Source organism: Lacerta agilis, chromosome Z (assembly GCF_009819535.1).
Source record: "Lacerta agilis isolate rLacAgi1 chromosome Z, rLacAgi1.pri, whole genome shotgun sequence".
NCBI lineage: Eukaryota > Metazoa > Chordata > Lepidosauria > Squamata > Lacertidae > Lacerta > Lacerta agilis.
The window spans coordinates 17458715-17528510 of NC_046331.1; the positions used below are offsets into that span (position 1 = coordinate 17458715).

The 69796-nt window shown below is 49.2% G+C and overlaps 4 protein-coding genes across 7 annotated transcripts in view; 2 read left to right on the forward strand and 2 right to left on the reverse strand.

Annotated features, from left to right (window-relative positions):
- Nucleotides 1–13592: 13592 nt before the first annotated feature.
- Nucleotides 13593–22454, reverse strand: CNGA2 (cyclic nucleotide gated channel subunit alpha 2). Its single transcript, XM_033138019.1, has 6 exons — nucleotides 21646–22454; nucleotides 20404–20502; nucleotides 18868–19032; nucleotides 16839–16946; nucleotides 15724–15830; nucleotides 13593–15116 (listed from the first exon to the last, which is right to left on the reverse strand). Exons 1-6 carry the CDS (start codon nucleotides 22119–22121, stop codon nucleotides 13705–13707), a joined length of 2367 nt encoding a protein of 788 aa, XP_032993910.1. The 5' UTR covers nucleotides 22122–22454; the 3' UTR covers nucleotides 13593–13704.
- Nucleotides 22455–28819: 6365 nt separating this feature from the next.
- Nucleotides 28820–59173, reverse strand: LOC117040175 (mitochondrial fission factor-like). 4 transcript variants are annotated; one of them, XM_033137776.1, is made up of 7 exons: nucleotides 58935–59173; nucleotides 35135–35412; nucleotides 34190–34359; nucleotides 33041–33126; nucleotides 32523–32684; nucleotides 30391–30469; nucleotides 28820–29724 (listed from the first exon to the last, which is right to left on the reverse strand). In XM_033137776.1, exons 2-7 carry the CDS (start codon nucleotides 35331–35333, stop codon nucleotides 29593–29595), a joined length of 828 nt encoding a protein of 275 aa, XP_032993667.1. In that variant the 5' UTR covers nucleotides 35334–35412; nucleotides 58935–59173; the 3' UTR covers nucleotides 28820–29592. The 4 variants fall into 4 exon arrangements, with proteins under 4 accessions (XP_032993667.1, XP_032993665.1, XP_032993666.1 ...); XM_033137774.1 differs by lacking the exon at nucleotides 58935–59173 and adding an exon at nucleotides 40245–40543; XM_033137775.1 differs by lacking the exon at nucleotides 58935–59173 and adding an exon at nucleotides 40245–40543 and having other exon boundaries at nucleotides 35135–35415.
- Nucleotides 51100–52688, forward strand: CLDN2 (claudin 2). The gene has a single exon (XM_033137778.1). It carries the CDS (start codon nucleotides 51162–51164, stop codon nucleotides 51852–51854), a length of 693 nt encoding a protein of 230 aa, XP_032993669.1. The 5' UTR covers nucleotides 51100–51161; the 3' UTR covers nucleotides 51855–52688.
- Nucleotides 59174–68939: 9766 nt separating the features above from the next.
- Nucleotides 68940–69796, forward strand: part of CCNB3 (cyclin B3) — a 6094-nt gene continuing 5237 nt past the window's right edge. Inside the window, exons 1-2 of the mRNA XM_033137659.1 lie at nucleotides 68940–69027; nucleotides 69719–69796. The exon at nucleotides 69719–69796 is cut by the window's right edge and continues 15 nt beyond it. Coding sequence (XP_032993550.1) covers nucleotides 68968–69027; nucleotides 69719–69796 — 138 coding nt within the window. The 5' untranslated portion in view covers nucleotides 68940–68967. The remainder of the gene's footprint in view (nucleotides 69028–69718) is intronic.

A 69796-nucleotide genomic window follows, 5' to 3' on the forward strand; every position in this document is an offset into this window, starting at 1 on the left:
GCTTTAACCAGCCTCTTTTGTTTCAGACAGGAAAGGAACCTGAAACTAGCATTTTGCCTATATGAATAGTTTAGGACCTTACCATTTTGTAACCAGGCATATTTTACTGCCTATGCAACTTTTTCTGACTGCTGTATGGAAAAAGCACATGAATTTGACATTTGGAGTTTCTTTTAAGTAAACTATTTTATAACTTACCAGACATGTGGCCTGTTTTGTTAGGAAAGTGGGATACTTTGCAATTCACTGGAAAGGCACATTCTGAAGGCTTTACATAGCGTATATTTCTATGCTTTTTTGCTGAATGTTTTGCAATGTTAAATCTTTGCTGGAGTTCTGACACCAAAGAGCACTTGCCCCAAACTTGGATTTTGGCTTCTAGGATTCCAACACTCCTTATACTCCATTGGAGGACAAGGTCAGCAGTGGCTACAAGGTAAAAGGCTATGGGTCACCTCCAGCCTCTGGGGAGCAGAGTGGCAAGTGTGGCTGTTGCACCTGGTTGGCCGTTGAAACAGGTGCAACAGCACACTGACACCACACACCATCCATCCTTCCACTGGAACTAGGGCCAGCCCAGTGAGGCAGACTGCACCAGAACCTGCAATCCTGTGACCTTGGTAAGTGAGCAGGGCCGGCGCGTCCATTTAGGCAAACTAGGCAATCGCCTAGGGCGCCAAAATGGAGGGAGCGCTGGCCAGGCTTGGGCGGGGGTGCGGGACGGGCTAGCAGCAGCTTCTCCGCTGTAGCAGAGAGGTGCTGCTTGCCCCCTACACCACCTCCCGGCTCCCGCTAAAGCAGGCTTTGGCGGGGGGCGGGGTGGGTGAGCAGCGGCTTCTCTGCTACAGCGGAGAAACCGCTGCTTGCCTCTCCAGCCCCCCTCCCACTAAAGCAGGCTTTGGCAGGGGCGGGGGGGTGGGACCACTGCTTGCCTCTCCACCCACCCCCCGCTCCCGCTAAAGCAGGCTTTGGCGGCGGCGGGGCGGGCGAGCAACGGCTTCTCTGCTACAGCGGAGAAACCGTTGCTTGCCTCTCCACCACCACCCCACCTTCCGCTAAAGCAGGCTGTGGCAGGGGGAGGGGGGCTCCAGATGATTGGACTTGCCTAGGGCTCCAGAAGCCCTAGCACCGGTCCTGTAAGTGAGACAAGTGGGGGTGACCCACTCCACCTCTGGTGGGGAGGCCATTGGCAGAGCAGCACCTTTGCATTTTATCTTAGGAGGTGAAATGGGATAGGTCACTCCTGGTACGAACACTGGGAGCAGAATTTATCTTCTTTTCTCCCCACCAAAACCCAGCAGAGCAGCAGAATGACTCAGTGCTGCAAAGTATGAGAAGAAAACAGCTGTATTCCTGGCAGACCATTTGTTTCTTTTTTGATGGGGGCAGGAGACTCCCTTATCTCTCCATGTAGAAGAAGAGCCTTGCAAAGTTTTGTGCCTATGAAGTGTCCTTGTTATACAAAAGTGAGATAGTACTGCCCCCAGAGAAGCCAGAGAGTGGGATGTCCTTTTCAGGAACCCAGACATCTCCCACCTTCAACTCCTCTGCACCCCCCCTCCTTCCCCCACACTCAATCACAGGCTGTTAAAGGAAATAAGCCTGAGGTCTCCTATGCTTCATTTTTCCTTTCATTGGAAAATGTGTTATTACAAAAAGGCACCATCCCTTATAAATCTCATTGGAAGAAATTATTGTTTGTAATATATATATTTAAAACTAATCAATATTGGCTCTGGGCAGTGCAAGACCCAAAAGTCGTGGTTTGAATTAAAGAGAAGAAAAGAAAGAGCCATGATGATTAATGGGTACGCAGGGGCGTGGTAAAAAGAGCAATTAACAATTCTGAATTATGTATAGCTTGGCTTGGGTTGCAGGGCCCCCGCCCCTCCTCCTTCACACTTCAAAAGTGCCTTCCTAGCATTTCTCTTCTTCATCCGACCTTTTCACTAAAGTCTCCTTTATCCTGATGGGAATTCAGCTAAAGGAGCGAAAGGGACAGGAGTGATGAAAGGACCATGATCCCTGTTCAAAGGCAGGATCAGCCCACTCAACACAGTGGCATGAACTGACTGCAGAGGACAGGGAAGGCTCCCCAACAGCCCCTGATCCAGGAAAACATGAATCAAAATCTCTCTCTTGGTCTGAGACTGAGCAACTCATTATTCTCTGAGGGGCTAAGCTGGGATTTGAACCTGAGGCTTTCATCACCAACTGCAGTTCTGGCTCAGGAGCTGATCCACATGTGCCATCTCATCCCTACAAACACTACCACCCCGGGATAACTGCCAGAATGGAGACTCTGCATGCATCCAACAACATTAACAACTCTGAATTGTCAGGAGAGGAGGGAGAATTTCCCTCGCTCAATGAATTTTGGATTTGTTAGACCCCACCTAGAGTCCTGTGCCCACTTCTGGGCACCATAATTTAAGATGCATATTGACAAGCTGAAACACATGCAGAGGAAAGTGACCAAGATAATAAAGGCTCTGGAAGCCAAGTCTTATGCAAAATGGTTGAGGGTGCTGGGTATGTTTAGCCTGAAAAAGAGGAGACTGAGAGGAGATAGGAAAGCCAAATATCTAAAGGGCTGTCAGATTCAGAGTGGTACCCAGGGTCCCTTGCACTCTTGGCAAAGACCAGAAACTCAAAACGTTTGCTTTTCATAACCTTTTGCACCCTGCCAGTGCCATGGGGTAGGGTCTGCTCTGCTCTGCTCCACCTCCCCACCACCTCCTCCTTCACTCCATCTCTTAGCTTGTCTTCCTGCCTTCCTGTGCTTGCTGTTTTCCCTTCTGTCTCCAACCTTCCTCCCTTCCTTTTTTCTTCCTCCTACAACTCTCGCCTGCTCTCTCATCTTTTTTCCTTCCAAGCCCTGCTGGGTGCTCTGCTCACACTCTAATAGTGTAGTCAGCTGAATGGGGGAGGACCCCGCAGGGTTGCTGCAATGTCTCACACCAGTGACCTGATTCCTCCACTGAGGTCCCCAGAGGAGCCTGCATGCCTTGCCGAGCCTCCCAGAGCAGGGGAGCAGCAGCCCATATAGTATGCAAATGCATTGGCATGTGGGCTTCTAGCCGTTCCAAGCCAGAGGGGAGGGATGCATCCTTGGTGGGGGCCAACCTGACCAACCCTTAGGTACACCCCTGGTCATATGCAAGATGGAGCAAGCTTGTTTTCTTCTGCTCCAGAGGGTACGACCCAAACAAATGGATTCAACTTACCAATATATGTGTGTTTTTGTGTGTGTGTGTGTGCGCGCACGCATATATATATATATATGTATGTATATATGTATGTATGTATGTGTATGTATATAATCTGACTGAACAGCAGGAAGAACTGGCTATCTTTTAGGGATACTTTAGCTGAGATTCCTGCATTACAGGCAGTTGGACTAGATGGCACTCGGGATCCCACCCAAATCTACAATTATTTTATTGTATGCTGTGATACCCCCACCCCCCAGTGCAGCAGTCACAGGTAGCAGGGCCTCCCCCTGGAACTTCTCCTGGGCCAGCTCAACAAATGACCCTTTATAGGCTTATTTCAAGAGCACCCCTGGTGGGGTGAAATTTGTAAGATGATGTCAGTCAAGTCCAACATTCTAAGGGAGGACCAACTGCCACTTTGTGTCAGTTAGCTTTGGTCTGTTGGTCGGTTAGGCTACTGCTGCTTAAAGATGTGTTAAGAGACTCACTAATATAGTTTATATAGCTTATATCTTTTGTTTTGTAACCTAAATATGTACATGAATGAATCTGTCAGTAAATTACTTTACTTTGATTATTAATCAGATTCATGTGTATCTTTATTTTGAAAGGGATAAAGGGATTGACAATCAAGAAAGGACGAAAGACTCAAACGAGTCGGCAAGCCGTTTGCCACTGTGCAGGTTTAAATAAGGAACATTTAACTCTGCAACTATATTATATAAACGTTCCCACATTGGGTTTGGTTGGCCCAGAACTGCATAATAATTTTTTAGTTCTTGGTTGTCTAGTGGGGATTAAGTAACCCCTCCCTTCCCTCAGAGGTTACAGTAATTTAAAGCAGCGGAGATTATATTTTTAAAAAATGGCTAGTGGAGATTTTGAAAGTGATCTAGGATGAGGCTTGCCTGTTCTAAATTAACATAATTTTGTGCACTGGAAGCAACACTTAATAGCACTTCTAGATGCGAAAGGCGTCCTCGATGCTATAAAAAGCCCCCAACCCAGAAGCACAGATGAGGGTGATTTACCCAAGGTAAGAGTTTGGGAAGAAAAGAATAGTAAAGCTAGATTTATTATTCTGAATGGACTTTGTGATGAACATCTCTCAATGATAAATTCTGAGGAAACTGCATCTCAAATATTAACTGATATTGAGTGCATGTTTGGAGACACGATGAAAAGCTCTTACAGGATGCTAATACGTGAGTTAACCACACTGGGAATGAATTCTAAAGATGAATTCACAAAGCATATGAGCCAGTTTACAGAAATTATTCAAAAGATTCAGCTTACCTCAAAACCATTTGATGAGGAAATGAAAACATCATTTCTGTTATCGTCTGTAGGACCAAGATTCGATGCATTTGTGAGTATAATGGACCACAAAGAAGGTTTAACTTTAAGAGATCTGACTGCTTATTTAAGACAGGAATGCAGAAGGAGAACTGAGTCTCCAGAAAGAAATATTAAGAGTAAAAACAGCAGTTGTGCATCTAGACAGTTTGCAAGGCCCAAAGACACACAGAAAAGTGTAGTTTGCTTTAATTGCAAGAAGCAAGACCATATTGCTAAAAACTAAAGATTACTCAAAACAAACAAACCATTCAATTTTCAGCCAAAACGTGAAAAGAAAGGGAAACCTGAATGCAATTGGCTACTACAAGAAAAGAATTTAACTGTTGGAAATTGTAAAAATAAAAGTAATCAGTGGATCCTAGACAGTGGAGCAAGTTTGCATTATTGTTTTAGAAAAGACTGTTTTAATGAGATTGATGAAACAGTAGAATCAGAAATTGAAATTGCAGGTGGAAATATTGTTAAAGCGAAAGGGGTTGGTTCTGTGAATTTGAAATTTAATATAGAAAATCAAATTTTACATACCAGTGTGGAAAGCGTCCTGTATGTTCCACAGCTCAGATGCAATCTGATAAGTGTGTCCAGTTTGGACAAAAAGGGTTTTCAAATAACATTTGGAAACCAACAATGCAAAGTGACAAAGAATGGCAAAGTGTATGTTCAAGCAAGACTAATTAATGGTGTATATGAAGCAGATATTTCAGAGAGTGAATCCGCAAAGGAGGCACATTCAAACCAGAAAGATGAGGCTGATCTGCATTTATGACACAGAAGACTTGGACATAGAGACATCAACGTCATTCTAGAGCTACAGAACGGTAAACTTGCAAAAGGGCTGCAGGTAACAGCAAGTGATACTGTTGCATTGGCTGGAAAGGCCTATCTTCTGAGCTACGCATTTAAAACTCAGAGACTAAAGGAGCTTGGAGTCCATTTTGTTTTCTTTATTACAAAGCAATAAGGGTTACAGTTGAATCGTTTCGCAAATCTGTAACCTCGCCCAAAGGTCTGGGTAGGGGTATTTATAACATTTCAAACAAAGGATTTCAGTTTAACCAATCATATCTCATTACCTCATATTAGTTTAGTACGCATGTACATTACCTAATTTAATACGCATGCGCAATAAGCATTGCTAAATAAACCTTGATCTTAATAATCTGTTACATTCTGTTAGTATGCACTTATCAACTTATGTTCTAGCTTATGAATGGCATCTTTGTGTGACTGGCGTATTCGCTGTACTACTTTCCCTGTAGAGAAGGTCTCATGCCAAATCATCTGTTTCTTAAAGCAGCAGGTTACCATCTTCTATTAGAGGCATATTCAATGATTTATAGGGGTTCACATTATCACATTTATTATGGCCCTTTGGGCCACTGCCACAATACAATTACAGCAAAATGTGTCAGTTGTATTACTGAGAAAGCTGTAAAACCATCATTTCCATGCTGCTCAGAGCAGAGGAGCACTAAAATTCTTGGTGTAGTCTATAGCAACTTATGTGGACCAATGAGTGTTCCCTCACTGGGTGGGAACAGATATATATTAATTTTTCTTGATGATTTCTCCAGATATTGTGTAGTGTATTTCTTCAAAGAAAAGAGTGACACACTGGAAATGTTCCAGAAATATATAGCAATGGTCAAAAACAATTTTAAGAAAGCTCCAGCTATGCTAGTGACAGACAATGGAGGTGAATACTGCTCACATGATATGCAGAATTTACTGGATAAAGAGGGAATTAAGCATGTAACCACTATTCCCTACACAGCACAACAGAATTCTATAGCTGAGAGAAAATTTAGATCTATTATGGAAATGACCAGGTGTATGTTAAAGGATGCATCTTTGCCACACAAGATACGGGCTGATGCAGTACATACAGCAATATATTTACAGAACAGATTACCAACAAAGGGAGCAAAGTGCACACCTTTTGAGCTTTGGCATGGGAGAATTCCTAATCTGTCGCATATAATTGTATTTGGTAGTTTGTGTTATTACCATATTCCTAAATAACACAGACACAAGCTTGATTCAAGAGCACAAGCAGGTATTCTAGTAGGGTATGCCACCGGTGGTAAAGGATACAGAATTATGGACTTAAAAACTGGAAAAATAAATGCATACCATGCAGTGTATTTTGATGAACACAGCAAAGCTGATACTAAGAATACTATTCTATCTGAAGACACAGAAAAGATTAAAGATCTGGTGTATTTTCCTTCAATACCCCGGCAAAGTCCTGATCTGTCTTACAGTGAACAAGAGGCAGAGGACCAGATTTCTGGTAGCATCAGAGACGAAGAGGAGGACTAGGATGGAGACATGCCAGCGTTAGAGGAGGATGAGGAAGCTGATGCGGTCACAATATCAGAGGTCAGACGCTCATCCAGAACTAACAAAGGTGTTCCACCAATGAGATTGTCTTACTTTGCAGGATCAACATTTCCAAAAGAACCTTCTACATGGGAAGAGATAGAGAAAATGCCAGCTGCACAAGCTAGTCTCTGGAAGAAAGCTGCACAGGAGGAGATAGATGCGTTGCATCTAAATAAAACCTGGTCTCTCACTGAACTACCTCCCAGTAAGAAGGCAATTGGCAGTAAGTGGGTGTTCAAGGTTAAGAAGGGGTCAGGAGGAGAAGTACAATGCTATAAAACCAGACTTGTGGCACAAGGTTTTTCACAAAAATATGGTGAAGATTATGATGAAGTTTTTGCACCAACTGTGAGATACATCAGTGAAAGGATGCTTCTAAGTATTGCAGCTTCTAAGCAAATGAATGTGAAACTGCTTTTCTCCATGGGCAAATTTCACAAGAGATCTATATGCATCAACCTAAAGGTTTTATAAAGCCACATCAGGCACACTTAGTATGCAAGCTTCAAAAGGGTCTTTATGGTCTCAAGCAGGCTGCAAGAGCCTGGAATCAAAAATTACATAAAATGCAGACACAACTTGGTTACAAGGAGGGTCATGCTGATAAATGTTTGTATAGTACGTTAAGTAAGGGTCAATTGTCATATGTCTTAGCATTTGTAGATGATTTGATTATTGCTACATCAAATGTACAAATTGTAAAACATCTTAGTAAAAAAGTAGGCGTTAAGGAACCGGGAGAAGTACAGTATTATCTTGGAATTCAAATTGAAAGAGAAAAAGATGGGTCATTTATTCTGAGGCAAAAGATTCAAGAACTTATTGAATGCATGAAAATGCAAGATGCAAATATAGTTGCTACACCCCTGGCCACTGACTTCTTAAAGAATAAGCAAAACTGAAAACTGTTACCAGGCAATAATAAATATAGGTCAATATTGGTAAACTTTTATATTTAGTCACTACATGTAGACCTGATATTGCTAATGCAGTGGGGATACTTAGTAGGAAAGTAAATGCTCTCAATGAGTATGATTGGGCAGGTGTAAAAAGAGTGGTGAGGTATTTAAAGGGTACTTATGTATTATAAATTAAGATTACCATCTGTCAGTAATCCTAGTTTGATTGGGTATACTGATTCAGATTGGGCTGGTGACAATGCTGATTATAAATCTACATCTGGATATGTATTTATGTTTGGAGGTGGACCTATTTCATGGGGAAGTTACAAGCAGAACTGTATAGCGTTATCTTCCACAGAAGCAGAATATATTGCAGCTACAGAAGCATGCAGAGAGGTTGCCTGGCTGGATCAAGTCATTAAAGATTTTTGATTGTTGAGCAAATTACCTGTCAAACTGTTGGAATATAATCAAAGTTGCATAAAGTTACCTCAGAATGAGAAGTTTCACGCAAGATTGAAACACATTGGGGTGAAGTACCATTATATATGTGACATGATTCAAAGCGGTCTTGTGGATCTATGTTATTGCAGCACCAAAGAGATGACAGCAGATATCCTAACAAAACCTCTGACAAAGGAAAGTTTCCAGAGTTCATGAGGAAACCTGGGACTTTGTGTAATAGAGTAAAGTTGTTTAATTTATTAATGTTGTATTGCCTGAGAAGGGGTTTGTGGGATGATGTCAGTCAAGTCTAACATTCTAAGGGAGGACCAACTGTCACTGTGTGTCAGTTAGGTTTTGGTCTGTTGGTTGGTTAGAATACTGCTGCTTAAAGATGTGTTAAGAGACTCACTAATATAGTTTATATAGTTTATATCTTTTGTTTTGTAACCTAAATATGTACATGAATGAATCTGTCAGTAAATTACTTTACTTTGGTTATTAATCAGATTCATGTGTATCTTTATTTTGAGAGAGATAAAGGGATTGACAATCAAGAAAGGACAAAAGACTCAAACCTGTGCAGGTTTAAATAAGGAACGTTTAACTCTGCAACCATATTATATAAACTTTCCTACAGAATTGTGGGCAAGGGCCACAGCTCAGTGGTCAAAACACCTGCTTTGCATGTTGAAGGTCCTACGCTCAACCCCTCAGCAGCATTGTCAGGTGACACTGGGAAATGTCCCCTGTCTGAAATCCTGGAACCCTACATTCACACCCTCACACATTTTGGGGGGTCTCGAACTTGGGTGCTGTTCTTGCTGAAGCCTAGCTGACTGCTGTACTCTTTGGCTCCGGGAAGAGACTTTCCCATGATGGTGAGGCTGATATTCCTTCTTTCCCGGCAAAGGGAGGCCTCCATATTATATCTGAGCATCCAGAATTCTTTGATTTGGCTGAAGAGCCTGAAACATGGATTAATTAGAAGGAACCCCAAACCAACCACTAATGGCCTCATTTAAACCCCCCAAACAGCACTTAGAGTTCAGAAGCAGCGAAGCCAAATTGGCAGCAGTAAAGGTTGTTATGTCAGATGCTATCCACAACCTTCTGTCTGACTTCCCTTGGCTTTGGTATACTGGAATCAGAATGGCATTACTTTGGAGTAAATGTGTCAGGGGAGGGGGTGTGCTTGAGGCTGGTGTCAGGGGAGGGGGTGTGCTTGAGGCTGGTGTGTCCAGGAACAAATGGATAATTTGAGCATGTGTTCAAGTTCCTGGCTTGCTTCTCCATGTGACAAATCATGAGCATTTCCTTGCACCTGGATTTCAGCTCGTGCACTTCACTTTTGCAGGATAGATTTATGAGGTTAGCAAATAATTTCCAACACTAATGAAAGGCATGCAGGTATATGCAGAGACTCAGCAGTGAAGTATATGTGGGGCTAGGGCAGCAGGTGTCCTTTTGGAAATAACCTGCCCCAAGGATTTTACCTAGCATTATCTAAAGAAGCCCATTTCCAACAGTGAAAATACTGCTGGAGTGGGAAAGCTACTCCCTGAAGGAAACCGTTTTTTCATCTAAGAAGACTGCCTGGGAGGCACCTCGAAGGATGCTTTGGGGCCTCTTTCTCCTGCTTCAGACCTCAAGGCTTGGGTGAAATTTGCCACTGAGCTCTCAAGCTGCTGCAGTTGGCTGCATGGTTTCCTCCAATCTTGCCCTCACCACAGGATTCTTGAGGCTGAAGCCATGGTGTACCAGGAAGACCCTCAAGGGATTCCAGATGCTCCTCCAGCTTCTCCCAAGGACTGAGCTTCCCCCAAGCAATACTGAGTCTCCCTATTAGGGTCCTCTACATTAGCACAAATATCTGTTTATTAGCCACTGAAATGCTAGCCTTAATTTCATTAGGGCATTTGGGAACCTCTGAATTCCAAGCACCATAAGAAACCAGGCAGACTGCTTTGAATTCTGTCAAGTAATGGTTTAAAGGTTTAGCATTTTCCCAAGTAGGTTAAAAGGGTGGGCTGGGTAGGCTTTTCAAGGAGCAAGCATGCATACCCTGTCATTGTCACCCTCATCATCAGCTCTTCCGTGTTTCCCTGGGATTGTATCTCTGCAGATGAGCCCTGCAGCCTCTGTCCAGAGTGCTGAAACAGCTCTCACTCTTGAGGGTACTCTGTTATAAAAAACAAACAAACAAAAAATCCTTCAAAACACTGTGTGCACAGATTGCCCTCAAGCAGAATCTGTGGTCTTGCATTCCACCCCACACAAACTCTCTTGTTGTGGTCTCAGCAGCAGCAAAGTGCATCATGGATCCTGGATTTTCACACAGAAAATGAGTCAAATGCCCAGCTTGCCTCAAGCAGTAAGCAATAATGACAAAGCAAGTGGCAGGCAACCATGTGGTCATGTGTGCCAGGGGCCCTTTGCAACCCTTATTTCACTCCAAAGCTGTCTACACCCCCTGCCCTTCCCTAAAGGGGTTCCAGGCACACATGACCTCCAAAACTATCCTCACCCTTCTTGCCATCAACTCTATGTGTATTAACAAGGTATTAATTCAGGGTCATTTGCAGATGACACAAAAATAGGAGGGGTAGCTAATGCCACAGAAGACAGAATCAAGATTCAAGATGACCTTAATAGATTCGAGAATTGGGGCCAAAGTAACACAATGAATTTCAATAGGGACAAATGTAGGAAGGGAGACAACTGGCTTGACAATAGGGCATGTGAAAAGGATCTAGGGGTCTTAGCAGACCACAATCTGAACTTGAGTCAACAGTGTGGTGCAGCCATGCGGCCTCAGTGAGGGAACCTGTTGTGGGGGTGTTGAGTTGGACCCCATCAGAATTCTGGACCCAGGGCCACAGTGCCCCTTGCACACACACCCCATGCTACACCACTGTGGGATAGGCAGGGTTAGGGGGAAGGAGACAAAGGATCCCAGTGGAACAGGACCATGCCATGAGCAAGAAGGGAGCCACTGTCACACCATCCCTTCCTCACATGAAACATAAGATACAAAATGACAAAAGATGAGTTTTAGCAACCATATTTATAACTAATGAGTAATCTTAGCAGGGAAACTCTTTATAAAAAGTATAAATGGGTGTGACATCTTGAAATGAGCCCTCCTTCCCTGGGATAGGTTCAGGAACAGTTGGAGGGCAATGCAATAGGCACTTCAGAAGCCTGAGGGTCTGTGAAATTCATGCTGGCCCACAAGTCATTTGCATGCAGACTCCCTCCCGAAGGAAAATGAATGCAACAGCACATGGATTGGATGAGCAGACCAGCTCACCAGGCCTTCCGGCATGACAGGGTTTGCTTTCCAGAGAGAAGATTTGCTTCTGGCTCCAGGGAAAAAGCTGGGCCCCTCTGCTCTGGGTTTCCGCTTGAGAGACGCTCCCACATTCAGTGTGTCTCCATTCCAAACAGGCTGTGCCAGGCAGGACTGCAATTCATTCCACTGTACACAGCACCCCCTTGTGGCTCACCATTTGTAGCTGGGAAGCCAGAGGTCTGTGGGATCTGGAAAGGAATGTATTGCTGCTGCTGCTGCTGCTGCTGCTGCTGCTGCTGCTGCTGCTGCTGCTGCTGCTGCTGCTGCTATGTAACATTGCTACACACACACACACACACTGCAAGGAGAGCTGCAGGGCAATTTGTTTGTTAAGTAAATAAGCTCATGGAACATTAGCTTGAGCAGACCCAAAGCCCCAGGGTAAGAGAGTCACAGTCTGCGTGGTCCAACCAGAGCAGCCAGCAAACTGGGGAGGGAGCAGGGAGGCACCTATGCAACCCATGTGCTAAACCCACTGGCTGCTCACATCTGAGCTCTTTATTTTGAAGATGTGTAACATGACCCACAGGACGCCTGTCAGTTGTGGCTTCCTTGGCTCAGGCGTGTAGAGTCCACATGAAGTCATGTGCCTGCCAGACACACACAGGAAGCGCTGTGGGCTTTTTGGGTGATGGGTCCTGCTCCCATACCCAGCAGCTCCACCCCGAATTCTTGTGAGCTTCTGTTTCATTCCAGAAATGGATCTAGAGGAATTCATGGTTCCAGGCAGGATCTGAGCAGACCCAGTAAAAACTTGATAGAAACACTTTGGCTAAGCATATTCCTCCTCCACAATTAACCCTGAGGAAAGTGGCCCATTTTCATTGGGTGCATAAAAACAAAAATTGACAAGAGGGCTCCAAAACTGAAATCTGAGTTTTGGGCACGTAAACAGCCTTTGGGTCCAAAGTTCCTTGTTCTGTGTAAACTGGCTCAGTCATGAACTGAGGCAAGAGGAATGGACAAGGGAGAGGGCTGCAGGGGGTGGGGTGTTTCCCTGAGAATGGCAGAGCTATTGTGCATTACCCAAGGGATACTGGTGGGCCATTTCTACCCAGCACACATGGGACAGCCACTTCAGCTTAATTCTTCATGTGAGGAGATTTTCCTCTCCAGCATTTATGGGATAGGTTCCAGGGTCAGAATTTGTGTTGGGCTCAACCGCTTTCTCTGGACAAGTGCAGGGTCCCCCCTACCTGCCTGGGGTGTGTCGAGACCCCAAGGCAATGCTTGCTAAAGAGAGGCATCAATTGGAGCTCTAAAGTCGATGCAGAAGAAGCTGTAAGTCTTCAAGAACTGAGGGGGAAACTCAGCCAGGAGGGACCTTAAAAGCCACAAAGAGCAGAAAGGAAATGAGACTGAATGAGACAGCACTGCCCGCTTGAGCAGTCAGGCAGCAGAACGAGGGCTAAAGAGCTTGTGTGGGATGGCAGGATTGCAGGCATACAAGCAATCTTCAACTAACACATTTCCAAAATCTTATAATCCTCACTGAAGCAGGTGGGTTCAGGCCCTAGCAAACACCAACACCCCACACACCCATGTCCACACATCCCCTTCCTTTGCCCTCTATGCAAACTTAGGGAGCATAATCAGCTCACAGGGAGAGGTTTTCTCTGAATGTGCTCCATGAACAGGAAGGACCTGGACCGGCTTAGAGATTTTCCACAAAAGTGGTTGTCAAAATAAGATTGTGAGCAGGTAATGTGGTCCACTGTAGTGGGTTACTTGATGGGAATGTTCCAAATAAGCACCCGCCAGAGGCAGTGCTATTTGGCCCATTTGGGGGTGAGGGTGGGAGGAGGAACATGCAACTTGAGGAAATAAATGGAGGGTGTCTGACCTTCTCAAAGCAGTTCAAGAGAGACTTAAAGGGACTCTGGTGATAGTCACCAGGAACATACAGCTGAGAATGGACTAAGGGGGGAGAGAGTCGGTTAGGGAGCAGTAGTTTGGTGGAGACAGGGTTACTGCAAGGCAGTCTGGATGGGCATCAGATGCAAGGAAATGCTGCTGCCTCAAATCCAGATGGCAGCGCAGTAGGTTAAGGTTTGGCTTTCCCCTCTTCTGTGGTTGGGCTAATGGAACCATCAGAGAAAAAGTCATCCTGCTGGTCTTGCTTCACTTTGGTCTCCAGGGAGGTGACACGCTGCTTGAGCTTCATCTGGGCAGCATCATACTCAGCCAGGAGGCGGGAGAACCGGGCATTCAGCATGTCCAAGCTGGCCTCCAGCCTGTTCAGCTTTTGCCCCACATCCATACCTTCCATGCCCTCTGCTGCAGTTGCTTCATCTAACAGACCTTCTTTGGTGAGGATCTCTCGTCCACGCTCCTCCAGGACTTTCTTGGCATCTGGATACTCTGTCACTGCTTCCATGAGGTCCTCCTTAGACAGGCAGAAGAGGTCGGAATAGCCAATGCTCCGGATATTTGCCGTCCTCCGGTTCCCCATTTTGCTTCCTTTGATGTTGAGGATGCTGATCTCCCCAAAGCAGCAGCCTGCTGTGAGCATAGCATACTGGGTTACGCCATCATCTGCCACAACAGCCAACTTCCCTTCCTTGATGATATACATTTCCTTGCCAATGTCCCCCTTCCGGCAAATATAGTCTCCAGGGCTGAATACCTGGGGGCGGAGCTTGAGCACCAGCTCCACCAGAAGCCCAGCCTCACAGTCCTGGAAGATCCTCACTTTCTTCAGCGTCTCCAGGTGAACATTGATAGCTATCTCTGCCCGCAGCTTGTCAGGCAGGTTCTTCAGGACCTCCCACTCCTCCACAGTTTTCTTATTGGTCCAGAGATAGTCAAACCACTTGATCACCTTGGCCTCCATGTCCTTGCTCACTTTGCGGAACTGCATGTAATGCTTGACTGCATCGATCTTGGCCTGAAACTCTGCCCTGGTGGCGTTCATGTTGGAGATCATGGAGCCCACATTTCCCACAATGGTAGCAAAGATGAGGACACCAATCAGGAAGTCAAAGATGACAAAGAGATACTCTTCATCACGTACAGGCGGAGGGGTCTCCCCAATGGTAGTCAAGGTCAGAGTGGACCAATAGAGGCAGTAGATGTACTCCCTTGTCAAATAACCAAACTCTGGGTCTGAGATGTTGGGATACACCCAGGTGTCCTCTCCAAAGCCAATGGCCTTAGAGATAGCATAGTAAATGCAGGCATTCCAGTGGATGATGACCAATATGTACATCACCAGGTTGCAGATTCGGAAGATGTTTGGGTAGCTGGTCCGTGTCTCTGTCCGGTCAAAGAACTCAAACATGCGGGAGAAATGCAGCAGCCGGTTGAAGCGCAACTCAGGGCGGTTTAAGCCGACGGCAAAGTAGGCAAAGTCAGTGGGCAAAACAGAGAGGACATCCAGCTTGAACTGCATGGTGGCAATGTACTTATCACGCAGCTTCTTGAGGTCCTTGACGAGTAATCCCTGCTCCAGGAAACCTGCCAGGGAAACACAGTGTGAGGCATTAAAACGCAGCAAAATCTTTGCCTAGTGCTGTCACTGCAGATATGGTGATGTGTTTATTTCCATCCAATCTGTTCATTCCGCATGCCTTGGATTTCACCCATCTCCAGCCTCGTAATCCAGCTAGAGTCAGGTAGTAGCAGCATTGTGGGGAACGGGCAGGACTTACAGCACACAGGATTCTAAGCAAAACAGGCCTCCCATCCTTGGAGTGGTGAGCTTGTAGGGTGGGTGGTGATTGTTGAAAAGATGTCCCAGCCTCAGATAGTGGGAGAGCATGAGATTCTGCACTCCTCCCACCCACCCCGCAGCATTCAGATTATTCATTAGCTCAATATGATATCAAGGCAGAGGCTTTTGCCAGACCTGAATATTGATGCCCAGGTGGGTAATTTTAAGAAAATTATTCAGCAGTGAAGGCTGATAAATCTTCCATCGGGGAACTCTATTTTTCAGAACTGCTGTTAATAAGATTTGCTTTATTGGGGCCATTTTCTGACTCACAAGTGCTGGAGGTGGAATCCTTAACCAGCATAGTGAGAGGAAGGCTGAGCCAGGCTCCTCCCCACACAGCTCCCTCACCTGTGTGAAAGCGGATGACAATGTCTGCGATGTAGATGCTATCTGCGATGTAATCTAGAACTAGCCACCAGATCCAGTACTTCCCTTGGAGGTCGTTGAAACAGGCCCTGTGGTGAGGAGGGTGAGAGAGACAATTAGAAGGCAGCAGCCCTATTGTAGCTTGGGCAGCTGATTGGGAAGCAAGGAAGCCAAGCTGCACCACTATCTGGACAGGGGTAGCCTAACTTCTGTTGTCTATCCTCTGGTAACCTCTAGGTTAGATTACTGCAACATGTTATTTGTGGGGCTGCCTCTGAAGACAGTTCAGAAACTTCAGCTAGTGCAGAATTCAGCAGCTGGGTTGCTCAGTGGGGCAAGATGGTTTGGACATATTACCCTGTTCCTGGCCCAACTGCACTGGCTGCTAATTCATTTCCGGGTCCAATTCAAAATGCCTCACACTGTGTTTCCCTGGCAGGTTTCCTGGAGCAGGGACTACTCATCAAGGACATCAAGAAGCCTTTCTTCATGTGCCTCCTCCACAAGGTTTCTAGAGGGCAGTAACATGACAGCAGGCCTTTTCGGTGGTGGCACCCCGCTTGTGGAATGATCTCCCCAGGAAAGCTCACATGGTGCCTTCATGACATATCTTTAAGCACCAGGCAAAAATAGTTCTCTATAACGAGGCCTTTGACTTATTAAACATTCTATGACATTTTAAATGTGTTTAGGGGGTTATGGGAGTTGCTCTTGTTTTCTTATGTATTTGTGTTCTCATTTTTTATGTTGGAAACCAACCTGCGATCTTCCAATGAAGGATGGTATACTAATTTAATAAATGAATAAAATAATAATAAATAATTCAATGTGCTGGAAGTGCCATAAGCGACCTCCCAGAGTTTCAGCAGTGAGTTAACCCTGTAAATACTGAAACTCCAGCAAATTAAGGATTGTTAAATCCATGCTTCCTAGGAAGAGAAGTTCTGGGGGAGAGAATCGGGAGAGAAACAGCAGGGGGAAGAGGAGGCACAAGGACTCACATCATGCTCTGCAGATCAGTGCAGATAGGTGCTCTGGGTGGAATCTGCATCCCCCCCTCTTGTGTTCCCCCCCCAACATGGGTTCCAAGGACTCACCGTGCTACCAATGTGCACCAGTTATAAAGGACTGGCACTGCTATGACCATAAGCCATCGATAATACCAGTCCCCTGCAGGATTCAATACAAAGACTTTCCATTTCTTCCTGCAGATAGAAGCAAAACATCATTTCAGTGGCCACAATGAGTCTTCAATGAATCTGGCCTAGAGGGGAGATGGTGCGATTTGGAGTACATGAAAATGAAAGGGTTAAGTGAGCACACACAGACCTCCTTTACCCAGACAGATGACCAGAGGTGGCCACAGCACACAGCGACTGACTGAGAAGTAAACACCCCAGGCCCACCCCTTCCTTCCATCCAAATGTCCAATCAGCCTTCCTGTTGCTGAAGCGTCTCATACCTTCCAAGCTGCCCAGTGGGAACATCAGAAGAACCCTGCAGCAGCTGATGAGGCTAAAGAGGGCCCTTCTAGTTCAGCATACTGTTTGCACAGTGGCCAACAAGATGCCCCAAAGGAAACCCCCCCCCAAGAGCTGCCTGCTCTTCACTCCAGATGTTCTGAGGTCTCCATCCAGTACCTTAGATTGTTACAGAAGTGTCCAACCCCATCTTGGGCCTCGTGGGAGGGGGGAAGGGGTGGGCTGGCTCAAAGGGCATTAGGTGGGAGAAGGCAGGAGGTCCTGGCTACTAGAATTACTAGAGCAAGCCCAACTTCCCTGTTCCCTGAAAGGTCTTTGTCAGGGAACTGTTCTCGGCTCAGTGCAGGATGCAGCTCAGAGGCTTGAGAGCAGAGGCTCTGGGGATGTTGGAGAGACCCTGCACCCTCCTTGCTCAGTGGGCGAGGAGGGAGACATGCCATTTCCATCACCCCAAGTGCACAGAGGGGTGAAATGCAAGGAGAGGAGGCAGAGATTTCGGATACCGAAACTCTTATGCTGGGGTCCCAGCCGGAAGGGGCCACTCCTGGATTCTGCTAGAGACTGATACGGTCATGTTTTTCAGCACTCTGCACTGTAAATAGTTTGCACAATAAAACTGTTAAAAACTCGTGTCTGCTTACTCATGAGCAACCCAACGCAGACCTGACAGCCTTGATGGCATCCCTTGAAGGCTGTCAAAGTATGGCCATTTTTATTTCTAAAGTGTAGAATGGGAAGAAAAGGAATGCCCCATTCCTCTCCTCAGGCTTGTCCACAATGACCAACAGCCTCAGCACTTGCACAACAGCCTTACACAATGGTCTGAACACTCTTGCCTGCTCCTGTTTTGCAAAAGCCTCACTGGACCACAGCATCCCAGAACCATTGCTGCTCTCTGGTAATTAACACGTTCCACTTAACCTCTCAGGGAAGACCCTATTTGCTCAATGCCAAAGACAATGGCTGATTGTGAGCCTCTTTCACTCTCCAGCAGCCTGCCCTTTCCTCTTTGCTCAAATTACCATGGCTAATGGCAAGGTCCAGCCTTACCAATGAGGCCAGCCCCTTAATTATGGTGGAGGAGGAAAAAAGAAAAGGAAGAGAAAAAGGGAAAAGAAGCTGGAGGGGGGAGGAGGAGGAGGAAGAAGAGGTAGGAGGGGAAGAGAAAGAAGAGGAGAAAGATAAAGAAGGAGATGGGGGGAGAAGAGGGAAGGTGGCCTATGATCAGGACCGGTGCTAGGGTTTCTTGTGCCCTAGGTGAGACCACCTTCTGGCACCCCCCGCCGCCCGCCCCCGCCAAAGCCTGCTTTAGCGGGAGGTGGGGGGTGGTAGAGAGGCAAGCAGCAGTTTCTCCGCTGTAGCGGAGAAGCTGCTGCTCGCCCGTCCCACCCCCCACCAAAGCCTGCTTTAGTGGGAGCCGGGTGGTGGTGTAGGGGGCAAGCAGTACCTCTCCGCTACAGCGGAGAAGCTGCTGCTAGCTCGCCCTGCCCCCACGCCCAAGCCTGGCCAGCGCCCCCTCCATTTTGGCGCCCTAGGCAATTGCCTAGTTTGCCTTAATGGACGCGCCGGCCCTGCCTATGATTTCCTTTCCTTGGCCATGCAAAGTCTCCCACAGCAGCTCCAGCCAGCCAGGAGGGAGTCTCACTTTGTCTTTCTGTCATGGGTATCAAACCCATCGCCCCTTGCTGCAGCTACTGCCAAAGTCTTGACATCTGGTCCTCGAAATCGTTCCAGGAAGGAGTCTGTCCGCTCCTCTTCTTTCAAGCCTTTATTGGCCCAGCCCCGGAGAACCATCACCAGGCGGGCTATCCTAGAAAGGGAAGAGAGAAGGGAAAGGGTCAAGCTTAGCAAATGGAGAGGGGGGAGAGGACACCCATACATTTCTAGTGGAGCAGTGGGGTGGAGTCTCCCTTCACATTCACCCTGGGCAGGAGAAGTGTACAGTTTTCCCCCTCTCTCTCTCCCTCTGACCTGCAGTTACACAGCCCCATTCTGTCCATTGCTTCCCCCTAAGTGCCTAAGCTAGGTGCTGAAGCATCTCACTCCTTCCAAGCTGCCAGAAGAAGAGCCCTGTAGCTGGATCAGGCCAATGGCCCATCTTGTCCAGCATCTTCTTCTCACACTGGCCACCCAGATGCCCATTATGGGAAATCAGGATTCGAACATAAGAGCACTCCCCTCTCCTGTGGTCTCCAGCAACTGGGATTCAGATGCATTTTTGCCTTTAACAGTGCAAGTGGAGTATAGCCATCCTGGCTAGTCACCATTGATAGCCCTCTTCTCCTCCGTGAATCTGTCCAATCCACTTTTAGAGCCATCCAAGTCGGTGACCATCACTGTCATCAGCTTCCCTGGGAATCAGCAAAAGAGGAAGACAACGTCCTCGGGGCTTGTGAGGGTTATGAAGCCTCCTCTTGCCCATCTTGTTCAAGTACTTCTTAGGAGGGGAAACAGCAGAGGGTTCTTCAGCAGTCACAACTAGTAGGGCCTCCCCTGAAACTCCTGCCCCATTCTAGGCCATCTCCACAAATGGCCCTTATGGGCTTTCAAGAGCACCCCTAGCAGGGTGGAATTGTGGGCAAGGGCCATAGCTCTGTGACCAGAGCACCTGCTTTGCATGCAGCAGGTCCCAGGTTCAACCCCCTGCAGCATCACGATGTGGGGCTGGGAAACGACCCCTGCCTGAAACCGTGCATAGGTGGATTAGATAATACTGAGTTAGATGGGCTAATGCTCTGCCTGAGTATACGACAGTCTGTTATGTTCCTAAGTCTTGAAATACCAGCTCAGCTATGAGTAATGAGTCAAAATAATAGAATCATAGAATTGTAGAGTTGGAAGGGATCCTCAAGGGCCTCCTAGTTCAACCCCCTTCAATGCAGGAGTCACAGCTACAAGAATCCCTGGCAGATGGCCTTCTGACCTCTGTTTAAAACCTCCAATGAATGGAGAGTCCACCATCATCTAAGGCAGTCCATCCCACTGTTGAATGCCTCTTACCCTCAGAAAGTTCTTTCTAAAGTTGAGTTAGAATCTCCTTTCTTGTAACATCCCCATCCAGAGCAGGTAGGCACAATTTCAGCAGATAGGCACAATTTCAGTGCAACCTCCACAACCACGTAGGCTGACACACACACCCCACACACTTCATCAACCCCACAAGGAGCCCCATAAGTAGTACCTGGAGAGGCCCCCTGTCTTGTGGGATTTCTGGTCCACATTCTCCAAGGCGGCAACATGCTGCAGTTCTGAGGACGTGTCATCATTGGCTGACGGCACTCTGTAGAGAGACCAGGTAGGAAGGATGACCCTTGGCTGCCAAGCAGAGGTGGGAATGGAGCGGAACACCCTCCCCTCATAAGGGGGTCTGCCCCTCTCACTGCCACTGCCTCCTCCTCAAGCTCCCTTCCCACATCAAAGCAAGAACTCCACATCATTCAAGTTAATTGACTTGGGAGTTGTAATGACTCCCATAGTGCCTGGAGGAACCCCCCCCCCAAAAAAAAACATCATTAAGGGAGTTGATTTGTGACTGTGCTCAACATACGCAGGAAAGCAAACTGGAGGATTTGGGGAGCAACAGCCTACTTCCTGCCTTGACCACAAGGTGGAGTCTTAATCTGAGATCCTATCCCTGCTGGCAGTAAGGAGAACCTAGGGGAGACAAAAATCAGATCTCCTCTCACCTGTCCTAGCCACCCTTATTCCAGAGCACGCCATGCTGAGATGCAGAGAAGCCAAGCATTTGCTTGAGAAATGGGGGGGGTGGGATCTGAAAGGGCTGCTTCACAAAGGCCAGCTATCAAGGGTCCCAATACATTTTCAGAATCATAGATTCATAGAAAGGTAGAGTTGGAAGGCACCCTGAGAGTCATCTAGTCCAACCCCCTGCAGTGCAGGAGTCAGACCTCTTGGCTCATATGGGGATTAAACCCGCAACGTTGGCATCATTAGCACCATGCTCTAAAAGTGTGTTTCCTATTGGAACTCAGAGTTGTGAATTCGCCCATGGAGGAAACTTTTCCCGGGCCTCCACTCTCACCAGGAAGGACCATTTGCTCTCATCCCTGAACTCCTTCCCAAGTGGCCCCAAAAGGCTTCCCCTCCTCCCTTAGGCACAGACTGACCCCTATTCAGTTATGCTAGGCAACAGCCCAGGCCCTTGCAGGGGGGTGGGCAACCAGATACACTTGCCCCAGGCCTTGGAGAGCTAAAATGGCTGGGGGCCACAGTCAATCCAAGAACAAGACCCCTGCCCTGGGCCTCAGACAAGCTCTGTATGGGTATGCAGCAAGCAATTATTGAAGAGCATGTTTTGGGTGCTTTTCCCCCCCCCCTCAACACTGGGTGTCCAGTGACAAGCTGACTCTTGGGCCAGGAACCCCCTGCAGCAGACCTCAAGGCCACCTGTTCTGAGAGTTACCTGCTGTGGTTGCTGAGCTCCTTTCTCTCTGGATCCCCATTGGCAGCAGTTTTCATGGGCTCCTGTGGCTGATGGTTGGCAGGGGAAGCCTTCAGACCATTGGTTTTCTCCATCATTCTCCATGCACAGAAGGCAGAAGCGGCAGGAGGGAGAGGAACCTGTGCCAGAAAACACAGAAAAGAACGAATACCCAGGAAAGAATCCCGGGAACAAGACCTCCTCATGTTGCTTTCTTCCAACAAGTTGTGGGGAGTAGATGCTGCCCCAGTGCAAACAGAGACCACCAGGGAGCTCCTCCTTGGCTTAAGGTGGGGCTTGCCAGCTTCTGGCCCGGAGAGCTCACTCATCCCCTCCCACCATCCAAGTACATTTTCCTTGCCCACAAGAGCCCCACTGATTTTGGTGCCAGCTGCCAAATTAAAACAAATAAGAATGTAGACACAGCATGGAAGGGGCCTGAGAGGTTGTAACATCATTTGGTGAGGGACAGGGGCACTAACCCCCTCTTCATCTGATCTGTACAGGGAAGCACCACGGCTCAAGGGTAGAGCATCTGCTTGCTTTACAGAAGGTCACAGGTTCAACCCCCCACATGGCAGCATTTCCAGGTAGGCCTGGGAATGTCAGCTAGAAAGTATAGTACAGATCAGGAAAAATGCCACTAGACTCAAAAGGAGTCCAGCATACTTAGAGAGCCCAGCATATTTAATGAGCACTGTATCAGTTGAGAGAACTTTACATTCCAAGGCAAGTTTTCCCCAACTCCTGAGGAAGTTTTTTAGATCACATTGTAGTCAGCTTTTTGTTTTGCTGGTGTTTTCCCATGCTTTTGTAATTTTACCCATTACTGTAGTTTGCTTGAAATTTATGGGATTTTGAAGCTTATATTCCCTGTTTTGGTATGTTCAGTTTAAAGGTTGCTTATAGCTGCAGTGGCTGTGTAGCCAGGATTTTTGTTAGGGGGACAGGACTTTTGTTGGGGGGGGGACACACAGAACTGTTGTGATTGGTCAGGTAGTTACCGGTAAGTATTTCTATTGTTTTACTTGATTTAGGGGAGGGCAGCTGCCCCTCCCTGCCCACCCCTTGGCTACACCCATGGTTGGGGGGAATGGCATCACCCACATATGTACCACCAGGCACTGTTCCCTCCAACTCACAGAGACAAAAGGCCCCCTTTGCTTAGTCTTCCTGCCATGATTTGCTTTCTGGCTCTGCTCAGGAGCTCCCAGGGATGGGCAACCTTTCCTTTATCTTGGAAGAGTGAGTTCTCCCAAGCTAGGCACAGGTTCCCTCTGGCACCTGGAAATTTGGCAAAGGCCCACCTGCCATCTTTAGTGACCTGTGGCCCCTCAGCTTCTTTCCAATCACTGAGCAGATGAAGATCAGGTGTCAGCCACCAGCCTTCAAGGACTGATTAGCTGTCCCAAATCGGCTGATTGCTTGTGGTGGCCAATCCCCATTTTCAGTTTTTCAACAGCATGACAGAGATGTGATTCATCTGCTTCTCAATTACAATAAAGAGAAATGAAAGCTTCATTTTAAAATATCAGGGTTTTTTTTGTCACTGTTTCCAGACTCTGCAAATGTGAGCTAACTGAGTAAATGCATAAATGCTTGAAACTTAAATTTGAATTCTATAGTGTACAGGGGAATTCTGCTTCATGCTCTATTTCTCCACTCTTTAAACTCTCAGTGTCCCCTGCCTTCCACACCCGCTTTCTCTCCCATGTGGTCCTTCAATGTTATTATTCAAGGCTTCTCCCAGAGGCTTTCATCTCTGTCACTGTTGCCAAGGCAACTACATCAGCATAAGCCCTTCCCTAACAACAGGTGTGAGGTGCTCTCCTAGCCATTCTCAATAGATCCACAGTAGTAATGAGAGCACTGGCAGATGGGAGGGGGGGGTTGGAGGCACTGGGGAAGAGTGCTGTTCATTCTAGACTTTACAATGGGTAAGAAGAGAGATGGAAATGGCAAATATCTTTTGACAAAGGAAACCACTATAACTGGGGGGGGGGGTGTTGCATGGTTTCTGGTAGAATTTTGCATGGCAGCTATTAACTGTTGCTATAGCATACTAAAAGTGCCATTTTTTTGCAACTAATTAATCCTCCCTTGTTAACTCTGGTTGTCAATTACTGTGATTATTTCAGCAAATGTAAACAATCAAATCCCATGGTAGGCTAATGGTAATACATGCAAAGTGCATAGCTTGTGGTTCACTTTGCACCAAAAATTCAAATTGTTACTTGAATGATGGATCCAGGATTGGGGGTGGGATATGACCAGTTATAACCAAACAAGGGATCACAGCAGCAGTAGCTTAAGAGAGGGCAACTGGGCCAGTTGAAGCCCAGCAACCATAGTCACTAAACTCCATTCAGCTCTCTAGCCCACCTCAACATCACAGCTGTCTGGATACCACCAAGCCTTTCCTTCCTCCTCCTTCCCTTAGGCCTTTTGGCGCCCTTTGGTCAGATTAATTTCATGGGTGCATTAGGAAATCCCAATTGTTACACCTATATAGATCCCAAGACCTGGGCTCCCAGAATAATCAAAAGGGTGTTCCAATCTCTTCACTTACCCAAGTCAGTTCATAATGTAACAGACAGTAGGGTTGAGTTGGGTATGCAAAGAACCCCAGTTAACACCCCTCAGCTTTGAAAGGGCAGATCTCCGAGCCTCTGTAGCTCAGATTGCACTTCCTGCAGGCTTTACCAAAACACTGAGGGAAGGGAAGGGTTTGGTGGTGCTGGATGAATCCCAATTGAGCTAGTCCTGCCTTTTGAGGAGGTGGGAGTAGCTCCAGACAACAAGCAGGGATTGAAGCTGAAGCGGGGGAGGAAGAGGGTCACAGAGAGTGCCCCCCATCCCATACACACGCACATACATGAGATCAGCTCTGGTTATGTGACATACTAGAAGTCCTCATCACCTTCTCCCTTGTGCCTTCTAGACAGAGGTAGTCCTGTAAAGTAGGGGTTCTCAGCAAGGAGCCAGGAAGGAGGCCCAGCACTCGACAACGGGTGGAGGGGGCACAAGGCAACGTGTGTGTATGTGAGAGAGATGCCCTCTACACTCTACTAGGATGTCACTCAACACCTGCACTCAGGACATTCCGGGGCAGTTGGAAGAGTCTGTTGCGGAAGCAGGAAGAAGTCAGTTGGAAGCCGAAGAGAGAGGGAAAGAGGCTTGTCAGCTGGTGACCGTCCTCCGGTTAACTACTAACTAACAAATCCTTGCCAGCATTATTGAGCAGACATTATTCACCAGTTGGTTCTTATTTATTTCCAGATTCTTGGATCCCCTCTCTCTATGTCTCTTTGCCATGTGTGACGTAAAACTGTTTCCTGACGAAAGCCCCCACGGAAACACACACATGCACACTGACTGCATTTGTTTGTACAGAAACTGTCCAACAGCCAGCTAGGAATGGAATTAATACCTCTTCCCCACCCCATGACAAGGTGGCTCTAAAAGAGAGCAAGGGCTAAAGTCACTCTCGTGGGAGGAAACAGGAAGCATCAAGAAAGGCACGACAAAACTCATAGCTACTGCAAAGCAACCCAGTGCAAGGGGGGGACACCAACACCACACCCCCGTTTAGGGCAGGAAGGGTTTGGTTACTCCCTCTCCCCAAACACGCTTTTACTCACTAGTCAGGAGTCCTGCACTCGGCTCTGTCTCAGAGCCAAACCCAGCATGAGAACAGGGCAAGGCAGCAGGACTGGCAGCTGGTTTCAATGAGCATTGGTGGTAGTGCAGAGCAACCCCGCTCTCTGGGCCTCAGTTTTCTTTTGCAACCCTTCGGCATAAGTGGTGAGTGGCACTCTAGCTCTGTTCCTTCAGGAGGCTGCTGGGATCATCCAGGAGTCATCCCAAGGAGTTTGGAGGGTCTTCTTCAGCAGGCTGGGATGGCAGAAAATAAGCTGATGCCAACATGGTCTGTGGTATAAAGGAACAGCTACACACACGCACACACACACACACACACACACACACACACACACACACAGAGAGCACTTGCTGGCCATAGCAGCACAGGGGCCTAACCAACTAAACTGCAAGCCAAAGCATACATCTAGGAGCCAGTTTACCTGCACTTCTTGCTGCAACGCACATGCCTCCAACTCTGAGCAAAGGTGTGCTCCACAAGCCTTTATGCCTAAGGGATGAAAGAGGCTCTTCCTCGCCTCTTGCCTCAGCCAGTTAACCCTTCCTCTGATTTCAGTTCAGCAAGGCAGCCAGTCCCAAAGGATCCCTTTTGCACTGCAGCCGCTCCAGAACCCCCACTGCTGCCACTGCCCTACGGAGCTTATTTGATAGGGGCTGGGTAGTTTACTGAACTGGACCTGTGCCCAAAAAGATGGACCTGTTATTTAGCTAGCAAAAGTGCAGCTCTTCTTCTTTCAGAATTAGAGAGTGACCCTGGAATGCAGGAACATGCTCAAGGATTGAAGGCAGGCACTGGGGGTCCCGCAAATCATCTGTTTTGCAGTGGCAGTTTCCAAAATCCTTTAACGGCTAATGTCGTCAGGTTATGTTTAGGGCTGTCATTTGACTAAATAAATCTTACGAGGGATTCCCTTGTCTGAGTTTCTGTTTGATTAATTGATCAGTTAGTCAACGCTGAAGTCAAAAGCATTCACTTGTGTCCCCCCCCCCGAGACGATGGGTCTCAGTTTGTGGCAGAAGGCATCACCTGGTGAGAAACATCCTCTCTGTCTCTGGGGTACACATGCCCCTCTTAAGAATCATAGAGTTGGAAGAGATCATGAGGAGCATCTAGTTCAACCTCCTGCAATGCAGGAATCTTTTGTCACATTTTGGGCTCAAACCCATGAACCAGCGATTAATAGTCTCGTGCTATACCAAGCTACCCCTTGAGTAAAATTATCACTGCAAACTATCTGTAATTGTTGCAAATAGGCATAAATACACACATGCATACCATATTTGTATTTCCCTTTTCCTCAAAGGAGCTCAAGGTGGAGCATGTGGCTTCCGACTCCCTATTTTATCTTCATAACAACCCTGTGAGGTAGGTTAGGCTAAGGGATTGTGTTTCACAGGTATTGCTCCTTTCTTGGACACAGGTGCAGCTGTAGGCAGCCCAGTTGCTACCAGGGAAAGGAAGCCCACAGCCCACTGTGATATTCACTTTACTCTGGTGGTCTGGAACTGAACCTGCAGTTATGTCGTGGACTCAGAGCAGAGTGCCAGGTCTGCTGGAGGAAGACCCCTACGCCTACCCCTATCTCCATCTTCCTCCTCTCCCCAGGGCTTGCTGTTTGCTGCAAAGGAGATCCTCAATCTGCTTCCGGTGGGGAGGGGGCACTTTGTATGTGCAGCAGATGGCAGGGGAATCCTAGGCTGCAGCAGCAGTAGCCGTCCTCTGGTTACCACTCCTTTGAAGCGTGCCTCTGGCCTCCTGGTGCTCTTCTGTTGCAAAACATACTCCCGAACACACAACAACCCTCCTCTCCTGGGGAAAGATGAAAGTGAGCGGCAGTGGCAGCTCAGGCAAAATGCCAGCTGAAGGAAGGGCAGCATGAGAATGTTAAACATGCTTGTTGCTTCCCAGATTGGCTAAATAAACAGAGGGGATTACAGAGGGGGGAACTGAGGCATGCACCAGCCAGCTCACTCAGGGAGGACAAGTATGTTGTTTCAGGGCATGACAAGCACCTCATTTTTAGGCCTCCCCTTGCACCCCCACTTCTGTTCAGAAATGTGCAGGTGGCTGCCAACCTACCTACCTAAAAGGAGCATGGTCTCTTCTCCCCACTCTCTCTCCCAGCTTCTGTGCTTCTTTTTCCCATAGACATCCGGCTTCCCTTTGGCCGGATTGTTCCCAGCAGAATCACAGGAAGTGGGAGCGCAACACCCCCCAGTCCCGAAAAGGTGTTTTTTCTCTCTTTGCCTGATGTAAGCGATGGTCAGAGACTTCCTGGAGAGTCCACCCTGCCCTCTCGAGCAACCATCTTGCACTACTCATGCCTTCTCTGAAATGTGCATCCTTTGGCAACAAATAAACACACCACCCCAATGGTTAGTGAGGTGGGCTCTGTCAGTCCAGGGGGCAGAGCAAATGGCCAAGGCTCTTCATGGTGGAAGGGGCCAAAGAGGCAGAAACAACAAACGGACAATCCTCTCCCAACCCAGGGATGCAAGAAGTGGGGTCCACCATGTATAGGTAAGGAGAAAGCCCTTGTGCTTTTTTGCCTTGTTCATCAGTGACCAGGAGTTAGGGATGTGCATTGAGGTGGCCACATTCACTGATGATGCCAGTTCGCTCAGGGTGGGAGAAGTTACAAAAACATCTCTCCAAGCTGGTTGAACAGGGAGATAAGGAGAACCTGCTGGCTCAGGCAATGGCCCATCTAGGCCAGCATCCTGTTCTCACAGTGGCCAAAAAGATGTCTGTGGAAAACCAGGGAGGAGAACATGAGCACAAGAGCCTTCTCCCCTCCTGTGGTTTCCAGCAACTGGGGTTCAGTGTAGAGAGACCAGAGTCACCATGCCTGGCCCAAATCCTGCCTGTATATCTTCACTCCCATTTCCTCATGCCAAGATACCATTGTTCCACATATGGACAGGCCATGCCTGAAGCACTACCACCAACACTCTAGTTAAGTCTGCCTGACTGGAACTCAAGAGAAAGCCCTTCCAATTCACATCTATTCCCTTTCCAAGGCAAAGCACCCCAGCACTGATTCCTAAAAGTTTTCTCCATGTGTATGACCTGCCTCACACTGTCACAGCCTCTCTCTCCCTGTGTATGGGATTCCACCCCACCACCACCACCACCACCCCAAGATATAAGGGATGTTGCATTTATGGGGGATTCAACTTCATCAGACCATCTTGAAGAGCCAGTGGACTTTTGCAGCTTGCTTTTCTCTCAGGTTATTTCATGCTCTGTCAGTTATTTTGGCCCATGTCTCACTCTAAACTTTGAATCATTTTGCAAGGTTGCAGAGGTGCCCAATTTCCTTGCCAAGCATGCTCTGCTGTACTTTGTGGAGAGCTGGGAGGCTGAGGCATTTGTCTCTTCCTCTGATGCCAATGACTGTGGGCACAATAGGAGCCCAGAGAAGAAACAGACCTTCTTCCGACCCCATCCCTCCTTTTCATCACTCACACACACAGAGAGAGACAGAGACAGAAACTCTTTACCATAAATTTTATTAGAATTTTAGGACACTCAAACTGTTAGATACAGGCCCACTGGCCAGGAAACCATCAGCTCACTAAGGAAAACTTGGCTTGCCCTGGAGGACCCTGAGAAGCCTTGGGGAAACCCTGGGGTTGTGATCTTCCCGGGTTGGCTCAGTCCTACCCCTGTACTTCTAGCAGAAGCTGGCCACAAATACTGCCCACTGCTTTAAATCTATTTTACTATAGGGACTGAGGTCCTGAGAGTTTCCATCGATCTCTTCCTACCCTTCCTGTTCCCATCAACCCTCCTGCAGGTGAGAACCTGATCCTTCTCCTTTACTCCACCAACCCTGCCTTGATGGTAACTAACCCCAAGCACACCAATCAACACTTACCCCAAAGCCATCATCTTAAGGCAACTCAACATCCCTTGTATGGGTGGCAATCCCATCATCATAACTGCAGCTAGAGCTGCCTTGGACCCCTCCCTAAAGAAAGTATATCACATCAGGCCTGAATGAATCACGCATATGAAGCCATATTCAAAAGAAAGGTGAGTCCCGACTAAGGAGTAGCTGCCTTCTGTTGGACCCCCAGCCCTGCCCAATTTCTTGCCTTCGTCCTTCTGCACACACAAGGCACATCCCCTCCAGCCGATTTCCCTTTTGCTGCAACCCAAAACAAGGAAGCCCCAGGACACCTAGGCAAGTGCTCAGTGAAAACTAACAAGCACAAGGTTGACTGCTGGCAGCAAGTCTTGCTGCTTGGAGCAGGGTGGCTTCCTCATCTTTTGTGCCAAAGCCACATGTTGAGAAGGCAGGAAGAGGCCAGCACAGAGTAGAACAGCAGCTCCTTCTGGTGCCAGCCCACACGCTGCTTCTCCAGGCGCTGAAGCCGCCCTGAGATCTTCATCAGCTGCAGCCCGGAGAAGAAAAGAGCAACAGTGAGAAGGTCAGCCTCGGGTTGCTATGCGAAACAGAGGCCATTGAAGGAAAAGCCTTGCTGGAGAAGGACACAGTAAGAGGGGAAAGCCTCACCAGAGGGAAGGGCAGCAATGCTCAAAGCCCATCTACCGGAACAAGAGGGCAGGCACGATCCCATGCAGGGGGACAAGGCAAATATGTCACTTTCTGTGCTTCCCCCCTCCCCACTCCACTACCTGCTGATGGATCAGATTGCTGATGGGGGCACCAGGCCAAGAACATGCAATAGCATTGTTAAAACACCTGCACTGGCTGCCCACCTACAACTGAACCAGGCTCAAGGTCCTGTGTGCCTGAACCCTTCCATCCTAGCCCATCATCTGCAGGAGCGTCATTGGTCATTCTCTGAGCTGGTGAGGCTCTTTTGGCAACACAGAAAAACTGAGCTGTTACCGTCTTTGGCCCAGTCCTGTGGAACACCCTGCCACTTTTAGATGCCTGCTGAAAATGTGTCTATTCTGTCAAGCTTACGCAGGCAGTTAAGAAAACATCTTCCCACAGCATCTGATTTCCAATTCTAAGTCTAATATAGTGTCATGCATAATTGCTGTAAACGGCCCTGGTATATATATAAATATTTTCATAAATAAATAATCACCTGCTTCCTCATTGCCAGAACCTCTGTGGTGCCAAAGTCCTCCAGAGAGTTCACTGAGGCCACACTTCTCTCCAGGGAACTAAAAGGTAGGAGGAGAAAACATGAGATTGAGAGAAAATATGAGGAGAGCTGATGAGGTTTTGAAGGGGTGAGAGACATGATGAGTCCCCAAAGTTAGGTCAGCCCAAGACATTTTGTTCAGGTGAGATGGCACCACCCCATGCCACATTGTATGTACAGAAGATGCACAAGCTGGAGTTGAATTCGGCTTAGACATTGCTGAAGTGACAGGCTCCACCACCACACCTGAGAGAAGCAGGAGAAGCTAAGGAGGTGCAGGTCACACAGACAGCATACTTAGCTCTCCCCTCCAACACCTCCCTGTTCCCTTGCTGACCACTGCCAGTCAGTGCCAGCTCTCTGACTGATGTAGTAGTGTAGCCACGTGACACCTGCTGGCCACTTGACATCTGCCTACTCATGAGAAGAGCCCTGCTGGGTCAAGTCAAAGGGGACCCACCTAGTCCAGCCTCCTCTCAGTGGCCAACCAGATGCCACAATGGGAAACCAGCAAGCAGGAGCCGAGCACAAGAGCCCTCCTGCAGTTTGCAGCAGCTGGCATCCAGAAGTACCGCTGCCTCCGACCGTGGAGGCCGAGACATCAGACAGAGATCTCCTCTGGTTAAATGTCTCCTTGAGTTTTGAGGCTTTGCTGGTTCTAATGGAGAGGAAGCAAAGGATGGTTCTCTGGATTCCTTCCTTCCTTTCTTCATCAGGGCCTTGCCCAGCTCTCACAGTATGCATTTGGAAAGGGTGGCGATGCAAGTCAGTCCAGGCCAACAAGAAGCAGCGCCACTGCTGGCATCCAGACTGCCATGGCTGCTGCCTACAACCTGCCTTCTGAGCTCACTGCTTCATTCTGCCTAGGGCACAAGGCTGTCGAGGCCAGAATGAGAAGGCAGAAGAACCACTCTCTGGTTTCCTCAGGCTTCCTTCCTTCCCCTCCTGTACCTGCACAAGTGTGCCAGTGGCAGACCTTCAGGTCTCAAATTTCAGGTGACCTGTGTAACGCCAGAATTTGGCTCCCCCTACCGCCTCTCGCCTTCCATCCTAAGTTATAGTTGTGGTGCCCCTGTGGCCCCCACCCCAGGATCTGCACCCAGTATGACTGAACCAGTTGGTTATATAGTTACTCATCTCTTTGACATCTGATGGGAGGGTGCTCCACAGGGTGGGTGCCACTACTAAGCAGGTCCTATGCATATAAATAATAAAATTATTTATTACTATTTATTTATCCTGCCTAAGCCCCCACCTTCTCCCCGAGGGCCTAAGTTTTTAACACTTGCTGTTTTTTAGTGTTTTTGTATTTTGCTGGAAGCTGCCCAGAGTGGCTAGGGCAACCCAGTCAGATGGGTGGCATATAAATAATAACATTATAACACTGATTGTGTGGGCCCAGAGATAGCCCACAGGTAGCCTGTCAGGTTGGGGGACCTCTTTAAGAAATGAGGGACAAGATCCACCTATCCATCCATTGTACAAATAGTGTGCAAGAAGTTCCCGAATTTATCACCAAAGCTTTTCTGAACTGCCCAAGTGATTCATCTTCATGATTTCAACTGGGGTTCACTTGAGAGGTCAGGTCCAAGAAGCCAAAGGGGGAGGGGGGACATTTCCAGGCCTGAAGGGGCAAAACTTCATGACCCTCTTTCTGGCCCTCCCCACAGGGTGAAATAATACAACATAAAAGCCCTCCCAACGTGTGAAAATGTGCTGAAGAGCTGCAGCATACACATGGGTTGCAGCCCCCCACTCATCTTTTGGTGGAGTTTTGGGGTCCTACCTTGGGTCTGAAGGCAAAGTTCTACCCACAAAACTCTTACAATCCCCAGGACAATGGTCTCTTCCTCACCACCTCCATGCTGGCCATGCAGATGTGGAACCCAGGAAAGCAGAGCATAGACTGGGCTGTGAGCATGGACGTGCCACCAGGGCAAGAAAGAGATGCCCAGCCAGCTGGAAGCACCCACTGCCAACCGGAGGCACAGCTGGTGCACCATACAACCCCCCTGCTTTGCACACATCCCAGCCAGCTGCATGCTGCCCTGAGCAAAGCCAGAGAGAATCACCTGCATTGGGCTTGGCCAGGCTTGCGAAACAGCTGGAACATCTGGTGCCCCAGGAACCACAGCACCTGAAGGACATTCTGCAGGGAGTAGATCCTGCCCTCCAAAGGGAACGGAGGAAGCTGGGGGGTGGAGGAGGCAGGGGGCGGTTCACTTGGCTTCTGCCTGCAGGGGCACAGGGAGACAACCAGGGTGGTCACTTCCTCTGGCACTAGAAGGGAACTTCCTGGCCTCCAGAGCAGCCACAACCTGCACCTCAGTCAGAAAAGGCTATGCCAGCACCTGCTTTGCCTTGGCGCAGCTACCCCAGAAGATGCCACCACCTCCACTGAACATGCCAGCAGCCCTTGGCATGTGTCTGGGGAGAGAGACAGGCTCCTACCTGGCAGCCTGGGAGGACGAGCAAGGGAGGGGGGCTGCAAATGCCCCTAAAGCCTAACACCCCACCCCTGCCTGCTCCACAAGGGCAGCAAGACACTCAAGAAGGACCTGGCCAAATCCACTCCGCAGCTTTCCCTTACCAGTCTTGCCTCTGGTCAAGAGCTCCCAAGCCCAGATGAGGATTCTTCGCCAGCACCCTCTCCTTTCTGGCCCTGCTTTGATGTGCCTGGGTGAGGGGGCAAGAGGCAAAGCTTCAGCTGGGGGGCTAAAGGCAGGACCCCTTTTCTCCAAAAATAGTTGCCCTTAGCCAACGTGGACCACAGGCAGTCACTCCAGATGCACTTGGAGGCCAGAAGGAAAGAACAGCCTGGCAGGGCACACTATTCCCTAGTGCTGCCACAAAAGGCAACACCACTGGTCACCATCCCTAAGGAGTGCCACCAGGTCTCTTTGGGGGCACCCCATGGCACATCCACCATGTCACACCAGCCGGCACTGCCAAAGGGTCTGTGTGGCATACACACAATATTTATAAATCCACACACTAGGGTCTACCACCCCTGCTTAGTCCACTTTGCAACCCCACTTACCCCTTTGCCCTCCCCTCCAAACCAACCCCCTCCCTTTACGTCTCACCCACCCCCTCTCCTGTCTCCCCACAGCTTTCCCTGAGTTCCACTTCCTTTTAAAGGAGGGGGAAGCGGCTCCACAGAGCACCTTGCTAAATCTCCACATGAAGTGCCTCCCCCCCATTAAAACCTGTTGCTGGTGCCCCCCGTTAAAAAGCTTACCTGCCCCCCCTGTTGTTCCTCACACTGCAGTTGCACGAAGGGAGATTCTCTCCTTGGAGACTCACCTATGCAGGGGTTGGGAACCCTCACCCATGGGCCAATCTTGGCCTTACAGGGTTTCAAATATGGCCCAAGTGGACATTCCCCATGAGTTATGCGCACATGCCTTGCACCTGACATCATATACTGTATGAGGTGAAGTGAGGGGCAGAGAGAGATGTTGTGGCTGTCAAGCAACAATTGAGTGCCTCAAAGTGGGAGAACTGATGGGCTGAGAAGCCAAAGTCTGCTGGCTGGCTGCACATGGTTCTTTGAAGTCCCAACTATGGGACTTGGAAGCACCTGGTGCCATTGTGACTTTAGGTGGTTGACAGGTGGCCCATGAGAATAGATCCTGACAACTCCACCCCATGGCTCATTGGGGACCTTCCTGAGAAACCACAAGATCCAATCTCCCAAAGCTGTGGCTATTGCCTCAACCTGTCCTGAGTACAGTACCAGCCGTTTGCGCCTTGGGGATCCAGGTCCAGAGATGAAGGTGAGGAAGGGGTGTTCTCCGTAAATGGCCGGCTGGATGGCTGGCTCCAGCAGGGGCTCCTCAAGAGGCAGGGGCTGGTATGACAGCTGGCTAAGGAAGTGAGGCTGGAAAGCAGCATTCGTTGTCATTTCTATATAGAGGAAAGAAGAGATGAGAGAGGAATGGGGAAGGACCTCCATCTGCCCTGCAAGGCAGCTGGTGGCAGGCTGTTCACATAGCCCCACAGATGGAATGTCACTCTGTACAATCTCCCTGCAGGGACCAAAAAGGGCTTTTATCCAGAGTCTGGTGCTGGTCTCCACCACCTTGCTCCATACACCTGAGGTTTTCTTGGCAGATGCGGGAATACTGGCAGGCATTTTGATGCAGATGGGATTTTGTGGGTTGCGCTGTGAAAAGCCTGCCTCTGTAGGCAGCATGATTCCCACAATCACCCCCTTGTCTGCATGGACCCAGGGACATCTTCACCTTCAAGCTTCAGCACCAAGTGCTTTTGCCTTCAGACCTCACCCTACACCAGGGGGGTGGTGTTTTCAGCCCAGGGGGCATGTTCCCTTCCAGGAGTGGGTTGGCAAAAGGGTGTTTGACCACACACACACACACACACACACACACACATCACCACTCTCCAGGCAAGCAAGAAGACTTGTCATCTCAGTTCAAAGGCACCTTCCAACCAGGGGGGATATAGAGAAGGGGAGGCAGGAGTTGTGGCCTGGGGAGGGGTGTGGCCTGCAGAGACTGTCCCCTAAGGGCCAGGTAAAGCTTTGGTATATTCAGTTCCCAGAGTCTGGGGTTCCCCACCCCTGCTCTATACAATACCCCAGTGCACAGATGCTGCACTGAAGGGTTCTATCTCATCCACCATCTTACTTTCTAGTGTACAGCAGGGCACTTCTCCCTACCTGCCAGCAGGATCCTGTCAGGGATGTGCATCTGGTAGGATGGGGGGCAGTCCTTCGGGATCGCCCCCTGCAGTTCTCCTGCACTGGGGTCCTCTGCCACCTTCAGCCGGCTGGGGACCTGCATCCTTTTGTTGATGGCTTCGGTGAAGCCCAGGTCGCAGGAAGCCTTCTCCAGTTGCATGCTCCAAATGGGCCACATCTGTTCTCTCTTCCTTAGCCCCAGGGGTCAAGGCGGTGGGAGGGGGGCAGTTACACTTATGGCACACGACACCTCCTTCCTGCTCAAAAATTAAAAGGGGAAACCAAGATCGATCCCTTCAGAAGGACTGGGTGTTCCTATGCATTGGGCAGGGAATCTCACTGATCACATTCCTCCTGCTCCTGCAGGCAAAGAAAACCTATTCAGCGACTACCTTTAAGTGCTCTCAAAGAGATGCTCTCCAGGCTTCACATATGCCTGGGGGGGGGCTGCTCCTCTCCCCAAAATGGATGTTCGACATGGACGTGAACCAACAGATGGCATATTCTGCCCATGGCTATCGTGGCTCTTGCAGAGAAGAGAGAGAGAAAATGGAGGGGGAAGGAAGTTGCATACCGTATGTTCCTTCTATGGTCTGAGTCTCTGCCTCTCCGCAATACAGCTCTGTGGTTGCATACCTCTAAACATATTAGCTAGCAGCATGGCTTGTTGGATTTGACTGCAATCTTCCCACAAGCAATGCACACCCATGACATTGGAGCTGCAGCGCTGAATTTATTGCATTTAGAACCCACCTTTCCTCCAAGGAGCTCAAGGTGACATTTGTAGTTCCACTCTTCTGCCCCCTTCCATTTTATCCCCACAACAACCTTGTAAGGTGGGTCACTGGTCTCAACGCCACCCAATGAAGTTCATATAGCCAAGTGCGGATTTGAACCCTGGTCTCTTCCACGTCCTAGACCACACACTCTAACCATTACACCACCACTGGACTTTATCTATCAAGCTTCACATGGTTTGGGCCCAGCCTTTGCTCAGACGTCTTGGGCTCCAACTTCCATCAGCCAGCATGGCCAGTGGTCGGAGAGGACAACAGCAGTCGCTGAACACTAGGTTGTTCCCGATCTTTAAGAAAATCAGAAAAGCCCTGTGGCTGGATCAGACTGAAGGGACCCTTCATTTAGCCCAGCATCCTGTTCTTACAGTGGCCAGTCAGATGCTGCTGATTTCATGATGGCCCCTTCTCTCAAAGGCTGGAGCAGGTCAGTGCTGTCAAGTATCCCGTTTTCCCCGGGATTCTCCCTTATTTCAAGCAGTTTCCTGCTGCTCTCCCTTATTTTTTATTTCCCTTAAATTTCCCGTTTTTAATGGAAGCAGCTCCTCCCCTGCTGGCCAGGGACTGGGTGGGAAGACCTCGCCTACTTGGAGAGAAAAGCCTCAGCCCTCAAAGCAAGTGGGAGCCCTTTCCCGCGCTTACAGGGGGGTGTATTCCTCCCCCTGCATCAGCCCCTATCCGTTGCCGCCAGGCCCCTCAGCCGGCCAATAGGGTTAGTGTGCGGGCGGAGCCTGGCTGCCTTTGAGCAGCTGCTGCTTCCTGTCCTGTTTTGATGGGATCAGACAAGAAGACGATGGGGCTCCATCGCGCGGAGCACATGGCTGCCCTCCTCTTTGCTCCGCTCTGAGCCCGAGCCCGCTTGGAGTTTACATTCCTGCTCCGCCCACTTTTGCTTCTGGCTCCGCCCACCACTGACATGTGACTGTCCCTGGGATAGGTGAGACTGCTGAACCCTTATTTTCAAATCCGAAACTTGACAGCTATGGAGCAGGTGACCAGGGCATCCGCCTCCCCTCGCGTTGCTCTCTCAGACCCTTTGCTCAGGGTGCTTTGGAAGATCAGGCCTGAGGTTTTAGGGAGGTTTTTTTTTCCCTTCCAGGAACTTCACTAGAAGCTTTGTTTACGCACCGCTTTTAATAGTGCAAACCACTACAAGGCTTGACATATTAAACAGAGTAAGCTTCAGGGTCACTTGTGCAGATTGGCAGAAATACTCGTCCAAAATACATTTGCTTGGTAAATAAAAATAAAGAAATTTTAAACCCACAGCTTTGTTCTTTCTAAGGGTGCACTGAGAAGGAAGGAGCTCCGAGGCTTTTTCCATCAGAGAGGATGAAAGGAGAGATGAAAATTCAAGTCAGAAGCCCCCACCAGCCTCCTAAAAGCTGCCGTCTCCTCTGGAGCCCCTGTGGGGCCTCAGCATCACCACCAATGAGCCCTCCACCCAAGGGCTCCTGCAGCACCCACTTCTCCTAACCCAGCCTCAGCGTGAATGATGCTCATTCATTCAGCCTGAAACCCCTTCAAGGCTTCTGCTGAGGATATTAGCAGCTCAGGCTGGGCTGCCCTTCTGGGCCCTGCACTCAACGCTTGAGCAAGCTCCCCCTGAATTTGTCTACCCTTGTCATATGCAGGGAGCCCAGAAAGAGAAACTCCCCTACAGAAGGGAGCAAGAAATAAGATGAATAATACAGCCCAAGGCTTTTGTACAGTTGCAAAGGGGAGCAAGCAAGTACAGTACACATAAAGAAAGAGCTCTTCTAGCGCCCTCTGGTGGGCTGATGGGAGATTGCCACAGGTGGGAGATACTGTGAATAAGCGGGGGGGGGGGGCAGAGGCAGATTTAGGGGATTCCAACTGGTTCAGTCCCACTGGGCGTGGAGCCCTGGGGGCGCTGCAACATCGATGTACAATGGAGACCCCCAAGGTCTGTCATTTGGGGGGGGGTAGGCTAGTCAAATTAATAGTGGGTAGGGCCTGTGAACCGCCCTGAGACCTGTGGGAATAGGACGGTATATTAAACAAACAAACAAACAAACAAACAAACAAACAACTCTCTTCAGCATCAGAGTCAGGATCTGGGGGACTGCAGCAGGAGAGGGCTGCAAATGTCAATCAGGCTTTCCGCAGACTGAGTTTTGCTACAATCCAGTGCTTTTCCTAGGAAATGCAGTGGGGCAAACAGAAAACTGCTTGGACCCATGCTTCCTAGGCACTAGACAAGCGGAAGTGTGGGTAAATATTAATAATACTACATCCCCCAACAAAGGTCTATTGGTGCTTGTTTTTAATTATTTTGCTTTTAGTTTGTGATACATTTTTGAGACAGTGGCATGTAAATATTCTTTATAAATAAATAAGTAAGAATCCAACAACCAGGCTCTTGTGCTGTTTAACAACAGCAATAAGGTTTGACAGCAATAAATAAAGTATGAAGATCACCTGGCTCTTCTGGTGAGGGCTACCAACCCACAGGCCTCTATTATACCTCTATTTATCTCAGTGAAGGCAAATGCAGAACAGAGGTGGGCTTGTTCCTTCCTGCATTAAGGGCACAGCCTCTTCCAAGCCTCCTCCGCTGGGTCACCTTACTGGCAGAGAAAATCTGGTGAACCTGTGGCAAAGGGCTGGCTTGGAGCAACAGGCAGTCTCCCTTTGCCCTCAGGAGTTCACAATACAGCTCTTTGCCAAGGCACAAGGGAGCCTAGGTACCAATCAACCCAACAAGGTGAGGCAGAGACAAGAAAAGCAATTTCTCCAATGTCTGCCAAAAACAAGAGGACACAAGAAGAGCCTGGATATAAGTGGATCAGGCCAAAGGGAGCCCAGCTAGTCCAGCCTCCTGTTCATACAGTAGCCAACCTGATGCCCCAATGGGAAGTCTCCTACTACAAGCAGGACCTGAGTGCAACAGCAGCGCTCTCCCTACCTGTGGCTTCTAGCACCTGGCTTTCATAAGCATCCCTACCTCTGACCATGGTTCAAGAAGAGGATGTCCTTTTGAGCATCCTCAGACTCCTATGGCTGCTGGCCCAAGTGGCTTCTCCAGGAGTTGTGTAATCTCTACAGACTAGCTCCCCCTGAGGCACACCCAACTACAGGCTGGTGGAGAAAAGCAGCAAAGGCTGGATCCCCCAGGGGAGGGGAGAGCAGGGAGGGATTGCTGCTGGCGCAAATCTAAGTGGGCCCCAATGGCTAGGAAGCAGAGCCCGTCTGGGATGCAGAGCCCCTATGTTCTGCTTTAGAGAGATGGGATCCCGACGAGCTATATCAGAACACAATTTGTTTCAGTCTCCAAAAACTGCTTCTGAATCTCAGTTGCTGGAAACCACAGGAGAGAGAAGAGTGCTCTTGTGCTCAAATTCTGCTTGTGGATTTCCCATAATGGGCATCTGGTTGGCCCCATGAGAACAGGATGCTGTGCCATTGATCCAACAGGGTTCTTCTGATGCTCTTATGGAACCTCCAGGTCCAGAGGGAGTCTATCTAGATTGCTAAATTCATAGGAGCCTTTGGCAACTGTGAGAATAGGATCCTGGACTAGAGATGGGTCCCTTTTTGCCTGATCCCACAGATGCTCTCCTAATGTTCTTCTGGTTTTTTTTTTTTTTTTTTGTTATAATCAAAGTTCCTCTGTCCTGAGAAAGACTTCTGGACTTGGCTGTTTCCTTGCCAGGAGGGGAAAGTGGCTTTGCCGATGTGCTGAAACAACTTCGCAGCACAAAAAGCCAGGAAAGCTTTTATAAAAAGAGGGAGAAAGAGCTGCAGAGATAACTGAATCCACCACCACCACCTCCAACCAGAATGAACCTGAGACGTGATGAGGAACACGCAGGAAGCCCATCCAGGTGCGCCCGCGTTCTTAGCGCTCCAGGTAATTCAAAGGAACTTCCGTAGCTAGCAGCAGTCTACCGGAAGCAGTAGGGAAGGCCCACTGGCTGTCATCGAAGACTAGCCCCACCCCCACCCCGGGTTTGAACCAGAGGAGACCTTCAGAAGTTTTGTTCGACAACGCTCGGCTGCTCCATGGGAGCTTGCAAAGCTAAGGGCTCCTCGCGAGCAACGCCTCGGCAGCGAGCGGCGGCACTCAGCACATGCTCAGAGGCGCCTCCCACCTCGACATTTGCCTCGGCCTCCCACCAGAGGGCGAGAGCAGATGCCGGAGGGGCCTGACCTGCTTGCTGCTTCCCTCCCTTCTCTCTCTCTCTCTCTCTCTCTCTCTCTCTCTCTCTCTCCCCCCCCCCTTCTTTCTTTATCTTTTCCCCTTTTTCTTAACGGGACTTTTTTTGACGCACCTGCTGCTGCTGCTGCTGTTACCGCGGCCAAGCATCCGTCGCCCGTGACGTCGCCCCGCGCCGCGATTGGCTGGGCGCTAACCCGCGCCCCCTGCTCCAGCAGGCTGGCCTGGGCCGGCCGAGCCCGAAATAGCCATGCCCGGGCCGGGTCACTGCAGGGCAAGCGAGCCGCGCGCTCAGAGCCAAGCAACACAACAGGGTGGACGTCTGCAGGCAAGCACGCAGTCCACAGGCGACGCTTCTCTCCCTGCTGCTGGGGGAGCTGCTTCACCTGTTGATTTCTGCCTGCCGAGCCACAATAGGCTCCGCCCTCCACGAGGCAGGGCCGAGCCGAGTCGCCGTGGGATATAGAAACCTGGCAGAGAATTGCCATTCACGTACATCTGTTCCCTAATAGCCCCTGTTAAGTCTCTAAAAGGAGCCACGAGGGAGCTCCTCCTGCTAAGATCCGCTGCTGCTTCAGGCGGGAGTAGAGAGGCATTCTAACTACTGTATATTGTACTCAGGCGCAATATTGTCACTCGAATATTCACTGGCCATGGAACGCAAATCAACCCCTGGGCAGGATACCGGTATGTGTGTGTTCCTATGAAGATGCCCCAATCCCAGGCCACGGAGTGGGGGCTCTAGCTGCCTCAGCAAAGCTCTCCCACTGAGCCGAGGCCCCTTGCACTTCGGCTCTTCTCGGTACGTTTGCCTGAGAATGCGAGGAGTGTTGGGAGCCACCCGGTCGCCTCTTCCACATCCACCATCAGTGTTGAGGGTATAATGAACTGTTCCTGCATATGGGCGTAGCCGGGGGGCAGGGGGTGCCCCACTAAATCAAACCAATACAAATCAATACAAATTTGAGGTTCTGCCCCGCCTCCCAACAAAAATCCTGTATACGCCAACGTTCCTGCAAGGACTGCAAGGGTAGCGGTGGGGCCGCGAGAGGGGGGCTTTATTCAGATGGTTAGCAACAAATCTGGATTTGTGGCTAAAGGCGGGAGATACCAAACCTACAGAGTGTAACTCCCGATACCAATCCGGTCTAAGTCAGCACAATATAGCTACCGGATTTCTATCCCTTAGATAAACAGGAAAGTAAAAACTTTATCCCCAAAATGGTCTATGGCTCATAGCCAACAGAATGCACCAAACGCTCGCACATTTTAAGTACCCAACAACAAAAGAGTCTAAAGGAACATTAGGCTGAAACCTTGAAATCCAAAAGATGAAAGAGGGCTGCAAAAGGTGCATTTCAAGAAACCTACATTTCAAGAAACCTGCCCTGTATCTTAACATGTGAAAGGCAGGCAGAGCGGCCATTTTTTTCTTTTTTTCTTTTAAAAAACCCACTTAGCTAATGGTGCACACACCCAGACTTGTGTTGCAATACAGGTAGCTCACAAGTTGCACACATTCAGCTTTACATGCTTGGCAAATAAATAAATGGAAAGTGGGTGGGTGTGTGGGGGGGGAGAGACTGGGAATCCTACCTGCCACTGAATCCAATGTGTTTTGACTATGCACAATTTTGGCTTTGCATTCTATCCCCAGAACATCACCCCAGCATGAGCTGAGAGTGGACTGTTTTGTATAGCCAAAACTTGGTACATTCTGTTGGCTGTCAGCTATAGACCTGTTTTCCATAAAGATTAAAAAAATTATATATACCGGTACCTATGTGATAGAAATGTCTTGTGTTCATTTACGCCTTTATTTGTGGCACATTCAATATTCATATTGATTTGTAACTATTTTATTCCTTGTTACAGGTGGGTAGCCGTGTTGGTCTGCCATAGTCGAAACAAAATAGAAAATTCTTTCCAGTAGCACCTTAGAGACCAACTGAGTTTGTTCTTGGTATGAGCTTTCGTGTGCATGCACACTTCTTCAGAACCTTTATTTTATTCCTTATTTTAATTCCTATATTTGCATTTCATTCCCACGGAATTCAAATTGTGACACAATAAATTTCAATTAATAAGAAACAAAAGGAGCAATAACAGTAGAATTAAGAGGATGGTGACATCATTGTCTAAAATGGCGAAATAATCTGCTAGCTCCAACCCTCCGGCTGTTTTCAGCTATTATCAGCTATTATAAGCTTCTAAAAGCTAAAGGATACCTGGGAAAGGGGTGGACTCTAAATAGGTATGCCCACCTCACCCCAAATAGTTAAAAGAAAAACCATTCAGAAGCTATTTTAGCTCTAAAAATAACAGTGGAAGTCATCAGACATAAGTGAGGAAGAAGCAAGATCAAAAGCTCCGAAAACATTTCTCAATAAAGAAGACTTTGAACCTTTCCAGGACCTCTTAAAACAATTTCAAAAAGAATTAGCAGTGGAATGGAATGCAGCCTTCAAAGACTTCAGAGATGAAATCAAAATGGAACTGAAATACTTATCTACAAAATTTACTTAATTGTCTGCTTCAGCTAATGAGGTTTCAGAATGAGGAATAAGCAACAAATCTGCCATTAAGAGATTCACTAAAACAACATTAGACCAACAACTTTGTATGTAGTTCTTAGAATATATGAGTAGACAAAATAATTTACAACTTAAAGGCACTCTGGAAGGCATTGAGAAAGCAGATAAACAGCAAAAGTATTTTTTGTTAACTGGCTAAATCAGCAGTTTCCAATCTTAAATGTGAATTTAAACAATGTGGAGAGAGTACATAAGGTTTTGGCACCACCTCCCAACCATGCAATATAACAGCAACAACCGTGCTATATATTAACAAAAATTGCACATTATTCCAGAAAAGAAGCAATTATGATAGCAGCAACAGAAACAATAGAATTGAACATGGAAGGGCAGGAAATGCAAGTGTATAATGATTTATGTCTAGAGACACTACTAAAACGAAGAAACTCCCAAAATATACCACCCTGCAATAAGCTGCTGGAAATTCCAAAACAAAAAGAGGTGTCAGTACAGTATTTGGATTTCCCCACATAGAATAACAGAATTGTAAAGTTGGAAGGGACCATGAGAGTCATCTAGTCCAACCCCTGCAATGCAGGAACCTTCCACCCAACATGTAGCTCAGACCCATGACCCTGAGATTAAGAGTCTTGTGCTCTACCAACTGGGCTTGTAAATATTTCATTTGAAGAAGTCGGAACTTGAAAAGACCCAAGAGCTCATTTCAAAAATAATTCCTTGAAGTAGTAATAAATAAATTCTGCTCAGACTCGTCGGAGTGTCATGCCTAATGACCACAGCAATTCATCCCTGGTAAGTCTTGTCCCCACAAAGCAGTAGCTGAGATTGATGTTCCCCCCCATCCCCACAGCTGCCTAAGTCCCCACATCTCCAGGCTTTCCCTCCCTCCCCCACAAGCAATCAGAGACTGTGTGTCACCAGTCTCTTCTCTGCCCTCTTCATATCTCTACTGATTCTGAGAGACTAGGGAGGAAGTGAGATTGTCACCACAGGAGGGGGAGACACCCATGACTCTTCACTAGCCTGATACATCTCTGCCTCTTGGCTCCCTCATCCTATTCTTTTGTTCCAGCTTCTGCCTATGATTCTGGACTTCTCTCTGCCACAAACTCGTCCACCTCACTAAGCCCTGTTATCTCTTCAGCTTCTGACACCTCCTCCTCCCAGACTTTTCCCTCTTCTATATGCAAAATGCTAAATGCAGTGTATTATGGAAAAGCCTCAAGGTAATAACCTCTCTAGATGCCCACTAAGCTTTCAACAAAGTTCATTGGAAATGTTTCTTTCAATTATTATCTAAAATGAACTTTGAAAATTATACTAATTTAAAACAAGTTTTAAACTTGGCCTACAATATATTTCACATTTTGGAATCAACATCACAAAGTCACAGGTGCAATTATTTAAAGTTCTTTTTTTTTACCAATGGTGAAAACCGTTAAAAAGAAACATTGAAAGATGGTCAAAGACATCTGTCTCCTGTATGGGAAGGGTAGTGTCAGTTTAAATGATGATATTACCAAAAGAAATTGTTCTTATTTCAAACTCTGCATATATGTATTTCAACAAAGACTCTAAAGAAATGGCAAAAAAAATGATTTTAAGTTTTATTCATCAGGGCAAGAAACCTAGACTGATATTAACAGTATTCAGGGCTTTTTTCCAGCTGGAACTCACTAGAAGTCAGTTCTGGCACCACTCAGGCTCTGTTGCCATTATAAGAGACCAAGGCGTCATAGTGAGTTCTGGCACCTCTTTTTCTAGAAAAATAGCACTGACTGTATTATATCAACACCCCTAGAGATGGGGTATGGGTCCACCACATTTGCAAACATCACGATGCTGCCCATATACAACATGTTATTAGTATGATAAATAATGTAAAAGAGAAGATTTGGATAAAAATTGTATCATACAATTGGAATTTGATAAACCTGTGCAACACAGAATACCTGGTATCCCAGTCTTGATTCGTAACAAAACTATCTTAGAAATAATAGCAACTCCATTTTCAAAAGCAGAATTAAATGTCTTCTGGTTATTTTGGATATCAAAATTAACGCCACCTATATCACAATTGTAGGGACACGGGTGGCGCTGTGAGTTAAACCAGAGAGCCTAGGGCTTGCCAATCAAAAGGTTGGCAGTTCGAATCCCCGCAATGGGGTGAGCTCCCATTCAGGGGCGTCGCTGGGGAGGGGCGGTAGGGGCGGTACGCCCCCAGTGACAGGGCGACAAGCGGCGGGTGGGGGTGACAAGCGGCGGCCCCTCCCGCCACTCCCACGCGCCGCCGCTCCCTCCGTCACCCCGGGAGCAGCAGCGCTGCACGGACGGGGTGCTCGCTCGGCCGAGCGAGCACCCCGTCCGTGCAGCACTGCTCCTCCCGGGGTGACCGGTGGTGCGTAGGGAGTGGTGGGAGGGGCTGCCGCTTGTCACCCCCACGCACCGCCACTCACTCCGTTGCCGTGGGAGCAGCAGCGCACAGTGTGTGCGGTGCTGCTGCTCCTGGGGCGACGGAACGAACGGCGGCAAAAGGGAAAGGGGGGAGCAAACGGGCGCTTCCCCCCCTTTCGGCCGCTTAAACGCGCCAGCTTTGCTTCTCCCCCCCCCTTTCGGCCGCCCCTTTTGGCGCTGGCTGGGCTGCGGAGCCGAAAAGGGGGGGGGAGAAGCAAACAGGCGCGTTTAAGCAGCCGAAAGGGGGGGAAGCGCCCGTTTGCTCCCCCCTTTCCCTTTTGGATGCTTCTTTTGGCGCTGGCTGGGCTGCGGCTCTGCAGCCCAGCCGGCACCAAAAGAAGCGACTGAAATGGGAGAAAAGCGCCCGTTTGCTTTTCCCCCCTTTTCACTTTCGGACGAAAGGGAAAAGGGGGGGAAGCAAACTGGCGCTTTTCTCCCCTTTCGGACGCTTCTTTCAATGCTGGCTGGGCTGCAGAGCCGCAGCCCAGCCAGCACCGAAAGAAGCGTCCGAAAATGAAAAGGGGGGTGAGCAAACGGGCGCTTTTCTCCCCTTTCGGTCGCTTTTTTCGGTGCCGGCTGGGCTGCAGAGGCGCAGCCCAGCCAGTGCTGAAAGAAGCGTCCAAAAGGGAAAGGGGGGGAGCAAACGGGCGCTTCCCCCCCTTTCGGCTGCTTAAACGCGCCTGTTTGCTTCTCCCCCCCCCCTTTTCGGCTCCGCAGCCCAGCCAGCGCCAAAAGGGGCAGCCGAAAGGGGGGGGGGAAGCAAAGCTGGCGCGTTTAAGCGGCCGAAAGGGGGGGAAGCGCCCGTTTGCTCCCCCCTTTCCCTTTTGCCGCCGTTCGTTTCGTCACCCCAGGAGCAGCAGCACCGCACACACTGTGCGCTGCTGCTCCCACAGCGACGGAGCGAGTGGCGGTGCGTGGGGGTGACAAGCCCTGTTCCTGGAGATTTAACAGCTATGGGCACTGTACTCAAACCCAACAATTCAACCCAACAACAGAGGAGCCCCTTCCCCTGATCATGAGCTGTTCATGCCCCTGTCTTTTCACAAAGAAAGTTAGATGATGCTTCCCCCAGGAAGTCTAGGAAAATTTACTGCAGCTAAACACAAGTAATGGGGAGGGGAGGGGAGGTCTGGTGGCTCCTCGAATTTTATAGCCCTTAAAGGGTTTAATTCTGATCTGGACTAAGCCTCTGACCCAGGCAACGATTTGCAGATGGATTTGGCAAAGCAGCAGTGAACAATCAGGCAGCCCTTAACCCTCCGGGCCCAGCCCTCTCCTCCCTCATCCACCGAGGCAACCTCCCTCAGCTGCCACAGCCGATGTCCGACCGTGGGCACCCAGGCGTCTTGGGGGCTGCAGCTCTGGTGCTCCCTTGGTAAGTCTCCCAGAGCCATGTGTCACCCACCTCGCCCACCTCCTTGTTTGTCTCCCCCTGAGACCCGACACCCCCCCCCACTTCCTCACTCCACTGAAAGCCCTCAAGTGAGTTGGAGGCAGGGGCTATGAGGGACCATCCAGAAATAGCTCTTATTTCTCCTCTTCCCTCCTGGGCCACCCTCTGGCCTACAGGGATCCTGCCTGTGCCAACGAGGACTTCATCAGGTGGCCAGCAATGAGAGTGGCTGCTGCCCTGGGACATGGTGATGGACTTTGGCTTAGATGCCTCCTAAAGGGAGTTAGAACAATGACTTGGTGGGGGAAGGGGGAGGGTGAGGTTATTGGGCATGGCGGCTAGCCACTGGCTTGCCTTCATGCCCACCAATTGTGGGCTTCCTAAGAACACCATGGTTGGATGCTGGACAAGGCAGAAACTGGTCTGATCCAGCCAGGCAGTTTGAACCTTTATTTATAAGTTGGAAGGTTCTTTAGAGGCCATCTAATATATTTCCACGCTTCACCTGCTTAGTGCAGCTACAGCATCCCTGACAGGCAGCCACACAAGCTCTGCTAAAATGCTTGCAGCAGAAAGAAGAGCTTAGCGTCTCTGAGACAGGAAGCCTCCGTCCCAGCACAGCACTTGGTGCTACAAAGTTTCTCCAAACATTCTGCTGAAATCTGCTCCCCTGCCATTTCCTTCCCACTGGTTCTGCCCTTGCCCTCTGGGGCAACAGAAGAAAGAGGATGCTGACCTGTCATCTGCATGACTGACAACCCTTCAGGTACCTGGAGGCAGCTATCATGTGAGCCACCTGTAGCAGGCCAGAGCAGCCTGGAGAAAGTGTGGAGGAAAAGGGAGAAATCCGTCCCTTAGGAAGGGCAAAGCTCCAAGGGGGGTGAGCCCTGCAGGCAGTTTCCTGTTGCTCAAGGACCAACCCCCAGACCTGAAGAGGCAGGCAAGGGAAGCTGAGGGGGCGGGGAGGCATGAGAGAGAGGGGGGGCGAGGCCAGGAGTCTAAGAGGATTTCTGGTACAAAAGCTGGAGCCCTGTGAGGCCCCAAACCAGAACATGGCTTCAGAGAATGGTTGGTGCTGGGAGAGGCTGATGCCCAGAAAAAGTTAATGAAACTACATTAAGAGTAGCATATATATAAATGCATCAGAAGCATTAAAAGTGGATTGCTTACATTTCCCTTCAAAATTATAGGAAGGGTTTTGTATACCAGCTTCAGTGCAGGTATTTTATTTTCAGTATAACCAGTGGCGTTCCTAGCCCCTTGGCTGCCCGGGGCGGGAAGCCAAGAGGCACCCCTGGGGGCGGGGCGTCGCTGCGTGTGTCATGACGCACGCACACACGGCGACACCCCGCCCCTGGGGGATGCCGGGCGGGGGCTTTTGGAGCCTCTGCAGCCCGTGAAAAGCCGCTGGAGGGCGGGGGCTATTTTCGGCGCTGCCGGGGCAGAGCCACAGGGGTGGCCAGCGAGGGGGGTGACACCCCGACTCGCTGGCGGCCCCTGCGGCTTCACCCCGGCAGTGCCGAAAATAGCCTAAAAAGAAGAATAATAATAAAAAGTAGGGGAAAAGCCCAGTGGGCGGGGCGGCACCCCCGATGTTTCACCCCCAGCAGGGGCGCTGCCTGGGGCCCCCTGCCCCCTCCGCCCCCCCCTGCGACGCCCCTGAGTATAACCAAGAGTCCGCTTTGCACCTACACACAGAGAGGGGAGGGGGAGCTCCTGTCTTCAAAAATGGTGTGTGTGTGTTCCAGATCCCTGCACCACTTTCGTTGTCTGAGACGTGGAGAAGGGGGGGGGGAGGAAAACTGGAACATTCTGGGATCAAATAAAAAACCAGGGTGGCGCCTGCAATTCCAGGACTGTCCCTGGAAAATTGGGACACTTGGAGGGTATGCCTTCATGATCAGAAGCACCTCATGCCCTGTTTGTGGCCTTCCCATTAGTACATCTGACTTCACAGGGCTCCTCTTAGATTCTCATGTAAAAGGTAAAGGGACCCCTGATCGTTAAGTCCAGTCACAAACAACTCTGGGGTTGTAGTGCTTATCTCACTTTACTGGCCATGGGAGCCGGCTTACAGCTTCCAGGTCATGTGGCCAGCATGACTAAGCCGCTTCTGGCGAACCAGAGCAGCGCACGGAAACGCCATTTACCTTTCCGCCAGAGCGGTACATATTTATCTACTTGCACTTTTACGTGCTTTCGAACTGCTAGGTTGGCAGGAGCTGGGACCGAGCAACAGGAGCTCAGCCCATCGTGGGGATTCGAACCACCGACCTTCTGATCAGCAAGCCCTAGGCTCTGTGGTTTAGACCACAGCGCCACCCGCATCCCAATTCTTATGTACCACCATGAAAATTCATGTTTCTGTTGTTTTGGTACCCTAGAACACAGTGCATTTGCAACAGTGTTCCATACAATGCCAACCCCACCAATATTGCAGTTCTCAGGAGCAAACTAAGCATGATGTTTACTGTGTGAAGGCAATGACCTTCTGTGCACATTTCTTTTTTCTTTTTGCTCTGTAAATAGCCGAGTCACCTTGGGGCCAGTGCTACTCTGTATGCAGAAGGTCCTTGGTTCAGTCCCCAGGTGGGGCTGGGAAAGACCCATCTGCCAACATGGTTCTACAATTCCCAGCTCCCCTCTCCTTTGGGCCAACCTGACTTGATCGGAGTCATAGTTTAAAACATCAGGTTGGCAGGGTGTTCATCACTGCTGCTATAGACAAGACCATCCTAGAATCTGGATGGACTGATGGTCTAAGTCACATTATTAGGTAGCTCCCTGAGTTCACCTGATGGTCTGGACAAAAAATACCCACTGTGGAGCTGTTAGGAAGCCTCCACTGGTGCCAAGTGGAAGACCCCACTGAAATGCAAACAGCAGATTTGGGGAGGGGAACATGGCAGCAGGGGAGCAGCCAAACTTCCCCTCCCACCCTGCAGTCAACAAAGCCCCTCAGGCCCACCCCCCACAAAAAAAAATCAACTGTCTTTGCCTAATGAAACTCCATTGAAGCAACAGCAGCTGAAAATAAAGTGTGGAAGCTCTGGAACCTGAGCACGAAACTTTGTCTCCTGTGAGGAGAAGTGGGCAACATATGGAGGATAAGATGACTATCAATGGCTACGAGCCACAATGGCTACTTTCTCCCTCCAAAGTCAGAGACCACTTGCTGGGGAGCACATATGGGCAGAGTGCAGCTGCTGTGCTCAGGTCCTGCGCAGGGGCTTCTCATTGCGGCATCTGGTAGGCAGCTGTCAGAACATGATGCTGGACTATTATGGGCCTTGCAAAACATCAAACCTTGCGTTACGTGAAATACATTTGACAAACACACGTAAACCGGCTGTGCATTCACATAAACAATGTGCATTCACATAAACAATGTGCATTCACATAAACATGTTCATATGTAGCAAGTCGAAGTCATGGAATTCACCCTCCTGGGCTTCATCAGTTGTACATGCAGTATTCATATATGAAGTATCAAGATATTAGAACGTATAGCATAGTGGTTTCTGCAGTGAACAACAACCATTACAATGTAAAATTATATGGACAGGCACAGCATAGATTTTGGTTACAGATGACAGCAATCTGCAGCTGTAAGGTTTTCTTCTTAAAGTGACCCCTTTAAAACAACTAATGTAAAACAAACTTTATCCATACACAGGTGTTATACAAACAAGCATTAGTAATGACTCATAGAAAGCAACTATAATCAATTTCATGATTCAAACCTGAGGGATGCAAAGAGTCAAGTAGAAAGATAAATCAGGTTATAAGTTCTAGTATCTTGATACTTCATATATGAACATGTACCACTGATGAAGCCCATGAGAGCGAAACAAGGCATTACTGTATTCCGGAAATCCTTGTCATTGGGACTTCCGTTTATTATTATTGCACTTTATGTGTTGTTTATGTGCAAGATAAACATCTGATATTGTGATAAGAATATATAGAAGAGTATTGTTTATGTGGATGCGCAGCCAGTTACGTCTTGTGTGTTTGTCGGACTATATGGGCCCACCTTCGCTTGATCCAGCTACAGCAGGGCTCTTCTTGGGAAAGAAGGGAGCAATGTCAAAATGGGGCTTCTTGAACAGGGGCAGAAGGGAGCAATTCCTCCTAACAGGCTGGTTAGCATTCCCTGCTCCCCCACCACTTGTCCCCCATCCCACCCCCTTCTGTTGTCATATGCTGACCCAGCAGCCTGGGACAAAGCAGAAATGGCAGTGTGGGGAGGGTTCTGTGAGACCCCACCCCTCTCCCATTATCTGCATCTCTTACTTTTAGGAACCATCATAGATGGCTGCTGTTCTCTCTCCCTTCACCCTGCTTATTATTACTATTATTGGGATTTTCCAAATGTAATTTCTACCAATAACAGGGATCAAAAGGGCGTTTGGCATTTCTCAGAAGCTACCAGTCAATCATTAACCAAATGTGGCTTCCTCCCTCCCTCCCTCCCTCCTAGATAACTTTTTCTCCCCCACAAGAAGACCAGCAGACACGGACCTCCTGGCAGCCCCAGCAGCAGAAGAGAGACTAAGGAGACGACAGCCGCTCATCGAAGGCCAGGCAGGCACGGAAAAGGCAGCTCCCAGCAAGAGAGGGAGAGGAAATGGTCTCTGTGGGCCTCCAGCTGGTGGGCTATGCCTTGGGGCTCTTGGGCTTGCTGTGTGCCTTCGTGGCCACCCTACTGCCCAGCTGGAGGACCAGCTCCTACATCGGTTCCAGCATCGTCACGGCGGTCGGCTTCTCCAAAGGCCTCTGGATGGAGTGTGCCACTTACAGCACAGGCATCACCCAGTGCGACGTCTACAGCTCACTGCTCAACCTGCCCACTGACATCCAGGCAGCCCAGGCGATGATGTCCTCCTCCATCGCTGTCTCCTTGCTGGCCTCCATCATCTGCGTGGTGGGGATGAGGTGCACCATCTTCTCACAAGGCTCCCCGGCCAAGGACAAGGTGGCGGTGGCAGGCGGGGTAGCCTTTGTCCTCGGGGGGCTCCTCTGCTTCATCCCTGTGGTGTGGAACATCCACGCGGTGCTCCGTGACTTCTACAACCCCATTGTCCCTGACAGCATGAAGTATGAGCTTGGGGAGTCCCTGTACCTGGGTGTCCTCTCCTCCCTGGTGTCTCTCATTGGGGGCTTCATCCTCTGCACTTCCTGCCCACCCCGAGACCCACATGCCACCTTTTACAGCCCTTACCGTTCTCGAACCATGGTGGGCAGGAGCCAACCAGTGCCAGCCACCTCTCCAAAGGCTAAGAGCGAGTTCAATGCTTATAACCTGACAGGCTATGTCTAAGGATGCTGGGGTACTGCACACCTTCCTGGGGGCCCCTGGGCAAGGATCGTGTTGCCCGCTTGGATGGACCAGCCAGGTAAGAAGGCAGGCAGTTGGGCTCATCTTTCTCACCCTTGCTGTTCTTCCCTGGGCACAGCTTCTTCCTCAAGGACCTATTTTCTCCCAAACTCACCAGAGGCACTTCTCATGGGTGCAGCTTGCAAACAGCCTAGTACCTGCAGCCTCTTTGAGGAACTCAGAGCCGAATCTTCTTTGGGAAAAGCTTCTCTGCACCCTGAAGAACCAAGCAAGGTGTCCATAGTCCACATCTCTGAGGCATCAAGTTGCTGCTGCTGAACGTGGAGCAGATGAGGACAAAAACTCAGTGGCTGTCTCCCAAATGTATGTGGATCTGTGGGGTCTTGGATGCCCCCTTAGAGGACACTGTACCTGAGGGATACCAGGGAACTTGGAAAGTTGTGGGGGAGGGAAATGTTGTGCCTCTTGGGACCTGCATGGCTGCTGGCTTCAGGAACCAGGGGAAGTTCACCGAGGACTAATGATGGCACAACAGAAAACCAAATTCCAGGTCACACCGTGTATGGGGCTGAGGCTGCCTCAGATAGGCCCTTGCAGTGCTTAGCAGCTGTTCTCCGACACATATCACAGCCCATCGTGGCCAGACCAGGCTGCCCATGAAGTGGGAAGAATGCCTTCCTTCTTGGAGTATTTTGAAGAGGACCACAGCGTGCTCATAGCAAGATCTCATGGTGTCCATTTGGGCCTCTGCCTTTGAAGAGCTGTGCCTCTCACCCGCGGGTGGGCGGGCAGGTGCAGCGTGACCTTGGCAGAGGGGCTGGCCACACAATAAAGAACCTGACAGGAGAGAGACTGGCTGTTGGGTGCTTCTGATTTGGGGCAGCAAAAGTGCCAGTCCTTGTGGTTGGGCTAGAGAGCCCTGGTCTATGGGCTTCAAAGAGGCATCAGTGTCAGGACAGGCACTGAATCAGCACTGAATCAATGAGGCAGAGCTGGGGCAAGAGGAGGCAGCAAAATCCAGACACGAAGGGGGGCCCAGGGGGGACTTGAGTCTTTGGGTGGTGGCAGGGAGGGGTAGAGTTCAGAACTGAACACAAACATTTAGGGCCCAATTTGGTAGGGAGCTGCATGAAAACCAGGCCTCCTGGGACCTCCTGGAATCTCCCAAGGAAGAGCACAGGTACAAGGCTAGCCAACTGCTTAGAGCTCATAGGAGCCAATTTGAACAAAATATTGGAGGAGGGCAAGCCAGGAAAAGAGGGCAGTGGCTGGTTGGGGGGGGGGAGGTGGCAGCCCAAGGAAGGGAGGGAGGCATCAATTTGCAGAAAATACCGAGGGGGCAGTGTCCCTAAATATTTTATTGGGGAGCTAAAGGGACCAGGGCCCCATGGAGTTGGCACCTATGCTAGAGCTCATTGCATTCCACCCCCACCCCTGCCACTTGGGACAGGGAATGTCAAACTCTTAGTACAGCAAACTCAGTACTGCCTACATTGACTGGCAGAGGTGTTCCTGGAGTCCTTTGTGTCCTTGGCAAAGAGGGGTATCGGTGCCCCCCATCGGGGGGGGGACACGTTACCACAATAGCCACATTAGAAATTACTACAGTTTAGGTGGCCCAAGTACTTGAAAATCTGGCAAGCCTTGTAGACTGTCGCACAAGCAGAGTCCTTTACTAACTGAACTATTTTTGGGGTGCGATTTATTTTCTGAAAGCAAGTTTTCCAGTGAGCATCAGTCCGAAATACTTGCAAAGTAACAACCCGCCCCTGCGCACCTCGACCTATATATTGGGCAAGCCTTGTAAAGCGTTGCATCAGCAATGCCAATGACCCAATCCTCAGAAAGAATCCCCATGGCGTTCAACAGGGTTTACTGTCAGGTCTCCCAGCAGGATAGACTCATATCCTGAAAGCTCTTTTCTCTCCTCTCCCGCCAGTTGTTGCAGGATCTCTCCCAGTCGATCTCCAGTGGTGGATTTTTGGGTCTGCGTTTCCCCACCACCACCACTACCACCACAAGTCGCCAGTTTCGGCAGCCTCTAGGTTATGCCTCTGGCATTTAGTAATAAGCTCACCAAGGTCTAGAGCAGCAGAGAAAACCATCAGTAAACTTAACGGTGGTCAGAATTCTCAAAAAGTGCAGCGGATGGTGCACACGCCATACACTTGAAGCACACAGCTACCCCCCAGAGAATTCTGGGAACTGTAGTTTGTTCAGGGTGCTGGGAATCACAGTTCCCTGAATTCTTTGGGGGGAAGCCATGTGCTTTGAATGTATGATATGCTTTACAATGAACTGCTAATTGGCAAACTGTCAAATGTCGCATTGCGCTGGTGTTATCTGTTGCGGCTACTAGTATTCTACTTAAATTCTTTGCTTTCTATGAACCATTATGCACACTGGCTGCAAAAGGAAGCAGCCAGGGTGGGGGGGAGGTTGCAGCAGTTGCCTGGCACTGCCCACGAACTGTGTGACCCCCTCTATGCCAGGCAGCCAGCCACTTCCCAAAGGCCTCTCCCTTCCAGGCTTCCTAAAAGATACACAGTAGGAGCCGGCAGATTTCAAAGATTCCCAACCATACAGTAATGCAAGGAGGTGAGGGGGCATGAAGTTCACTGCCATGACTCCCACGCTAACCTTGATAACAGTCAAAGCTGCCTCCGGAATGCCCCAGATAATAGGGGCATAACAGAGTAAACAGAGGCCAAGGTGCTTGAATCCCACTGGGGCAGAGGGTGAGGCCCTGCCCCAATGCATAGATCTATGCAAGACTGGGACCTCCCCTTCCGCTGCTCCCTGAAGAGGCAAGGGGGAGAGGAGAGCTTGAAAATGGTTGTTGCCCTTGACCTCTTCCTATCTCCTAACACTAGGACTGGTTGGCCTCCAGGGAAGCTGAGTGCTGGAAGATGCAGGACAGAGAAAAGAAAGTCCTTCTTAGTTAACCTATGGAACTTCCTCCCACAGGAGGCAGTGAGGGTCATCAGTGTGGATGGCTTTAAGAGGATGGGACAAGTAATGCTTCTGGATTCCAGTTGCTGGAAACCACAGGAGGGGAGAGGGCTCCTGTGCTCCAATGGGCCATTGGCCTGATCCAGCAGGCTCTTCTTACATTCTTAAGTTCATTGCTTGTGTTTCAGTCTCACCTTCCCCCCACAAGGTGGGGGAAGGATGTGCACAAAGAGAGTGATGGGACTAAGGTCACCCCACCCCCACCCCCACCCCGTGAGCTCCATGGCCAAGCAAGGACTTGAAAGCTGGCTCCAGGGGGCTTTGTGGTCCATGTTGCCTGAAGCAGAGACAGCAGTGGCCAAGATGCTCCCTTAGGGAGTGTAAGACATGGAAGACTTCCCTCCTCTGTCTCCCTTACAACAAAGGGCCACTCCTGCCATCAGGCAGACTGAAGTGGCAGGTGCTGATGGGCATGGAGCAGGTACCGCTGCAGGTGCCACCTCGCCTGACCTTCACCTTCAGCACTGGTCTGCTGCCTTCAGGTGCTGTATGGAGAAGGCTGCCCCGTGGCTTGTGCTGAGGTCAGATTCCTTTGCAGGCAGAAGTGGGAAGGGAGCTGCCTTCTCCTGAGTCAGACCAACAGGCCTCCTAACTCAGGGTGGCCTGAAATGACAGGCAGCAGGGGCTCATGCTTGCCACGAAGCTTTCTGAGAAAGCAGAAAAGATGACCCTCTAGATTATCCTCAGGGTCTCTTGCAACTCTATGATTCTATGTAAATATTCCAGCCAGCGGGAAGGCCCCCCACATGCAGCAGCATCACTGGTGATCTGGAGATTTCACCATTCCTCTGCAATGATGGGAACGTGCTCTTGTGTGACAAGTCCTGGGCACCAGTCAGGATCACTTTGAGCCTGAGCAGAAGGCAAAAAAAACAAGCACAGTGAAAGACTGGGTGGTGCTCAGTGCTCTCTTAGCCACCCAAGTCCTCCTTGGAGCCAGGCTGACAAGAGAGTCCAAGCAGGCCCGGTCAGTTCCTGAGAGTGTCTCTCTGGGAGGGAAAGGGCTGTTCTCTGGCCCACCATCACCCACCTCCACTTTCGGCAATAGGCAGCATCAGTCTATCAGAGTGTTTTGGCTGGAGTCCCTGGAGCATATTAGCCATGCCAAAAGGGAACAGGATGGTGCTGAGAGAGGGGCTGTGATCAATGAGCTGGAAGGATAGAGAACATTTAATAAGAGGTGGGGTGGGTGGAAGGAAGGGGGCAGAGCAGCAGTGGCAAAAGCTACCTGGCGACATTCACCCACCTGGGCTGCTAAGCTAAGAATAGCGTTTTAGATCCCTCTCTCCCTCTCTCTCTCTGCTCCGCTCTGCTCTGCTCTCCTTCCCTGCTCTCCCTCCCATCAAGGAACTTTGCACTAGGCTGGCCTGGAATGTCTGGAATGGGGGTCATTGTCTGGGATTGCAGGAACAGTTGAGGATCCAGGAGAATCCCAAGGTGGCACACCAGAGAAGTTAAAACATCTCTCTTCTGGGTCTTCTACACGTTGCCCCATTCCACTCCAAGCAAGGAGCAGAGTCCAAGCAGCTGCTGCCTAGGCTCCAACCACGTTGCCACTGTTCAAGGGAACACAACCGAAGGATCCCTGAGTAAGAGGGGCCACCTTCTCTTCCCCTCCCCAGCGACAGGAAGGGCAAAAGCCAACACAGCTCTGCTTTGATCCCTGAGCTTTGATCCCTGAGCCCCGTTATAAACAAATACGTTTTTATCTGGGAAATCAGACGTCATTAAATGTTATTAAATGGGGCAGTGATGCCTCTAATCAGAAAAGAGTAGCAGGCCCTTATCTTTAGTTGAGACAACCCCTTCTCTCTCTGGAGGAGGAAGCACACATGGGCCATGCTGAACACCCACTCGGGCTGAGCTACATCAGCCCCACCAGTTGTGGGGAGCAAGGGCTGTGCCTCTCTGGAAGACAAGGCCCTTTAGGGGCACTCCAACCCCCATCAGCCAGCATGGTCAAGGAGGGTGGGAGTTGTCGGCTTGGCCTACAGAGTGTCCACAAAGCTTTCAGTTTAATTCCAGGAGTTCAGACTGTGTGCAACTCTGCCCTTAGCTCTTGCGGCAGAGCTGGGCCAAACAGCACAAAGTTGGGGGTTCCTTGGAAGCTACATGTGTCAGGGCTAGGGAGGGGGTCGCTGTGGCCTGCTACCTGAGGACCCTGTAATTGCATCTCACTCTGGGAAGGCAACACCAGCCCCTCCTCTGCCTACAAACCCTGCTGAACACCAGCTTCAAATTGCTTTGTTTCTTCTTAAAGGTAAAGGGACCCCTGACCATTAGGTCCAGTCGCAGACGACTCTGGGGTTGCAACACTCATCTCGCTTTATTGACCGAGGGAGCAGCATAAAGCTTCCGGGTCATGCAGCCAGCATGACTAAGCCGCTTCTGGCGAACTAGAGCAGCGCACGGAAATGCTGTTTACCTTCCTGCCACAGTTGTACCTATTTATCTACCGGTACTTGCACTTTTGAAGTGCTTTTGAACTGCTAGGATTGCAGGAGTAGGGACCGAGCAACAGGAGCTCACCCCGTTGTGGGGATTCGAACCGCTGACCATCTGATCGACAAGCCCTAGGCTCTGTGGTTTCTTCTTACTGCAACACAATAACCCTCCAGGTGTTGCAGCAGAAGCAGAAGCAAGCATCCCTGATCCCTTGGTCAAGCTGGCTGCTGTTCCTCCAAAGAAAGGCAAGAACCAGACCCTGCCATGATGTGGAGGAAGCAGTAATGGTGTGTAGTGTGAGAGTCTGGGTAGCAGTGGCGTGGAGATGTGGGGAGTGGAGACAGAGAGAACCTGTGTAATGCACCATTGAAAACCACACACACATTTTCACCTGAAAAGCTCTTGCAGCCAATGTGGGCATAGGGTGCCACCCAGTGGAGAGACCCATGTACTGCAGCTCCCCAAAAGCTAGGACAGGAAGAGGCTGTTTTTAATCAGGGATCTCCTAGCGAAAAGCTCCTCCGCCCACACCCCGCTTTCAGCTACTAGAGGCTGTTCATAAAGCATATTTCACACCTCTGTTGCTTTTATTTCTCTCTGCCAAGAATGTGTTAAAAGGGCTCGTCGAGGTGAGGGCAGGCCCAAACAGAGGGGGGGGGGGGTCATATGGGCCACTTGGCCCGGGGCCTCCGATTCCAAAGGGGGCCTCGGTCAGCATATTCACAATCACTCACTATTATTTAAATGTAAATACTTAAAACAATCCTTTTCCCTATGTATTTTTAAAAAAGCACGATTGTATATCTATATTTTCCATTTTGTCTTTATATGCAGATACGGTTCAAGCCTTGAAATCCCCAGTGTAAAAAAGGGGGGGGCACATTATATACCTGGCCCAGGCCTCTGCCTGGCTCTGCAAAGGCCTGGGTGAGGGCAATGAGAGATGCATTTGGTACCAAATTGCCTATTTTCGCTGATGGGCACCGTGGGGGCATGCTTACCTGCAGACAGAGGTGGGGCAGAAGAGACAGAAGAGGTAAGGCCCACAAAGAGCAACAATAGAGACAAAAGTGCACAGAACCTCACAAGGTGGTCCAGGTGGGGAGCTGGGCAGACACAGCTTCCGCACAGACTCCCAAGCTTCAGGGGGCCTGGGCAGCAGCAAAGGAGGAAACTTCACCCTCTGATAACGGGGCGGGGGGGAGTGTTTGTTGTGCTTAGAATCTGGTGGCTGGGTATGAGTTGACAGGAGGACAAAGAGTGAGTAGCATCGGAGCAGAGAAGCCTTCTTCCTTCTTCCCTTCCCTCTGCAATTCCCTGCTCTCACTTCAGAGTTTCTGGGGGACTTCCAGGCTTGACCCTGAAGGGCTGTGATCTCCTACACACCCTGGTACAAATCCTGACCATACAGCCTCCTCAAGCCTCTTTGCTCAGCTCACCTGAACAAGGGAGAAGGCGGCTTTGAGCTCCCCCAGGGAAAGGACTTGACAGTTATGCTAGATACATGGTTGAAAAGCCACCCCCGTGCCCCTGGTCATGTGTAAGCAAAGCCCTGGGCCTGGAGACATGGGTGCACCAAGGAAACAGCCTCATGCATTAACTTACCCTTGGAAACCTGGCCTTTTCCTTCTACTCTGTGCAAGAGTTCAGCAGAGGACGCCAGAGTCACGGGTGGCAGCTGTAATTAAAGCAGACAGCCCTGCAATCCCTTAATCCAAATGCTTGCCATTCCCCTCTCCGAGGCGAAGAAGAAAGTTTAAGGGCTGGAGTTAAAAAAGGAAAGTAGAGGAAGTGCCCTCAAACTCCTGCTTTAATCAGATTTTCAGCTAAGCTCTTCTCACTGCCGCCCCGTCCCCGGAGGGGGGGAGGGACTTCTGCCCAAGGCCAAGGGCCTACGCTCCACCTTCTGAGAAGCAGTGGGGGGGGGGGAGATGCCAAGCCCACCATGCCATCAGGACTGCCTTTGCCGGTGTCATGTGCCCATTAGGCTCCTGGGCAAATCTAGATCATAGGCTCAGCAGAGGAGGCCTGGCAAGAGCAGGGATCTTCACAACGATGTGCTTGCTGCAGTCTTGTAGAAAGGGAGGAGGCTGAGCTGAAGGGCATGGGGGCACTTGGCCCAGGGCGTTGTGGGTGCCTGGCAATCAGCTCCTCCTGTGGCTCCACCAGCAAAGACACCCCTATGCCTTCGCTGCCTGCCCCCCTGGCTCTGCCAATGAATGACACACTGGAGTAAGAGGGCCTGATCCAGCAGGGGCAAATCATTGTCATCATCAGCCTTCTGCATCCGCACACCTGACAGTCCAAGTGACACCACTGCCCTCTGGCACCCAGCCCTCCTGCCAACCTAGGTGCAGCAGAGAGGGGGTTGCCCTGGAGATCTCCTGCACCTTCCTCAACTCCAAGGCTCGGAGGAGGTCTCTGTGTTGTATGCTGCCACCCTTCCCTTGAGAGCAATCTCATTGGGCCTGCCTGGGAAAGGGCCCATGTAGCTCAGGGGCAGAACACCTGCTTTGCATGCAGAAGGTCCCAGGTTCAGCCCTGGCAGCATCTCCAGGCAGGGCTGAGAATACCACCTGCCTGAAATCCTGATGAGCTATTGTCCATAGTCAGGGGAGACCTATGAGGCAAGATGGACCAATTGCAAGGTTGGTGTGTTACAGCAAAGCTCCCTGCTATGTTCCTAGTTCCAGCATCAGCAAGCTATTTCATGTCATGTGTGGTTGCTTAAAACAGGCTACAGAAAGAGGTGTTTACTCATTTGCATGGAATCCCTTCCAGAAGCTGAGCTACAAACAACGAGTCCTCTGTGTCCTGTACTTCTGAGTTTACTTTTTAACCCTCAGGAAGGACCATGCCAGAACAGCTTCCACTGTTGATTTTCTCCCTCCCTCCCGCCCTCCTTGGGATCATGCCTAGTGAACAAGGGCAGCCAGGTTTATTTTTACAATTCTGACATGTTCCTCTTTAAACACGGGCACTGTACCAGCATCACACACCCAGGAAGTGATGCCACAATCGGGGTGTATAAATAAAAGGGACTTTGGGGAAAGGTCACATTGCAAGGAAGCATGAAAACAAGCTTTCACACTGGAAATGGAACATTTTTTTTCTTATTTATTCAATATACTCCACCTTTTTCCCCTGACAGGGTTTACAGATAAAAATAAGAAAGCTAAAAACATGGGGGAAGGGGAATAAGTAAAAAAAACAATTAGACATCTATAGAATTAAAACTGAATGTATACACATTAAAATCTATTAAAACCATGAAAATAATTCATTAAAACAGAATTGTGGTAGATTGATATACATGCTGGAAGAGTGCCCAAACCTCTTGTACTGGCAATATGCCCAAAGTCTTTATCAGAGTAAGTTAACAGGTAGAAGTACGGGAATGTGAATGAAATATAAAAAGATGCAGAATCTTTCACTATCAAGCATATTCAAAGGGATTCGTGTTTTTTCTTTAAGTCATCAAGTTTTTAGCCAGCCATTGTTACGGAAATTACGGAGGGGGGCACCTCAGCAAAGTCTCCTCCCAAGTAAACTGTTGGGGTACGGAGCGATGCCCTTAAGGGAACTCATCAGGGAAATGCATTGGCTCTGCAGCCTCTGCAGGATGACCTCAGTAAGCCATCAATGGGTGATTTTTGGAAATCGCTGGGCAAATGTTTTCCTCCAGACTTGCCATTTGGCAGGCTATGCAAACCAAGATACTATTGTTCCCACTCCCATCGGGTGCTCAAGATGGATTTTCCAACACTTATTGTCGTTCAGTCGTTCAGTCATGTCCGACTCTTCGTGACCCCATGGACCAGAGCACGCCAGGCACACCTATCCTTCACTGCCTCCCGCATTTTGGCCAAACTCATGCTAGTCGCTTCGAGAACACTGTCCAACCATCTCATCCTCTGTTGTCCCCTTCTCCTTGTGCCCTCCATCTTTCCCTGTTGGGATATTTGTACAGACCAAGTTGCAAAAGCTGCAGCGAGGCTGGTGTAACATGTGTCTGTTTTTATCCTGTGAGAAAGCCAGCAGTCCTATCTGCTTTCTCACACATGTGATGTTATTGTACTTTACTTTCAGTTCTGGCTCGAGAGATGCTAGACACTCTTATGCACAGCTCTGAGTATCTGAGCTGGCTAGCAGAAACATATTCTGCATTTACCTATAATAAATAGTTTAAGCCTTATCAATGGCTTGTGTGTGTTGTTCTTTACACTGGGGAACAATCGCATATTGAATGTGCCACCGGTCTCGCGTAGCCAGGAATGTGCACAAGGCTTTTTTCCAGGTTCGGGGCAGTCTCACAACTGACCCCGGGCGGGACATTTGCCAACATTCCCAACATCAGGGTCTTTTCTAGGGAGTCTTCTCTTCTCATGAGGTGGCCAAATCACTGGAGCCTCAACTTCAGGATCTGTCCTTCCAGTGAGCACTCACGGCTGATTTCTTTAAGGATGGATAAGTTTGATCTTTTTGCAGTCCATGGGACTCTCAAGAGTCTCCTCCAGCACCATAATTCGAAAGCATCAATTCTTCGGCGATCAGTCTTCTTTATGGTCCAGCTCTCACTTCCATACATTACTACTGGGGAAACCATAGCTTTAACTATACGGACCTTTGTCGGCAAGGTGATGTCTCTGCTTTTTAAGATGCTCTCTAGGTTTGTCATTGCTTTTCTCCCAAGAAGCAAGCGTCTTTTAATTTCATGACTGCTGTCACCATCTGCAGTGATCATGGAGCCCAAGAAAGTGAAATCTCTCACTGCCTCCATTTCTTCCCCTTCTATTTGCCAGGAAGTTCTGGGACCAGTGGCCATGATCTTGGGGTTTTTTTATGTTGAGCTTCAGACCATATTTTGTGCTCTCCTCTTTCACCCTCATAAAAAGGTTCTTTAATTCCTCCTTACTTTCTGCCATCAAGGTTGTGTCATCAGCATATCTGAGGTTGTTGATATTTTTTCCGGCAATCTTAATTCCGGTTTGGGATTCATCCAGTCGAGCCTTTCGCATGATGAATTCTGCATATAAGTTAAATAAGCAGGGAGACAATATACAGCCTTGTCGTACTCCTTTCCCAATTTTGAACCAATCAGTTGTTCCATATCCAGTTCTAACTGTAGCTTCTTGTCCCACATAGAGATTTCTCAGGAGACAAATGAGGTGATCCAGCACTCCCATTTCTTTAAGAACTTGCATTCAAATCTTGCCCTGAACCATTACCTTATGTTAATCTTGTTTGCTACTATTTTAATCATATATAACCCTCCCCTTTATTGATGTAGTGCTGATGCTCTAGTGATGATTTGATGATGTTTTCCAGACTGTATCTTGGGATATGGGGGGAAGTTTTAAAAATCCATGTCACCCTGTTTCCTACGTTCAGTCTTGGCTTGAACCTGTTGTGCAATAAACTAGGATCTCTGTTCTTTGCTCCGTTGATGGCTGGACTCCTTTTTTCCTCCGCAGAACCATGTGGGCTTTGCCCGATGGCTAGGTGACTGAACAGCCTTGCACCTGGATTTTTCCCCTAACACCATAGATGTAATTATTGAGATAAATTTTTCTGCTTCCAACTCCCATGGATGAGCCACCAATTTAACATCAGTAGCACAGAAACAAATATTCCACTCTCTTGTTACAGCTTTAAGCTGCTCAAGCACCTTTCTCCACTTCCTCTGCACTTGATACAGCTCCCTGCAAAACAGACATTCTGCAAGTACAAAGCTCCACTAAGTTTCATACACAATGCACACAAACAGAGCACTTCATGCACATGTAATTTTTACAGGCTGGTCATCTGTGATGGATTTTCTCTGTAATTCCTGCAGGGGGTTGGCCTGGATGACCTTTGGCGGTACCTTCCAATTTTATGATTCTGGGTCACATTGCCATCCACAGTGAGTTTTAAACACAGTGAGAGGGATGCCCCTGTCATCCCTCTCACTGTGTTTACAATACAGTATTTCCTTACCCATGCTTCTCCAGTGACAGACGCATGGACCAGGCCACTGCAACATAAATCAGCCAGGAAAGAAAACATGCAACCTCAGGACTGTAAAGCTGCAGTGTCAGGAATCTCATCATTGCTGGTCTATGACTATAATAAACTGATTGATTGATTGAAGCTCATCACTGGGCTTGTAGCTCCTTGTAAAGGGCAAATCTACACATGAAGTTACCAGTAATTGCATACAGTACTTGCAACTAAGGTGTCTCAGATTAAAAATGTAAATAAGAGTTGCTGGGGGAAGGGCTTTTGGACTGGGTGCAGTGGAGGGAGGGGTGAAGTAGATGCTGTGTCCAGGAATAGCCTCAGGAGATCAATTTTCTTTGGGGCAGCAGCAGGAGGAGAAATGATTTAGCCCCTCCTGGGTTGTGGTCCTGACTTACCCTCTACCCATTATATTTGCTATTTAAAACTTAAAGGAACAGGCACACTGGTCAGCTTTATTTGGCAGTGGTTGCTGGTGGGAGGGGCGCACACACACATACACACACACACACTTACCATGATGTCTAGGTCTTGAAAAGAGTTCCTCTCCTCCATGTATTTTCCCAATGCTCTTTTCAAGCCATCCAAGTTAGCTGCCATCATTGCCTCCTGTGGAAGCAAGTTCCACAGTTTAACACTGCACTGCATATAGAAGTCCTTCCTTTGATCTGTCCTGAATCTTCCAGCATTCTGTTTCATTGGATGTCCCCAAATTCCAGTGTTAAGAAATAGAGAGAAATGCTTTTTCTGTCCACTTTCTCCTAGAAAAACAAACAAATGAGAAAACACAATGGCTCACTCTACAGAGCCATAGCTGGGGTAAGCTGCTTCGTCATTTATCAAAAACCCAACAAAAACCTGACCACGGATAGACAATTGCTGCACACGGAAGTTCTACTTTTGACAATTTGTTTTTTTGGAAGGGATGCTCATTTTCCCTTTGGTCATACAGTCATAATACTTCTTCGGATTCCTTTGTATTCAAATTATATATTGCCTGTTTTTTATGCTCTTTGTGAATAAATGTGTTGAGGAGTGTATGTGTGTTCGCTTGTTTGTATGGGTATGCACGCAAACACGCATCCGGGGAGGGGTGGGGTGCCAAACCGGGTCTTTGACCTGGGTCACAGAAAGCATAGTTTCGGCCCTGCCCTGCCCTGCCCCGCCCCCATCCTGCCCCCTCTTACTCTGAGCAAACTCGCTCTCCGTGAAATTCCAGCCAATCAGGGAGTGAGGAAGAAAGAGGAGCTCACGCCTGCCCCGTTTCCATTCATCCCCGCCCTACGAAGACGAAGCTCCGCTCGTTCCTATTGGTTGCCAGAGCTGGATTTTTAAAAAAAAATCCAAAATAATCCTGCACGCCCCGCCCACTCTGGTTAACGTCCGTGATCATTTTCGGCTCTCGGATTGGCTGCTGCGGGGGCCAATCGGAGGCCGCCATTCATCCATGATGCACGTTTAAAAGCGTACTTAGTGCATTGGAAGAAGCGTCGCAGCTGTAGCAAAAAAAGCAGAAGTAGGTACGTGGTAAGCCTTTCCCCTGCTCCCCGTCCAACTTCAACCCTGGGAGTTGGATACGAGTCCGCGCCCACCGCCGCTGCCTCTGGATACCTAAGGCACGCCTTGCCCTTGCGGCTCTGCGGGCAAACACCCTTGAACTCTTCAGCGTCCTTCTTGACCACGCATTGTTTCAGGGTGCCCAGCTATTGCCAGGTCTTTCCTCTCGGGACTCCCCTGCCCTGTAAGCCAAACAGTTGCTCAGCCGGTGTTTCTCGTCCTTGCGCCCGTGGGGCAGAACTAGGCTTTCTGGGCTCTCCGCTCCTGGGGTGGGGGTGGGGGGAAGGAAGTCCCTTCTGGGTTGTTGCCCTCCAAGATGTTAGTATTTCCAACCTCCATTCTTCCGCATCCCCAGGTTTCTTTCGAGAGATTGGTTTTGCATGGGAAGATGCTACGCCCCCGCAAGTCCATGCTGTCCCAAGAGGACAGAGCAGCAACTGCGGATAAAGCCCAAGAGGAGGAGGTGAGTTTGGGAGGAGGGAGGCCTCTTCATCCACTCTCCCCACACCCCATGCTGAGGTGCTCTGCCTGCGCTGAACATCCTACCATCCCAGCCTCTTGCTTGAGTGTAGGTTGCTGTGTCAAGCGATGGACAACAGCCCTCCCTTCTGGGCCATTCTGCAGTGGGGGGGTTTTTTTGGGGGGGGGTTAAAAATTGCATCTCTATCTCATATTTTTCTCCAAGGAGTGCAAGGTGGTGTCCATGGTTCTCTCCTTCCCCATTTAATCCCCACAACAACCCTGTAGGGTAGGGTAGCCTGAGAGGCAGGATCTGGACCCTGGTCCAAATCTGACACTAACCATTCTCATCTTGCTGGATATCCATGTGTTGAGAGGGGAAACCTCTCAAGTACATGGAGTGGTATAGATATACAGCTGTGAGTTATGAAGGATAGGTAGAACCTCCATGTTCAGAGGCAGTGTACCACTGGTGGGCAGCAGGGGAAGGCTCTTGGCTTAAAGCCTGGCTTGTGGACTTCATGGGGGCATCTGCTTAGGAACACAGGAATGTGCCCATCCACTGATACCCTTAGCTCTGTTCCAGAGAGCTGCACAATCCTGCCTGCCTGGTCTCTGTGTCTGCAAGGACAAGGCTTTGGGTTTAGAGGAAGGGGTGGTTTGAGGCAGTTCAGGTGAGGGCCCTTGTTGTACACAGGCCTGTTCTGGCTAACCTCTCTTTATCTTAGGAGGTGAGCTGTCTGGTGGTAAAGCGAGCCCCCCGCGATGCTTGCCTAAAGCGTTCTGCATTTGGGGATATGACCAATGTAAGTATGTGCTCTTCTTTCTGGGGGTAGGTTTGGGGTGACCCCACTGCCTGTGTTGTGATGGTGCCATTATCAACCTGCCTGCCTCTCGTCTCCTCTTAACTTGTCTGGGAAGAATGGATCTTTTCCCACTGTTGTCCAGGGCTAAGAGAGAATTGGCAGCCTTTCTAAAACCAGGAGGTTACAGCCTCCATCGAAGTGGATGTGTGCAGGTAACAGCCTCTCTGCTTCTCCCCTGCAGGCCCACAAGCCATTACAGAAGCAAGGAAAGAAGGAGGTGGCCAAGAAAGCCTCAGAGACAACAACTCTGAGGCACGTCCCCAAGAACGACGAACACATCCTGAAAATGTGAGAGGTTGAGCACATGTTGGGTTAGGGTGCCCCCATCTCCCCCTCCCGCCACTTCTGGGATCTACCCCTGTGTCATGAAAACACAAAAAAATCCTAATAGGTGGTCTGGAGCTGGTGGCACCTAGCCAGGTGTCCTACCAAACTGTGGCACCAGCCTCTCGTGTGTCAGTGGCTTTTTGCCTGTCTCTAACAAGGAGAATGGATCGCATTGATGGCTGCATGTGCCACCTGCCTAGGAGATGCTTCTGTCCGCCTCTGCTAGGCTGGTCTATACCGTACGCACTGGATCATAGGGCGCACCTCATTTTTAGAGGAGGAAACAAGGGGGAAAAAATATTTTTCTGGTTTTCCTCCTCTAAAAGCCCTGTTTTTTGAGGATCAGCTAAAAGTTTTGCAGCTTTTTTTGCAAAGGGAAAAGCCCTGGTTTTTTTAGGATCAGCTAAAAGTTTTGCAGCTTTTTTGCAAAGGGAAAAGCCCTGGTTTTTTGAGGATCAGCTAAAAGTTTTGCAGCTTTTTTGCAAAGGGTAAAGCCCTGGTTTTTTGAGGATCAGCTAAACGTTTTGCAGCTTTTTTGCAAAGGGTAAAGCCCTGGGGTTTTTTTTTTTAGGATCAGCTAAAAGTTTTGCAGCTTTTTTTTGCAAAGGGTAAAGCCCTGTTTTTTTGATCAGCTGCTGAGCGGGGTCCTTTCAACACCCCCTTTTCTCTTTGTAAAATAAAAAGCACAATCTGCTTTTGGCCCCTGGGCGATTTAGCTCCAGGGACCACCATTCGCTCCATAAGACGCGCAGGTATTTCCCCTTACTTTTTAGGAGGAAAAAAGTGTGTCTTATGGAGCGAGAAATACGGTATTTACTGAAGTATATATAACAGCTTTCCTCCCTGTTCCATCACTGATGCCTACAAATATTGGGGTTTCATTTCCCACCCCCCACAATCTCTCTTGTTTTCTCAGTTAGAATCATTGTTCTATCCAGATAAGGAAGGGCTCAGTGGTTAGAAGAAGGCCCCAGGTGCAATCCCATATAGCATCTCCAGGTAGGTCTGGGATAAACTCCCTCCTAAATTCCTGGAGAGCCATTGCTGCCAGCCAGTATTTACAGTACTGAGCTAGGTGAGCCAATGGTCTGCTTCATTGTGAGGAAGTTTCCTATGTTCCAGAAATAGCTAGGCAACATTTTTCTGCCTAGCTCTGGGATATGCTGACAGGAAGTTAAACTCTTTCTAAAAGGGGCTTTGTCAAAACTGCCATTCTGTTCTCCCCTCTGGCACTAAAGCAACCATTTATTTAATTTCCATTAATCCTGAATGAAGCAAGTCCCAGCAAATACCACTTGGGAGCCACCCAAGCAAAAGCCATTCTCTGAATTGTGAGTACTGGCCTCTTGGTACAGATCTGGTAGTGCTAGGGTGGGCTTGTTTATTTTTAGAATGATTCTAACCCACTGTAGCCGGTGATAAAACTGTCTGAAATTGAGTCTCCTGAGTTTCCTTATGAAGGTACAGTGGTACCTCGAGTTACGGATTTAATCGGTTCCGAAGGCACATTCGTAGGTCGAAAAATTCGTAAGTCGAAAAAAGCGATTTTCCCATACGAATGCATTGGAAACGAAAAATTTGGAAAAATTCATAAGTCAAGTAAACCGCATCTAAAATTCGTAAGTCAAGTAAACCCCATCTAAAACTGCCAACGGATGTCCTTCGGATGTCGAAAAATTTGTAGGCGTGCGGGCACTTTTTTCATTCGTAAGTCGAAAAATTCATATGTCAAGTAATTCGTAAGTCGAGGTACCACTTTATAGGGGACCCAGGTGGCGCTGTGGGTTAAACCAGAGTCTAGGGCTTGCTGATCAGAAGGCCAGCGGTTCGAATCCCTGCCACGGGGTGAGCTCCCATTGCTCGGTCCTGCCCACCTAGCAGTTCGAAAGCACGTCAAAGTGCAAGTAGATAAATAGGGACCGCTCCAGTGGGAAGGTAAACGGTGTTTCCGTGCACTGCTCTAGTTCGCCAGAAGCGGCTTTGTCATGCTGGCCACATGACCCGGAAGCTGTCTGCGGACAAACGGTGGCTCCCTCGGCCTATAGAGCGAGATGAGCGCCGCAACCCCAGAGTCAGACACGACTGGACCGGATAGTCAGGGGTCCCTTTACCTTTACATTTATAAAGGTATAGAAACCAGGGAGGCAGTTTGGGGTTGGGGAAGGTGTTGTCATTTAACATCCACTCTTGGTGATGCCTGGGAAGCCTTAGGTCTGCTCTTTTAATGCTGGGAGTCATGCCTGAGGTCCTTGGGGGTAGGCATCCCACCCCAGCCAAGCAGTCCTAATGTCCCATTACAGGTCTGAACCATGCCTCTGTCCCCTTTCAGGTTTCTAAGCAAAGATGCGTCTGAGAAAGCACCACCAAACTCTGACAACTTTGCTAAGAAGGATGTGATTAAGGACAAAGAAAAGGAGTTTCACCAATCCATGACATTGGAGGATAAAATGGCATTGGCTCGGAACCCCACTTGCTCTGAGACAATGAAGGTGTGTCTTGATCAATGGTTACTAGCCGTCAGATTTTCAGTCCGATCACCATTTTTGCGGAAACTAGGAAGTCCACTTCTCTGCAGACATTGATGGATCTACATTAGAACACAGGAAGTTGCCTTATAATGAGTCAAACCATTGTTCCATTCAGCTCAGTATTTCCTACAGTGACTGACTGCAGCTTTCGTGGGTTTCAGGCGGGGGACATTCACAGCCCTATTCTGAGGTGCCATTAGGAATTGAAACCTGGGACCTTATGCATGCCAGGCAGATGCTCTGCCCCTGAGCTGCTATCCTTTTCCCTCTGCTGGGTGGCTTTAGGCATCTGCTCAGAAGCTTGTCACATAACAAAGGTCATGTGATGGGCCTTGCGGCTCTATGCCTGCATCCAGAGCCCGTGGACTTTCGCTGCATTTAGGCCCATGTCTACAGGCCCAGCTGCAAGTTACTGCAATTAGAAGCCCGCCAGCCCCACTCTGAGCACTTAGGGTGGAAGACTGGTGAAGTGCTGTAGCTCAGGAGTAGAGCTTCTGTGTACATCTAAAGGGCAGAGCTGAACTAAGATCTCAGAAGGCGTTTTATTTCCTGTCAGTAGAAAATAAAGCAGTTTGAGGCCTGGAATATGTTTGTCTCTCCCCCCCTCTCTGTATCTATATCTATATTTATACTCTCATGCTTTGATGTGCAGGTGGTGCCAGTCAACATCATTGGCCAGCTAGGCGACCCTTATGCCAACTGTGAATATGCCATGGACATCTTTATCTAC

Coding starts and splice junctions, on each gene's coding strand:
- CNGA2 (XM_033138019.1), bottom strand. CDS start 22,121: ATGATGTTACAACCTCTCAGGCCCCTTCCATGCTGTGTCTACATTCTT. Junction 20,503..21,645: donor GAGCTCAGCAACCACAGCAG/GTAACTCTCAGA, acceptor GTCTCTCTACAG/AGTGCCGTCAGCCAATGATG. Junction 16,947..18,867: donor ACCCATGACAGAAAGACAAA/GTGAGACTCCCT, acceptor TTCTATCTGCAG/GAAGAAATGGAAAGTCTTTG.
- LOC117040175 (XM_033137776.1), bottom strand. CDS start 35,333: ATGTGGCCCATTTGGAGCATGCAACTGGAGAAGGCTTCCTGCGACCTG. Junction 30,470..32,522: donor CCTGGCCAAGCCCAATGCAG/GTGATTCTCTCT, acceptor CCTACCTTTTAG/TTCCCTGGAGAGAAGTGTGG. Junction 29,725..30,390: donor TTCTGGCAATGAGGAAGCAG/GTGATTATTTAT, acceptor TCCGGGCTGCAG/CTGATGAAGATCTCAGGGCG.
- CLDN2 (XM_033137778.1), top strand. CDS start 51,162: ATGGTCTCTGTGGGCCTCCAGCTGGTGGGCTATGCCTTGGGGCTCTTG.